This window comes from Hordeum vulgare, chromosome 5H (assembly GCF_904849725.1).
Source record: "Hordeum vulgare subsp. vulgare chromosome 5H, MorexV3_pseudomolecules_assembly, whole genome shotgun sequence".
Classification (NCBI taxonomy): domain Eukaryota; kingdom Viridiplantae; phylum Streptophyta; class Magnoliopsida; order Poales; family Poaceae; genus Hordeum; species Hordeum vulgare.
In genome coordinates, this window is record NC_058522.1 from 138,315,588 (window position 1) to 138,387,676 (window position 72,089).

General features: G+C 45.8%; 2 protein-coding genes across 7 annotated transcripts; one reads left to right on the plus strand and one right to left on the minus strand.

Moving 5' to 3' along the window:
* The first annotated feature begins 26,110 nt into the window (after nt 1–26,110).
* LOC123397786 lies at nt 26,111–26,588 on the plus strand. Its single transcript, XM_045092319.1, has 2 exons — nt 26,111–26,439; nt 26,570–26,588. The coding sequence occupies exons 1-2, from the start codon at nt 26,111–26,113 to the stop codon at nt 26,586–26,588; spliced, it is 348 nt and encodes a 115-aa protein (XP_044948254.1).
* A 582-nt stretch (nt 26,589–27,170) lies between these two features.
* Nucleotides 27,171–29,667, minus strand: LOC123397756 (F-box/LRR-repeat protein 14-like). Of its 6 annotated transcripts, none has more exons than XR_006610019.1 (3): nt 29,424–29,667; nt 27,759–29,091; nt 27,171–27,580 (listed from the first exon to the last, which is right to left on the minus strand). XR_006610019.1 is itself a non-coding variant. In XM_045092293.1 (2 exons), the coding sequence occupies exon 2, from the start codon at nt 29,052–29,054 to the stop codon at nt 28,374–28,376; it is 681 nt and encodes a 226-aa protein (XP_044948228.1). In that variant the 5' UTR covers nt 29,055–29,086; nt 29,424–29,667; the 3' UTR covers nt 27,171–28,373. The 6 variants fall into 6 exon arrangements, 2 of the variants coding, with proteins under 2 accessions (XP_044948228.1, XP_044948227.1); XR_006610021.1 differs by having other exon boundaries at nt 27,171–27,586; XR_006610020.1 differs by having other exon boundaries at nt 27,171–27,623.
* Between the last annotated feature and the right edge of the window lie 42,422 nt (nt 29,668–72,089).

Genomic DNA, 72,089 nt, shown 5'->3' on the forward strand with positions numbered 1-72,089 from the left:
TGGCATTTGTCACTCCATGTGATGCAGAGGTATCTCGGGGCCCACTCGGTAATACAACATCACAATAAGCCTTGCAAGCAATGTGACTAAGGAGTTAGTCACAGGATCTTGTATTACGGAACGTGTAAAGAAACTTGTCGGTAACGAGATTGAACTAGGTATAGAGATACCGACGATCGAATCTCGGGCAAGTAACATAACGACGGATAAATATCTTCCTAGAATATGTAGGAGCCAATATGGGCATCCACGTCCTGCTATTTGTTATTGACAGGAGAATGTCTTGGGTCAATGTATGCATAGTTCTCGAACCCACAGGGTCTGCACACTTAAGGTTCGGTCACATTTCGGTATTATTATGTTATGTGGTTTTGGTAACCAGAACTTGTTTGGAGTCCCGGACATCACGAGGATCTCCAGAATGGTCTAAAGGTAAAGATTGATATATAGGAAGTCCCATTTTGGTCATCAGAGAAGTTTCGGGTATTTTCGGTAGTGTATCGGGAATGCCGGGAGGATCATCGGGAGGGGTCACTCACGCCGGGATGCTACATGGTCTTTAGGGGTGGCACACTAGCCCTTAGTGGGCTGGTTGAGTCAGCCCCAAAGGGCCCATGCGGCCAAGAGGTGGGAGAAGAAAAGAACCCAAAGGAATGAGGGGAATATTCCAAGTAAGAGAGGAATCCTACTTGGAGTAGGATTGGAGGTGGACTATCCCACCTCCGCCCTATTCGTCCGAACCCCTTGGAGGGTTTTTGGATGCCTCGTCCCCTCCCTCCCTCCTATATATACTAGAGGAACTGAGGGCATCCCTAACCCTAATAAGCCACGTGCTGCCCTCTCTCTCTCTCTAGCTCGTTTTCTCCTCTAAATTAGTTCCGGAGAGCTTGTTGAAGCCCTTCTGGATTAGTTCACCACCACGCCATCGTACTGGAGAACTCATCTACCTCTCCGCCCTTCTTGCTGGATCAAGAAGGCAGATATCGTCATCGATCTCTACGTGTGTTGAATGCAAAGGTGCCATCTATTCTGCACTAGATCGGGAAGGATCGTGATGAGATCACGGGGCGGATCGTGGTGAGATCGTGGGATGGATCGTGATGGGATCGCGGGACGGCTCGTGATTAGATCGCGAAGATGTCCGACCACATCAACCGTGTTATATACGCTTCCGCTTAGCGATCTACAAGAGTATGTAGATGCATTCTCCCCTCTCGTAGATGGTCATCACCATGGATAGATCTTGTGTGCGCGTAGGAAATTTTTTGTTTCCCATGCGACGTTCCTCAATAGTGGCATCATGAGCTAGGTCTATGCATAGATGACATCTCGAGTAGAACACGAAGGAGTTTGTGGGCGTTGATATTCAGATTGCTGCCCTCCTTAGTATTTTCTTGATTCGACGGTATTGTTGGATGAAGTGGCCCGGACCAACATTACTCGTACGCTTATGAGAGACCAGTTTTATCGACTAACATGCAACTTGTTGCATAAAGATGACTGGCTGGTGTCTGTTTCTCCAACTTTAGTTGAATCGGATTTGATTGAGGCGGTCTTTGGAGAAGGTTAAGTAGCAACTTGCATATCACTGTTGTGGTTTGGTGTAAGTAAGATGTGATCATACTAGATACCCATAACAGCCACGTAAAACATGCAACAACAAATTAGAGGATGTCTAACTTGTTTTTGCAGGGTATGTTGTGATGTGATATCGCCAAAGACATGATATGATATATTTGATGTATGAGATGATCATGTTGTTATAGTTAAATATCGACTTGCACGTCGATGCTACGGTGATGCTTGGTTTAATATCGACTTGCACGTTAATGCTATGGTTTTACAGGGTTGTCTTTAATCATTTTGCACTTGGTGATGCTTTGCTTTATTGCTAGTCAGAAGCTTTAGTAGTAACAGCATAGTTAGCACGACAACCTCAATGGCAATCCAATGATGGAGATCATGGTGTGGCGCCGGTGATGATGGAGATCATGCCGGTGCTTTGGTGATGGAGATCAAAAAGCACAAGTTCATGGCCGTATCATGTCACTTATGATTTGCATGTGATGTTAATCCTTTTATGCATATTATTTTGCTTAGGTCAACAGTAGCATTATAAGGTGATCCCTCACTAAAATTTCAAGATAAAATTGTGTTCTCCCCGAGTGTGCACCGTTGATATAGTTCATCGTTTCGAGACACCACATGACGATACTCTACGTTTACATACAACGGGTGCAAAACAGTTGCACACGCGGAACACTCGGGTTTAACTTGACGAGCCTAGTATGTACAGACATGGCATCGGAACACAAGAGACCGAAAGGTCGAGCATGAATCATATAGTTGATATGATCAACATGGAGTTGTTCACCATTGAAACTAAACTCAACTCACGTGATGATCGGACTTGAGTTAGTGGATTTGGATCATGCGTCACTCGAATAACTAGAGGGATGTCAATTTGAGTGGGAGTTCTTAAGTAATATGATTAGTTGAACTTATTATCATGAGCATAGTCAAAATGTATTTGCAAATTATGTTGTAGCTTGCGTTGTAGCTCTACTGTTTTCGATATGTTCCTAGAGAAAACTTAGTTGAAATATGATAGTAGCAATTATGCGGACTGGGTCCGTAAACTCAGGATTGTCCTCATTGATGCATAGAAGGCTTATGTCCTTAATGCATCGCTCAGTGTGCTAAACCCCGAGCGTCGTGTGTAGATGTTGAGAACATCTGACATACACGTTTTTGATGACTACATGATAGTTCAGTGAGTAATGCTTAAACAGATTAGAATTGAGGCGCCAAAGACGTTTCAAACGTCACGGGACATATGAGATGTTCCAAGAGCTGAAATTAGGATTTCAGACTCATGCCCATTGTCGTGGGTATAAGTCTGACAGTAGATGTGTAGGGTACGAAAGCATGGGCAGAGCCTTAGCTACGGCGAGGTTGTATGAGTTCAGGCCCCTCTATGGTGGAGGTAAAAGCCCTACGTCTCAGTGCTCTTGGGAGCTTGTTGTCGAGTGGAATATGGATTACAGTGAATTGCTAACCCCTGCACCAGTGGGGAAGGACGGCTTATATAGAGTGCGCTGTCCTTCACAACGGTTCGGTGCGCAGGGGTGGATTAGTGGCGAATAAATGCCTACGTTACAGGTAATGTGTGTCTTAAATGCTAATAAAGGTACGTGGAAACGTATGACCGTTGCCCTCCAGGAGGGTTACGATGTACAGAGTGAAATCCAGTCGGTAAGTTTGATATGCTCCGAATGCTCATCTCCGACTGTATGATGGAGGAATTGTCACCGACTAGATGATGGGAAGTCCTTAATTCAGTCGGAACTGACTAAGGGCCTTATCCCTTACGAAGGGTAGTCCTTAGGTAGGACCTATAGGGCAGATCTATGAACCTACCCTAGGACTATAACCCCATCATTAGTCCCCGAATGGATTGGGGTTGGAACGACGAAGCGATGCTTGAAGTACGGATCCGACTGGTATGGGCGCGACTTTGGCGTTGTTTGCCTCGGTCCATTTTATTCTCTTGACCAGTGATCCGAGTGGATGTATTTGTGAAACGAACCGTCAGGGACCGAGTGCTTCCGTGGTATCTTTTGACGTGACCAGTCAACTGACATCGGCGGATTTCCCGGGATCCTCAAATTTCGGTTGCCGCACGCCGAACGGGTATGACGACATCGTAATCGAGTAGTATCTGCCGCCTCGATTTCCGCTCCTTTATCTCCTCCACTAATATCGCAGCAACCGGTCGGGGGATAAGATTTCGGGGCCACCTCCTAGTGACCCAGTCGGAACCTTATTTAAACCTCTACAGTGAGGGTTTTTCGTTGTACTCACCTGATAGCTCGCACTTGCCCCGCTTCTCTCGCGACCTCCTGCGCATCCCGAGCTCCTTCCTTCTACTCCTCCCCCGCGGATCTGCAGCCTCCATCATGACAAAGGGGCAGACGAGCAAGCTCGAGGCGCGGAAGAAGAAGAAGAAGGCGGCTCCTGCTCAGCGGTGGCAGCGAGCACTGCCGGTGAGCTGGGTCCAGGGGGATTTCCTCCCCTCCACGGTGATGGAGGAGGACATGCTGGAGCTGGTGGAGCACGGCTTGATCGAGCACAAGATGTGGAGGTTGCAGGCGGAGGGCGAGACCGAGCCGGCGCCCCAGGAGGGGGAGCGCGTCTTGCTGCTCAGTCACGTGCACCGAGGCTTCTCTCTGCCTCCTCATCCCTTCTTCAGAGGTATAATGAACCACTTCGGGGTGCAGCTCCACCATTTTCCTCCCAACACAATAGCTCATCTCTCTGCCTTCGTCGTGTTGTGCGAGTGTTTTATCGGCTGTCCTCCCCATCGGGGGCTCTTTAAGCACATCTTCTCCGCTAGATCTCAAACCATCAAAAGGCTTAGCCTGTCGGATGACAAAACTCACCTCCTCCAGCTCTGTGGAGGCTTAGGCTTCCAAAAGAAATACAAGTAGCTATCCCGCTCTTTAGTTGTCTGAATCTGTTAGGAACTGGCAGTCGACTTGGTTTTACTGCCAGGACGTTGCTTGCCCAAATGCCGCCACTGGACTACCACCTTTTAGCTTAGACCGACCGGCTCCGCCTAGGCAGCTTGCGCTCACGAAGATGGAGAAGATCCAGATCCAGCCTCTAGTCGATGCGCTTGTAGAGGTCGTCCGAAAGGGGGTCACTGGCATAGATTTGCTGGAGATTTTTCTGGGTCGGCGTATCCAGCCTTTGCAAGCTCGACACCATGCCATGTGGCACTATACGGGGCCGGAGGACTCCACTTGGACTAACCCCGAGTGCGTGACCGGGGAGCTTGTGGCGTTGTGGGTCCTCAACATCACAGGCGCCTGCGACAACCCTAGAGGAGCTCGGCGAGTGAAGCCCTTCCGCGCGGACAACCCTCCTCCGAATGAGGTGAGTATAACTTGTCGAGTGCACACAATTGTCTGAGATTTATCTCTTTTTCTTGTATCATTGTCCGACGTCTGATGTTGTCGACTGTGTCTCATGCAGGCGTGGACCAACTGGTTTTCTCCTGTCTCGAACGGGAATCCGGCTGAGGAAGAGGAAGGTAGCCAGGAGGGCAGCATGGAGAGCGTCGAGTACGTCTCCGACAGTGGAGAGACGGAGGAGGAGTCCGGAGAAGAAGAGGGGGAAGATGAGGAACAGAGCTCGCCGCCCCCACCACCAGAGCCTCGAACTAAACGCCGTCACGAACCCGTGGCTTCGTCGGCTCCTCCAGCGGCCTCGAGTGTCCCGCCAGCTGCTCCTGCGGTTCCGAGTGCCTTGCCAGCTACTCCCGTGGTTCCGAGTGCTCGGAGCACAAAGAGGACCAGGGACTCTGCTGCTGAGCCCGTGGGGTAGCCCTCTAAGGTGGCCAAACCGAGTGGATCCAAGCCTCAGAAGGCTTTGCCGCGGATGAGGATCGCCGTTCCCGTCGCCTCAGCGTAAGTGTATTCTTCTATCTTCTTCCAGTATTTGATTGGACTCATGCTTACTGGTCGAGTGAATTTTGCTCGACAGAGCTGCCACCTCCGCCACTTCTCTGCCACGCCAGGGGGACGATCCCATGGAAACGGACAACGTCGTCACATCCCAGCAAGGTACGTCGTGGCGACTCCGAGAGCTTACATTATTGTTTCACGAATTCTGTCTTTGGTCTTGCCTTTTTCCTGTGATCTCACGTCGTTCAGTCGGGTTTCCTTCAGAGGTGATTCCCGCGGAGGAGGGCGACTAGAAGAGGTCCGAGCAAGCTGCGGTGCCTGTCCTTGAGGTTGTTCCACTGGTTACTACTTCCGCCATGGACGTGCCACCGACTGAGACGATGTCGTCAACTGAAACGGCACCTATCGCTGCTGAACCGACTGGAGCAGGACTTGGGATGCCCAAGGAGTCTCTTGTGGTGCCAGGTCCGTCGACTGTCCAGTACGACGCCCGGCGCCTCCCAGAAGATCAGGTGGGAGCTGCCAAGGAGGCCATGGTGCAGGCGGAGTTGATGGCGGGCGATGCCAAGAGAGCGTACGACTCCATCGCGTCTGTGTACAAGCGAAGCTTGGAACTCCGGGACGATATCCGAGTAAGTGGGCTAGTAAGTATTTACTTTCCTCTTGTAACCCACTGGGTGTTTAAGCAATGTAGTCGGATACAGTAGGATTATTTTGCAGTGGGTTCACTCTTAGTGAACCCAGTGGGTATAGTCCCCGAGACTTCTGTCGAGTGCTTGCACCGGCAGTTGTCTTTATATACATTTTCTTTCACTTGATCAGATCAAAGCTAATCTGTTTGAATGTTACCGGTGGGGGCACTCCGAGTGCACCTACTGGTTGAGTCCCCAAGAGTAATTTTACTCAGGTCGGGTAGTAGTAACCTCATAGGCTTGTTTTTTGTTATGTATCTCAATAGGGCAGACCTGTTTGAGGTTCATGCCAGTGGGGTCACTCTCAGTGAACCCACTAGGTGTAGTCCCCGAGACCGCTGTCGACTGCTTGCGTCGGCAGGGGTCTGAAGAACTTCGAGTTTTTATTGTTGTCCTTGTTGAATGTGTCTGACCGTCTCTTCGCGCTGACTTGCAGAAGACTTGCGAGATGGGATCGGCGTACGACACCTTGAGGGCTGAAAAGATTCAGTTTGCTGCGGAACTGGATGCAGCAATGCTTGCCTTGGCTGGTCTGAAGGGTGTTCTGGTTGAACGAGAGAAGTACTTGGAGGAGTCCCGTGAGGCAAACAAGGCATTGGTGGCCAAAATGGAGAAAATGGGGAAACAAAGAACCGAGCTGATGGGACATATGCAGGTGATGAACAGGCGGTGCATAGCACAGGAGAATTACGTCAATGACTGGGCAAGGAAGATGATTGCGCTTCTCGGTGGTAAGTTCTGTTTTTCCGAATGCTTCTTGACTGTGTATTTCATTCTGCGCTTACTGTTTGCTCGTCTTGTCTTTGCAGATTTTTGCATGGACGATGAGGCTGAAGCAGCTGACGTTGAGCGGTCGGTTCATCCGAACGTTCCACTCGGCAAGGACGCCAATCGAGACATGCTTCGAGCGCACATTCACCTGGGCAAAGTGGGACCTTTCATCGGTCGATTGAGAGAGGTCGTCGGCCGAATTGACAAGGAGTTGTGGCCCGAAGACGAGTCTCGGCAAGAGATGGAAGGGCTGATGACTCGGCTGGAGGAGATCCCGAACCGAGTGCAGGCGTGGAAGAAGTCTGCGGCTCGCTGTGGTGCGGACGTGGCGCTGTCACTAGTCCAAGTGCACTGCAAGGAGGCTCGCGAAGAGAAGCTGAAGGCGTTGCAAGTCGCCAACACCAAAAAGCTTCGATTCGAAGATTTCATGGAGACCTTCCTTGAGAGCGCCACTCGCATCGCAGACGGGATCGACCTCGACACTTTCGTGGAGCCTGCAAGTCCCAGTGCCAGTCCTGACAATGCTTGAGCAAATTTTTACCTCGGTATGCCGAGTGTTGGTTGTATGAAACTTCGGCCACTGCTTTTGGCCGTCACATTCATGGTTCGGTGTGGATAAGCTTGATCTACACCGAACCAACTATCTTTAGACGAACTTTGAATTTGAATCGAATCTTTTGCTCTTCCTTTGCCAAAGAGTTGTTGACACGATTTTGGCTCGTGGTTTTTGTTTGGCGTTTCTTGGTGAAGCCAATGGAAAACATGCGGAGCATGTAATTGTCAGTTGTCTTGACATCTGCATGAGCCTCACTGAGGGTCTGCTGAGTCTCCGAGTGGATCTGTAAGATACACTCGAAGGCAATTGTGTACTTAGGCGATTCGTGATCGTGGCTAAGTCTTGGAGTGCGACTGTAAGGTTGTACTCGGAGCGAGTTGTTAATCATGTAATTGTCAGTTGTCTTGACATCTACATGAGCCTCAATGAGGTTCTACTACTCATGTAATTGTCAGTTGTCTTGACATCTACATGAGCCTCACTGAGGGTGTGCTGAGTCTCTGAGTGGAACTGTACGATACACTCGAAGGTGATTGTGTACTCAGGCGATTCGTGATCGCGGCTAAGTCCCCGAGTGCGACGTTTAGTGCACACTCGGAGAAAGTTGTTACTCATGTAATTGTCAGTTGTCTTGACATCTACATGAGCCTCAATGAGGTTCTGCTACTCATGTAATTGTCAGCTGTCTTGACATCTACATGAGCCTCACTGAGGGTGTGCTGAGTCTCCGAGTGGATCTGTAGGATACACTCGAAGGCGATTGTGTACTTAGGCGATTCGTGATCGCGGCTAAGTCCCCGAGTGCGACGTTTAGTGCACACTCGGAGAAAGTTTGTGCTTAGGCGATTCTTGATCACAGCTAAGTCCCCGAGTGCGACGTTTAGTGCACACTCGGAGAAAGTTTGTGCTTAGGCGATTCTTGATCACAGCTAAGTCCCCGAGTGCGACGTTTAGTGCACACTCGGAGAAAGTTTGTACTTAGCCGATTCTTGATCGCAGCTAAGTCCCCGAGTGCGAAGTTTAGTGCACACTCGGAGAAAGTTTGTACTTAGGCGATTCTTGATTGCAGCTAAGTCCCCGAGTGCGAAGTTTAGTGCACACTCGGAGAAAGTTAGTACTTAGGCGATTCTGGATCGCAGCTAAGTCCCCGAGTGCGACGTTTAGTGCACACTCGGAGAAAGTTTATACTTAGGCGATTCTGGATCGCAGCTAAGTCTCCGAGTGCGACGTTTAGTGCACACTCGGAGAAAGTTTATACTTAGGCGATTCTGGATCGCAGCTAAGTCCCCGAGTGCGATGTTTAGTGCACACTCGGAGAAAGTTTATACTTAGGCGATTCTGGATCGCAGCTAAGTCTCCGAGTGCGACGTTTAGTGCACACTCGGAGAAAGTTTATACTTAGGCAATTCTGGATCGCAGCTCAGTCCCCGAGTGCGACATTTAGTGCACACTCGAAGAAAGTTTATACTTAGGCGATTCTGGATCGCAGCTAAGTCTTTGAGTGCCACATTTTAGTGCACACTCGGAGAAAGTTTATACTTAGGCGATTATGGATCGCAGCTAAGTCCCCGAGTGCGACGTTTAGTGCACACTCGGAGAAAGTTTATACTTAGGCGATTCTGGATCGTAGCTAAGTCCCCGAGTGCGACGTTTAGTGCACACTCGGAGAAAGTTTATACTTAGGCGATTCTGGTTCGCAGCTAAGTTTTTTTTTAGACCGGAGTCTGCGAACGCGGAAGGATTTTGAATCTGCAAAAAAAACTCAATCTGCTTTGTATTACTTCAACGATACTTGTTCTTTACATTGATTGAGTCGACGGTCACGTGTAGAAGCGCTTCAGGAGATCTCCGTTCCATGCTCGCGGCTCGTCCGTTTCCCTGTCGAGGTTGTAGAGTCGATATGCTCCGTTGTTCAGCACCTTGGAGATGATGAAGGTTCCTTCCGAGGCGGGAGCCAACTTGTGAGGTCTCTGCTGATCCACTCGGAGCACCAAGTCGCTTGCTTGCAAAGTACGACTCCTGACGTGTGGCGCGTGAAAACGCTACAGATCTTGCTGATAAATGGTTGAGCGAGTCAGTGCCATCTCGCGCTCCTCCTCTAGAAGATCCACTTCGTATTGCCTTGCTTGTTCTGCTTCAGCTTCGGAGAAGAGTTCAACTCGTGGAGCGTTGTGAAGCAAGTCACCCGGAAGGACTGCCTCTGCTCCGTAAACGAGGAAGAACGGGGATCACCCTGTAGATCTATTTGGGGTTGTGCGGAGACCCCAAAGCACCGAAGGCAGCTCAGTGACCCATGCGCCGGCGGCATGTCCCACTTCTCGCAGGAGTCGAGGCTTCAAACCTTGCAGAATAAGTCCATTCGCGCGCTCTGCTTGCCCGTTTGTTTGGGGATGTGCCACAGATGCAAAATCCACTCGGATACCTTGGCCTGTACAGAAACCTTTGAATCTGTCCGAGTCAAAGTTTGTTCCATTGTCAGTGATTATGCTGTGAGGTACTCCGAATCTGGAGAGATGATGTCCCTGACAAACTTGATGGTCGTAAGGGCGTCAAGTTTCTTGATGGGCTTGGCTTCAATCCACTTTGTGAACTTGTCGACTGCCACCAGCAGATGTGTGAATCCCCCTTGGCCAGTCCTGAATGGACCGACTGTATCTAATCCCCATACTGCAAACGGCCAAACAAGAGGGATTGTCTTCAATGCAGATGTTGGCTTGTGGGACTTGTTAGAGTAGAACTGACAGCCTTCGCATCGGTCGACCATATCCTTCGCCATTTCATTCGCGTGCAGCCAGAAGAAGCCAGCTCTGAATGCTTTGGCGACGATTGCCCTTGAGGAGGCGTGATGACCGCAGGTTCCCGAGTGAATTTCCTCCAGGATTAACGGTCCCTCCTCCGGGGAGATGCATCGTTGAAGGACGCCTGAAACGCTTTCTTTGTACAACTGGCCATCAATGACAGTGAATGAATTTGACCTGCGGACGATCTGCTGGCTTGTACTTCGTCTTCTAGTAATTCTTGCCTCAGGATGTATGCAATAAATGGCACAGTCCAATCGGGGATGATAGCAAGAATCTCCATGATCAAATCAACCACAGCAGGAACTTCGACTTTAGTCGGTTCTGTCGAGCTCTTTGGTTGTACTGGTTCCTCTGTGAAAGGATCTTCTTTAACTGAAGGAAGGTGGAGGTGCTCGAGGCAGACATCACTCGGTACTGGTCTCCGAGTGGATCCGAGTTTTGCCAACTCATCAGCTGCTTGGTTTTTCAGTCGCGGAACATGGTGGAGTTCCAGACCTTCAAACTTTTTCTCGAGATTCCTCACTGCATTGCAGTATGTGGTCATGGTGGGGTTCCTGACGTCCCACTCCTTCATCACTTGATTAATCACCAAATCCGAATCGCCATAGACCATCAAGCGACGGACGCCAAGTGTGATGGACATGCGCAGTCCATAAAGGAGACCTTCATACTCTGCCTCGTTGTTGGAGGAATCAAAGTGTATATGCAACACGTACTTAAGTTTGTCAACCTTTGGCGATATGATCACAATGCCAGCGCCGGAGCCATTCAACATCTTGGACCCATCGAAGAACATTGTCCAATGAGCCGAGTAGATGTGGGTCGGTTGCTGTTGTTCTACCCATTCTCCTATGAAGTGAGCCAGAGCTTGAGACTTTATAGCTTTCTTGGTCTCGAACTTGATGTCGCGGTATAACATCTCCATTGCCCACTTCGCCAATCGGCCCGATGCGTCCCGATTGTGTAGGATTTCCGACAACGGAGCATCAGAAACGACGGACATCGAGTGGTCTTGAAAATCCCATAGATAAGTTATTGATAATGGGGATACCTCTGCTTGGAAGGAGTCGGGACTTCGGAGACATAATACACTGGCCGTTGAACCTTGTATGCTTTGCCTTCTTCTTCTCGTTCGACTGTGAGAACAGTGCTGACGACTTGATTTGTAGCCGTGATGTACATAAGAAGGGGTTCTTTACTGAGCAGAGCAGTAAGAACCGTCTGGGTGGAAAGTAGGACTTTGAGGTCGTCGAATGCGATTTGGGCTTCGTCTGTCCACTCGAAAGTATCTGATTTCTTCATGAGTCGGTACAGAGGAAGTGCCTTCTCGCCGAGTCGACTGATAAACCTACTCAAAGCCGCTAGGCAACCTGTGAGCCTTTGAACATCGTGTATTCTGACCGGCCGCTCCATTCGGACGATGGTCCCGATCTTTTCGGGGTTGACATCGATCCCTCGTTCGGAAACGAAGAAACCGAGTAACTTACCGCTGGGAACACCGCATGAACACTTGGCTGGGTTGAGCTTGATATCGTACCTATGAAGGTTGGCGAATGTTTCTGCCAAGTCAGTCAGCAGGTCGAAACCTTTGCGTGACTTGACTACGATATCATCCATGTACGCCTCCACATTCCGACCGATCTGGTCGAGGAGGCATTTTTGGATCATGCGCATAAAGGTTGCTCCTGCATTCTTCAAACCAAATGGCATAGTGATGTAGCAGAAGCACCCGAATGGGGTGATGAAGGCTGTTTTTAATTCATCGGGGCCATACAGACGGATCTGATGATAGCCCGAGTAGGCATCAAGGAATGACAAACGCTCGCAGCCCGCAGTCGAATCGACAATTTGATCGATGCGGGGGAGCGGGAAATGGTCTTTCGGGCAGACCTTATTGAGATGTTTGAAGTCGATGCACATTCGGAGAGACTTGTCCTTCTTGGGCACCATGACGACATTGGCGAGCCACTCGGAGTGGTGTACCTCGCGAATGAAGTTGGCTGCCAAAAGCTTAGCCACCTCTTCTCCGATTGCCTTTCTCTTGTGCGCGGCGGACCGACGCAGGCGTTCTTGGACAGGCCGAGCCGCAGGATCCACATGCAGTCGGTGCTCAGCCAACTCCCTGGGTACACCTGGCATGTCAGCGGGCTTCCATGCAAAAATGTCCCAGTTCTCGCGGAGTAATTGGATGAGCTCGGCTTCCTATTTAGGATCGAGGGTTGTGGAGATGTTCGTCGGGGCAGCGGTATCGTCCGTCGGGTGGATGCCGACCTTCTTCGTCTCTCCCGCCGACTGGAATGCAGACTCCGAAGCTGGTTTCTTCGAACGCACCAAGTCAGCGGGGTCGACTGTTTTCTTGTACTCGTCAAGCTCGAGGACAGCCATCTGCTGATCGGCAATCCTCAATCCCTGCTGCAGACACTCCTCGGCCCGCTGCCGATTGCCGGTGATAGTGATCACACCTTTTGGGCCTGGCATCTTCAGCTTCAGGTACACGTAACATGGACGGGCCATGAAACGCGCATACGCCGGGCGGCCCAGAATTGCGTGGTACGCACTCTGTAAGTCTACCACCTCGAACGTTAGCTTTTCCTTGCGGAAGTTCTTGTCGGAGCTGAAAACGACGTCCAGCGTGATTTGGCCGAGTGACTTGGCCTTTCGTCCGGGGACGACTCCATGGAACTGCATGCTGCTCTCACTCAGTTTAGACATCGGAATGCCCATCCCCTTGAGAGTGTCAGCATACATGATGTTCAAGCCGCTGCCGCCGTCCATGAGGACTTTGCGCAGTCGGACTCCTTCCACCATCGGGTCGACGACCAGAGCCTGCCTCCCTCGGGTGGGTACGTGTGCTGGATGATCCGACTGGTCAAAGGTGATCGCAGTCTGAGACCATTTGAGGAACGTGGGGTTGGTCGGCGTGGCCATGTTCACTTCTCTGTTCACCAGCTTCAATCGACTCTTGCTCTCAACGTCAGCAAAAATCATCAGTGTCGCATGGACTTGGGGGAACGGATCCTCCTTGTCCTCCTCATCCTGTTCATTCCCCTTTTCACTGGGTTGTCCTTCGCCGAACCCCTGGATCAGGAGGCGACATTGCCGAGTGGTATGCTTCGGATATATGGCGTTGCCCTCTTCATCCATCTTCATGTGAATTGGACATGGCTGGTCCAGGATGGGGTTTCCGAACTGCTTCTTCTTGGGGGTGAACTGAGCCTTCCCCTTGCCCTTGAACTTGGCATTGGTAACGGCTGGGGTCTCTGCCTGCGGAGTGGACGGAGCTTTCTGCTTCTGCTTCCGAGTGCTGTTCCCATCTCCATCGGCGACTGCTTTGTGCTTGCCGCTCCGAATGCGGTCTTCTTCTTCGCCATTTGCATAGCGTGCCGCTATCTCCATCATGTTACTCATGGAGATGTCACCTGTTCGACCGAACTTCAGGTACAAATCTCTGTACCGCACGCCTGCCTTGAAGGCGCAGATTGCTTGGTGCTCTGTGGCGTTCTCCACCGTGTGGTAGAGGGTCGTCCAATGCTGAATGAAATCGCGCAGGGGCTCATTCTGCTTTTGGACACGGTAGTGGAGCTCCACGAGACCAGCAGGGCGTTTGCACGTCCCTTCGAAGGTCCTGATGAAGACTCGGGCCAGATCTGCCCAGCTGTAGTTGCTTGAGGGAGCCAACTGGTTCAGCCACGCTCGTGTCGAGCCGTCGAGCATCAGAGGGAGGTGTTTCATGGCGACGTGGTCGTCCCCTCCTTCGATCTGGACTGCCACTCGGTAGTCGTCCAGCCATGTTTCTGGCTTGGATTCTCCTGTAAACTTGCTGATCCCCGTTGCCAATCGGAAGTTGGGAGGGATGTCAGCCGAACGGATGGCTTGACTAAAACACTCGGGACCAGAGACGATGGTCCTGCTTCCACTCGGACGGTCCATATCGTGACCATCGCGGTGGGCTCGGCCCCTGTCGACCCTCCTCTGGGCGATATGCCCCCTCGCATCGGGCCTTGGATCATAAGTGTCACCAACTGAACGCCGATCATCATGATGTCAGGGCCCGTAGGGCCCACCCCGCGGAGGGGTGCGTGAGCGGCGACGATCTTCGGGATTCATGGAACGGCTACCTCCTCCGTGTCGCTGATGAGAACCGGGGCTGTGAACTGACCGATGCGTGTTCGCGTGAACAGAACTATTGTGAATCCTGTTGTGCGACTGGGAGACCGCCGAATTTTGCTGCTGCGCCGTGTGCAAGAGGGCACTGATCTGCTCGATCCCTCTGCCAGCCTCTGAATCAGTCGGCTGGAGGGAATCGGCTATCTTGGCGACGGCAGCCAGGTTGAGGACGGGTGTGCGGAACACCTCCACGTTGCTCTGACGAGTGCGCCGACTCGCAGAACGGCGGGGTTGACGGCGAGCGCCGAAGGTTTCGCCGACCTCGTGCTCGTTTCGGCCGGTTTGGCGGGGGCTTTCATGGGAGTTGGCCATGTGCACTTCGGCTACAGGCCCGCGACCCATGTACTCGGAAGGGAACTCAGTCGGAACTGAGTCCGAGCACTGGGGCGGCGGCGCAACTACAACCGACTCGAGGACCGCCACTTGTGAAGACGTGCTCTGGCGCGCCTGGGCGTGTTGCACCCAACGCTGGAGCCGCGGACGGCGAGACCGCTTGTTGCGGCGTGCGACAGGGGCGTAGGTCGACACCGGAGTCGACTTCTGGAGAAGAAGGATACCGCGGGCGCCGGCACGGAAGTGTGTAGCCCCGCGACTGGGAAGCGCCTCGACGTCGAGAGGGGCATCCCGAAGCCATGCCGAATCATCAACAATGAAGGAGATTGCACCGAAGAGGATCTCGTGACCCATGCTCAAATCTCCACCAGATGACATGATGAGAAGATGTAGTCGCAAACTCGCCGGAAGTCGCTTAGACGCCTGCCCCATGGTGGGCGCCAACTATCGTGGGTATAAGTCTGACAGTAGATGTGTAGGGTACGAAAGTATGGGCAGAGCCTTAGCTACGGCGAGGTTGTATGAGTTCAGGCCCCTCTACGGTGGAGGTAAAAGCCCTACGTCTCAGTGCTCTTTGGAGCTTGTTGTCGAGTGGAATATGGATTACAGTGAATTGCTAACCCCTGCACCAGTGGGGAAGGACGGCTTATATAGAGTGCGTTGTCCTTCACAACGGTTCGGTGCGCAGGGGTGGATTAGTGGCGAATAAATGCCTACGTTACAGGTAATGTATGTCTTAAATGCTAATAAAGGTACGTGGAAACGTATGACCGTTGCCCTCCAGGGGGTTACGATGTACAGAGTGAAATCCAGTCGGTAAGTTTGATATGCTCCGAATGCTCATCTCCGACTGGATGATGGAGGAATTGCCACCGACTGGATGATGGGAAGTCCTTAATTCAGTCGGAACTGACTAAGGGCCTTATCCCTTATGAAGGGTAGTCCTTGGGTAGGACCTATAGGGCAGATCTATGACCCTACCCTAGGACTATAACCCCATCACCCATGTTGAGAGGTATGAGACCTCAGATTCTTTGTGTGCAAAGTAAGGGAGAAAGGCTCAATCACTGAGCATGTGCTCAGATTGTCTGGCTGCTACAATTGGTTGAATCGAGTGGGAGTTGATCTTCCAGATAAGATAGTGATTGACATAGTTCTCCAAAGTCCCTGCCACCAAGCTACTGGAGCATCGTGATGAACTATAGCATATCAGGGATGGACAAGATGATCCCTGAGTTATTCGTGATGTTTGACACCGCAAAAGTAGAAATCAAGTAGGAGCATTAATTGTTGATGGTTAGTAAAACCACTAGTTTCGAGAAGGGCAAAGGCAAGAAGGGATACTTCATGAAAGGCAAACCAGTTGCCTCTCTAGTGAAGAAAACCAAGGTTGAACCCAAACCCGAGACTAAGTGCTTCTATTATGAGGGAACGATCACTGAAGCGAAACTACCCTAAATACTTGGTAGATAAGAAGGCTCGCAAAGTCGACAAAATTATATTGGATATAAGTGATATTGATGTGTACCTTACTAGTACTCCTAGTAGCACCGGGGTATTAGATACCGGTTCAGTTCCTAAGTGTTAGTAACCCGAAATTATAACTACGGAATAAACGGATAGTAGCAAGGGTGAGGTGACGATGTGTGTTGGAAGTAACTCCAAGGTTGGTGTGATCAAACATCGCACGCTCCCTCTACCATCGGGATTAGTGTTGAACCTAAATAATTGTTATTTGGTGTTTGCGTTGAGCATAGACATGATTAGATTGTGTTTATCACAATATGGTTATTCATTTAAAGAGAATAATGGTTATTCTGTTTACTTGAATAACACCTTCAATGGTATTGCACCTAAATGAATGGTTTATTGAATCCTGATCGTAGTGTTACACATGTTGATAATATTGTTGCAAAAAGATATAAAGTAGTAATGATAGTACAACTAATATTGTGGCACTGCCGCTTGAGTCATATTGGGATAAAACACATGAAGAAGCTCCATGCCGATGGATCTTTGGACTCACTCATTTTTGAATCGTTTGAGACATGTGAACCATGCCTATTGGTGTAAGTGCATGAAGAAATTCCATGCAGATGGATCGTTTAGACTCACTTGATTTGGAATCACTTGAGGCATGCAAAACATGCCACATGGGCAAGATGACTGAAGGCTTCGTTTTCAGTGAGATGGAATGAGCAAGTGACTTGTTGGAACTAATATATTTTAATGTATGCAGTCCAATGAGTGCTGAGGCACGCAGTGGATATTGTTATGTTCTTATTTCACTGATGATTTGAGTAGATCCTGGTGTGTTTGCTTGATGAATCACAAAGTCTAAAATATTAAAAAGTTCAAACAATTTCAGAGTGAAGTTGAAGATCGTCGTGACAACGGGATAATATCTACGATGTGATCGTGGAGGTAAATATATATCTGTGTTTCAAGTTTGGTAAACATCTAAGACAATGTAAAAATTGTTTCACAACTCATGCCACCTGGAACACCATAGTGTGATGGTGTGTCCGAACGTCATAGTCGCGCCCTATTGGATATGGTGCATACTGTGATGTCTCTTATCAAATTACCACTGTCTGTTTTGGGTTAGGCATTAGACGCAACCGCATTCACTTTAAATAGGGAACCACGTAATTCCGTTGAGATGACACCGTATGAACTATGATTTGGAAAAACCTAAGCTATCTATTCTTAAAAGTTTGGGGCTACGACGCTTATGTGAAAAAGTTTTAGCCTGATAAGCTCGAACCCAAAGCGGATAAATGCATCTTCATAGGACACCCGAAACAGTTGGGTATACCTCCTATCTCAGATCCGGAAGCAAAGTGTTTGTTTCTAGAAACGGGTCCTTTCTCAAGAAAAAGTTTCTCTTGAAAGAATTGAGTGGGAGGATGGTGGAAACTTGATGGGGCTATTGAACCGTCACTTCAACCAATGAGTAGCACGGCGTAGGAAGATGTTCCTGTGGCGCCTACACTAGTTGAAGTGGATAGCTGATGATGGTGATCATGAAGCTTCGGATCAAGTTAATACCAAACCACGTAGGTCGACAAGGAAATGTACTGCTCTAGAGTAGTACGGTAATCGTGTCTTGGAGGTCATGTTGCTAGTCAACAATGAACCTACGAGCTATGGAGAAGCGATGGTGGGCCCGGATTCCGACAAATGGCAGAAGGCCATGAAATCCGAGACATGATCCATGTATGAAAACAAAGTGTAGACTTTGGAAGAACTACTTGATGGTTGTAAATCTATTAAGTAGAAGTGGATCCTTAAAAGGAAGACGGGCGATGATGGTAAATGTCACCATTAAGAAAGCTCGACTTCCGGCAAAGATGTTTCCCACAAGTTCAAGGAGTTGACTACGATGTGACATTCTCACCCGTAGATATACTAAAGTCTGTTGGAATTATGTTAGCAGTTGCTGCATTTTTTCAATTATGAAATCTTGCAGATGGATGTCCAAACATTGTTTCCTCGACGGTTTCCTTGAGGAAAGGTTGTATGTGATACAACCAGAAGGTTTTGTCGATCCTAAGGATGTTAACAAGTATGCAAGCTCCAGCGATCCTTCTATGGACTAGAGCAACCATTTCGGAGTTGGAATATACGCTTTGATAAGATGATCCAAGTTTTTGGGTTTATACATAGTTTATGAGAAACTTGTATTTCCAAGAATGTGAGTGGGAGCACTATATAATTTCTCATGGGTATATGTGGTTGACATATTGTTGATCAGAAATGATGCAGAATTTCTGGAAAGCATATATGGTTGTTTGAAAAGTGTTTTTCAAAGGAAAACCTGAATTAAGACTGCTTGAACATTGAGCATGAACATCTATGGAGATAGATCAACACGCTTGATAAAACTTTCAGTAAATGCATACCTTAAGAAATTTTGAGGAGTTCAAAGTAGTTCGGTCAAAGAAAAAAGTTCTTTGTTGTGTTTTAAAGGTGTGAAATTTGAGTAATACTCAAAGCTCGACCACGACACAAGAAAGAGAAAGGACGAAGGTCGTCCCCTATGCCTTAGCCATAGGCTCCATATTATGCCACGTTGTGTATGACACCTGATATGTGCATTGCCATGAGTCAGTCAAGGGGTACAAGAGTGATCCAGGAATGGGTCAGTGGATAGCGGTCAATATTATCCTTAGTAACTAGTGGACTAAGGAAAAAAAATCTCGATTATGGAGGTCACAAAAGAGTTCGTCGTAAAGGGTTACGTCGATGCAAGCTTTGACACTAATCCGGATAACTCTAAGTAGTAAACCGGATTCGTATAGTGCAGTAGTCATTTGGAAATTGTTCCAAGTGAAGTGTGGTAGAAGGATCTATAGTATGACATAGAGATTTGTGAAGTACACACGCATCTGAATGTGTCGGACCCGTTGACTAAAAACCTCTCTCACAAGCAAGACATGATCAAACCCTAGAATTGTATGGGTGTTAGATTCATTGCAATCACATAGTAATGTGAACTAGATTATTGACTCTAGTGCAAGTGGGAGACTGTTGGAAATATGCCCTAGAGGAAATAAGAAATTGGTTATTATTATAATTTTCCTTGTTCATGATAATCGTTTATTATCCATGCTAGAATTTTATTGATTGTAAACTAAAATACATGTGTGGATACATAGACAAAAAAATGTTCCTAATGAGCCTCTGAAGGACTAGCTCGTTGATCAGAGATGGTTAAGGTTTCCTGGCCATAGACATGAGATGTCGTTTGATAACGGGGTCACATCATTAGGAGAATGATGTGATGGACAAGACCCATACCATGAACATAGCATATGATCGTGTCAGTTTATTGCTACTCTTTTCTGCATGTCAATGTATCTATTCCAATGACAATGAGATCATGCAACTCCCAGACTCCGAAGGAATACCTTGTGTGTATCAAACGTCACAACGTAACTGGGTGACTATAAACGTGCTCTACAGGTATATCCGAAGGTGTCTATTGGGTTGGCATGGATCAAGACTGGGATTTGTCACTCCGTGTGACGGAGAGGTATCTCGGGGCCCACTCGGTAATACAACATCACAATAGGCCTTCCAAGCAATGTGACCAAGGAGTTAGTCACGGGATCTTGTATTACGAAACGAGTAAAGAGACTTGTTGGTAACGAGAATGAACTAGGTATAGAGATACCGAGGATCGAATCTCGGGCAAGTAACATACCGATGGACAAAGGGAATAGTATACGGGATTAACTGAATCCTTGACACGGAGATTCGATCAATAAAGATCTTCATAGAATATGTAGGAGCCAATATGGGCATCCATGTCCCTCTATTGGTTATTGATCGACGAATGTCTCACGTCATGTCTGCATAGTTCTCGAACCCGCAGGGTCTGCACACTTAAGGTTCGGTGACGTTTTGGTATTATTGAGTTATGTGCTTTTGATAACAGAAAGTGGATCAGAGTCGTGTATGAGTTCCCAGACGCCACGAGGATCTCTAGAATAGTCCGGAGGTAAAGATTGATATATAGGAAGTCTTTTTTTGGTCATCGAAAAAGTTTTGGTATTTTCGGTAGTGTACCGGGAATGCGGGGAGGGCCATCGGGAGGGGTCACTCACGCCGGGAGGCTACATGGGCTTTAGGGGTGGCACACCAGCCCTTAGTGGGCTGGTCGAGCCAGCCCCAAAGGGCCCATGCGGCCAAGAGGTGGGAGAAGAAAAAACCAAAGGAAGGAGGGGAATATTGCAAGTAGGAGAGGAATCCTACTTGGAGTAGGATTGGAGGTGGATTCTTCCACCTCCACCCTATTCGGCCGAACCCCTTGAAGTGTTTTTGGCTGCCTCCTCCCCTCCCTCCCTCCTATATATACTAGAGAAATTGAGGGCTGCCCTAACCCTAATAAGCCACATGCTGCCCTCTCTCTCTCTCTAGGTTGTTTTCTCCTCTAGATTAGTTCAGGAGAGCTTGGTGAAGCCCTGCTGGATTAGTTCACCACCACCACCACCATGCCATCGTGCTGGAGAACTCATCTACCTCTCTGCCCCTCTTGCTGGATCAAGAAGGCAGAGATCATCATCGAGCTGTACGTGTGCTGAACGCGGAGGTGTCGTCCGTTCGGCACTAGATCGGGAAGGATCGTGATGAGATCGCGGGATGGATCGTGATTGGATAGCGAAGACGTACGACCACATCAACCGCGTTATATACGTTTCCGCTTAGCGACCTACAAGGGTATGTAGATGCACTCTCCCCTCTCGTAGATGGTCATCACCATGGATATATCTTGTGTGCACGTAGGGAAAATTTTGTTTCCCATGCAACGTTCCTCAACAATGATGTCTTAGTCCTTACCGATGTGGCCTCAACCTGAGGGAAGGAGATCGTTCTGGTGGATAAGGGTGGATCGGGGGCTCTCTTTGTTCCTCCCAGCCCACCTCCTAAGAAGGACTAGAAGCGCACTAAGGTAGATGTGCATGACAAGATCAACAATTTTGTCAGAATCTCAAAATTGAGCAATGCAGTAAAAAACAAGAACGCAAGATCTGCGGCCTCCCCGACGGAGGACCGTCGGGCACAATGAGTCTTCTCAGCTGGAACTGTCTTGGGATTGGCAATGCCCTGACACTTCAAGAACTCCGCGAGCTCGCACTAAAGTTTTCCCCTAAAGTACTTTGCATTGTAGAAACTCAAGTAAGTCTGGAGAGAGCGAAAAATTTATCAAGTACTTTAGGTTATGATCGGTCTTTTGTTGTTGATGCCACAGGTAGAAGTGGCAGCTTAGCACTTTTTTGGAATGATGAAATAAAGATTGAGATTTTGGTTATTCGCAGAATCATATTGATGTAAATGTTTCAAATTTGGGTGGCAATCCGTGGAGATTGTCCTGCTTCTATGGTGAAGCCCAAACACATCTCATGCATAGGACTTGGGACACGATGAAAGGCATGTCCACTCTGTATGATTTGTCGTGGGTGTGCGTTGGAGACTTCAACGAAGTGCTGCAATTTGACGAGCATGATGGGACTGGTCAGAGAAGCCACACACAAGTTCATGGCTTTCGCGAAGCTTTGGACATCTACGGTCTTTTGGACCTGGGTTTCCAGGGCAGAAGATGGACTTTTGAGAAGAAAGTAGCAGCTGGTACTTCCACTCGTGTGCGGCTGGATAGAGCTTTGGGATCGGTTCACTCGTGCACACAATTCCCCCTCGCTCTTGTTGAGCACCTTACTGCGGCAACATCTGATCACTCCCCTATTTTGCTGAGATTGGACTGGAGTTCACATCCGAGGACGCCAAAAATCTTCCGCTACGAGACAATGTGGGACACACACGCTGATTTGATCCCCACTATATGTTCGGCATGGGAGGCAAACAGACACAAAACGAAGGCTAGTGATGTTTGAATTCATCTTGACTTGCTGGTCAACACTTGGGTGTCTCGAGCAAGCACACTTTTGGCAGCGTCCGGACAGAGATGAGGAGGTTAAAGAAAGAATTGGAACAAATGAGGTCTAACCCATCTAGGGATGGGCCTAGCCACGGTGAGATCAAAGTTAAAGACCGACTCATTGGACTCTATATGAGGGAAGAGGTGATGCGGCGCCAGCGATCGAGGGTCGAGTGGTTGTCGGACGAAGACGGGAACACCACTTTTTTCACCTACAAGCTTCGAATTGGCGCAGGAAAATTGGATCAAAGCATTACAGAAGTCGTATGGGCAACTTACGGAAGACTTGACAGAGATGCAACTTCTTGCTCTGGCCTTCTATAAAAATCTTTACACCTCTGAGGGTGTACAAGGGGTTGAGGATGTGTTGCAAAATGTCCTAGTTAAAGTGTTGGCAAATATGAATAATGCTCTTTTGGCACCCTACAAGGAGGAAGGGGTTAAGAAGGATCTTTTTCAAATGTTCCCAGTGAAAGCTTCGGGACCAGACGGTTTTCCCGCCCACTTTTTTCAGCGTCACTAGGACATTTGCGGGGAGGCTGTCACTAAGGCAGTCTTAGGCATTGTAAGGGGGGAGGAAAATCTTGAGTGAATGAATGATACTATGTTGGTCCTAATCCCAAAGGTATCAAACCCCACCCTCTGGTCACAATTCCGCCCGATAAGTCTCTGCAATGTTTTTTATAAGATAGCATCAAAGTCCTTGCTAATCTATTGAAAGAGGTGATGTTGGAAGTTATACCGGAGGCGCAATCGGCGTTTGTCCCGGGAAGGCTTATCACAGATAATATTATCTCATCTTACGAATGCTTACATTTTATGAAGAGAAGTCGATCAAAAAACAATGCCCACTGTGCCCTAAAACTTGATATGATGAAAGCTTATGGTAGAGTTGAATGGAGTTATCTGGAAGAAATTATGTTGAAGATGGGCTTTGCAGCGTCTTGGGTTGCCACAATTATGTCTATGGTGACCATTGTATCGTTTGCAGTAATGTTCAACGGGACCAAACTGGAGGAACTCAAACCGACACGAGGTATTCGTCAGGGAGATCCTATATCTACATATATCTTCTTGTTAGCAGCACATGGCCTTTCGTGCCTCTTAAATTCTAAGTATCAATCATCCCTAGTTGGAGGCATCAAGGTGGCACCATCGGCATCGCCGGTGAACCACCTTTTATTCGTGGATGATAGCCTCCTGTTTTTCAAGGCGAGTGTCAATGGAGCGGAGGAGGTACCAAACCTTCTGAATACTTATTGCATGGCTTCAGGCCAGAGGGTCAAGAGAGACAAGTCATCAATTTTCTTTAGTAAGGGGTGTCCTCAGATTGTAAAAGATGTTGTCAAAGTTGTCTTCATGTTCCTAATGAATCCCTTAGTGACAGATATTTGGGGATGCCAATTGATGTTGGCCACTCCAAAAGAGGCACTTTCAAACATTTGAGTGACAGAGTTTGGGACAAGGTAAAAGGCTGGATGGGAAAGTGTCCGTCTGTTGGGGGAAGGAGGTCCTCATCAAATCAGTTGTTCAACTAATTCCAGTTTACTCGATGTCTTGCTTCAAACTTCCTCGTGGCTTATGTGATCATATTGGATCGCTCATCAGAAAGTTCTGGTGGGGATGCAAATAGGGCGAAAGGAAGCGAGCATGGGTATCATGGGAGATTATGACAAGACCAAAGTATCTCGGAGGGCTTGGTTTCAGGGATCTAGAACTTTTCAACCTTGCCCTGCTCGCGAGGCAGTCTTGGAGAATCTTGCAAGAACCGTTCTCGCTCAGTGCATGAATTTTGAAAGCTCCATACTTTCCAAATTCTAATTTTCTGGGGGCTGAGCTGGGGTCTCGACCATCTCAGGTTTGGAGAGCTATACAAGAGGGGCGTGACATGATGAAGCGAGGGATTATCAGGTGAATTGGTAATGGTCAAACGACCCATATCTGGGAAGATAATTGGATCCCTAAGGAGGCGTCTTTGCGACCAATCACCTCTCTGCTGCCGAATCCTCCAACGACGGTTTTAGAACTCCTACTGCTAGCTATGGGTGCTTGGAATGAAGAGATCATTCGATCTACTTTCTTGAGAACCGATGTTGATGCGATTTTGAGGATCCCGGTATGCACCAGAAACACTCAAGACTTTTGGGTGTGGCACCCTGATCCGAAGGGGGGGTTCAAAGTGAGTTCCTCCTACAAACTCATGGTCACAACAAAAATTCAGAGAGAGAATTGGCTGGAAGGAAGGGCTGGTCTCTCGGATACAACACGGGGAGGCAATTCACGGACTTCCCTTTGGAACATATTGGTCCCATCGAATGTGAAAATCTTTGTGTGGAGGTTGCAAAGTTGTCAGAATCATGACTCAAGTCTTAGAATCTTAAAATCTTACTATCCAAAATAGCCCCTCCGATTCTACGATTTTGCCCATAGAATCTAAGTTTCTACAATCCTGGTAGTTAAGATTCTACGATTCACGATCGTACCAATGGAGTTCCAATCCGATTCAGAATCGCGATTCTAACAACTTTGGGAGGTTGGCAAGACACTCTCTGTTGATGATGGACGTGTTGAAGCACCAACATGGCGTAGGTTGATTCATGTCCGTTGTGCGGGTGCACCGACTCCTGGCGTCACGCTCTCAATGACTGCACTAATGCCAGGTGCACATGGGCGCTCACAGACGGGGATCTTGTCTCTAAAATGACAAGAAATACTGAAGTCAATGCCAAGAATTGGCTCTTCGAGTTGACTGAAACGGTGAATCAGAAAGAGTGTGCGAGGATGGTGATTAGATTATGGTCCATATGATATGCAAGGAGGAAAGCAATTCACGAAGCAATCTTCCACAGCCCCTACCATGTGTTCTCCTTTGTTAATTCCTACATCAGCGAGCTAGAACAAATCCCGCTGCATGGTGGGTCTCGGCCGGCTCGTGTCCCGGCTGCACCTGCTGGGGAGAAATGGCTCCCCCACCTTACCAGCACAACAAGTTCAATGTAGATGGGGCTATGGCACGGCATCGACATGGAGGAGCGGTAGCTGCGATTTGCAAGGACCAGACCGGCACTTATCTGGGTTCTTCAGTTGTGGTGTTCCGGGGAACAAACGACCCGGTTATCTTGGAATCATACGTGTGATGGAAAGGACTAGCACTGGCGGAGGACCTTAGTCTCCATCGCATCACCATCGCTTCAGATTGTCAGAATGTTATCAACGACATCAATCAAGGCACCGGAGGACCGCACTCAACCATTGTGCATGAAATAATAGCTCATAGTACTAGTTTCCTTTCTTGTAATTTCATTCATGAGATTAGGAGCCACAACTTTGAGGCTCACAACCTCGCAAAGTTTGCATGTAATTTGGGTCTAGGTAGACATGTCTGGCGGGGGGGTTCCCACGACACTATTCGTGTACCTATAAACATCGTTAACGAATAAAGCGGCGAGTTTCCCTCAAACGTATCTTTTTCTTCATTTTTGACGTGAGAAGGCAAAAAAATGGCGACCGGTGAGAACCCCTCGACCAGAACTTTGCACATGAGGAGAGCATCTCCAACAGATGCGCCAAATAAAGCCCGCGCGAAAAACATGCCTTTTAACGCATGCGTGTCCGCGTGGCACACTCCAGCGGACGAGGGAAAAGTGACGCGTAAAAAAAACAATGCACGCACGGGAAAAAGCGGAGGCATGCGCGGTAGCTTTGGCGTGTGCCGACCCGCGTGCTATAAATCCAGCGCCCCTTCATGCGCCATCTCCGCCGCTCTACCTCGCCACACGCCCTTTCCGCCGCTCTTCCTTCTCGCCTCGCCGCCGCGTCGTCTGGGAAGCTCGGGCTACCGCGGCGTCCGCGCACGCCCCTCCGGCACCTTCTACGCTGAGATGCGCTCCGGTGAGATGCGCCTCGCCCTCGACACGTTCGATACCGTCGACGAGGCCACCCATGTGTACGTCGCGACAGCGTGGCGCCCTAGGTGGCCTCGTAGGGAGATGAACTTCTCCGAGGTGATGACGCTGGAGTGGGCACATCGGCTAGCGCCTCCCCCACGGGTTGTCACCGAAGAGGACCGTCGTCAGAACCGAAGGCGGGAGCGCCGCCTCGACATTGCTGAGATGGACGAGCAGGCCATAGCGACGTGGTGCCAACAGTTCCCGCAGGACGTCCTCGACGAACGCGAATTCTTCGCACAAAGGAGGATGAAGAGGAGGGCGTAGCAAGCCGCCTATCGCGAGGACATACGTATTCGGCATTGCTGAGATGGACGAGCAGGCCATAACGACGTGGTGCCAACAGTTCCCGCACGACGTCCTCGACGAACGCGAATTCTTCGCGCAAAGGAGGATGAAGAGGAGGGCGTAGCAAGCCGCCTATCGCGAGGACATACGTATGCGAAAGCAGGTCGCGCTCTTCAACATCAAGCTCAAAGAAGCGTCGACCTAGGTCGACCCCAACGATGAACAGTGAGTTGACGCCTTCATCACGACGGAGGAGTCGGGAAGGACACCAACGAGTCGGGGGAAGACGACAAGTAGTAGTTTTTATCTTTTTTTATCTATGAACTATGTTTTTATCTATAAACTATCGACGAGGAGTAGTTTCTATCTATGAACTATGGTTGAAATATGAGCGGCACGCTGTATCTTTAGCGCACCTATTGAAGCATTACAACGACAAGCTAAAATTTGCAGCGCCCGGTGAAGCAATTGTCTACTCGGACGGAAAAAAAAAGCCCTTGCACGCGCTGTAAAGAAAATGTGCGCCTCTGTTGGAGATGCTCTCAGCCGCTTTAATTCTTTGTTATATATGTGCTAATAAACCACATATGGAGTACAAGAATGTAAGGCCTCTGTAGTTGCATCGATAGAAACGGATCTGGCAAATTATGTACTTAATTCATGGATTTGGATTCCTTCTCTTATCCATCAAGGAAGAAAATGGATCTCATAAAATCAGCCTCTCATTTGGGCAACTTCATTTATTATGACATACAGAAATGATGGGCAAATACAATAAAACATTCTAAATTTCCTGTCAGGATGAAGATCCAATTTGAACTAGGAATTAGTACAACAATATAGCAATTACGTAGCAATTAATTTAGTTTACACTAAGTAAGCAGATTATATTTTCCCTAGTGGTTATTTTTATATTGTCTAGACTACATAACAGCTGCAAACCACAGTGAAAATTTGCAATAACTTATCAAGCATCATCTCAATAGCTTTTTGTTTTGCCTTCTGGGACCCACATGGCTGCCCAAATTTCATACAATTGCAGAATACAGAGAGCTTTCTTCAGCTACATCTTACCACTGACCCCATGGGCAACTAGCTGATGAAGACCGTGAGCACCTGCCACTTAAACCGATCGTGTTGTTAATTCTCCCATTTTTGGCTGGAATATTGAATAGGAGAATTTGTCTTATAAAGAGGTGAAGCCTGATTTTTTCGACAAAAGGTGAAGCCTGATCACACATGCAAAATAAGGTCCACTTAGGCATCATAAAACAACGGAGACTGTCATGCATACCTTCCGAGAGTAGACTGCTCCATAAAAGATGATAGCCTTCAAGTAACATGGGAAAACCACCAGTGTATACTAATTCCATACTTTCAGGGCTGTGCACCCCATACCATTTGAGGATGGTACCATTCTATCATCCTTCTGAGTTTACTTCTGCATCTGGAATAATCCGTGGAAAGAAGTGATCAACAGTCTTGTAATGAATTGTTCTTTAATGGGATCCTGAATGCCATCATAGCAGAACAACTGACCATGCCTTCTTACATTTGTTACAGCAAAGTAATAGAATTACCAAGGGATAAAGTACCATGAATTAGTTTTCTATCTGCATGTCCCTCCTGCTTCTTAGGCCAAGCACTAGCCAGAGCAACTGCATGGCTGGCATTCTTGTACTGTTTTCCACTGTAACGGTCCAGGATGTTTACATTTTCATTGATGAAAGCTCCAATAATTTGCCGTGTTATTAAGTCTCCTGCTGACAGATATTACAGCAAGACATCTCAAAGAAAATAGTCAACTAGAAGACCCTCGAAATCTCATTCTTCTCGCTGGCAATTTCCCCAAAATTAACTGCTCATAAACCAAACAACAATCATGGAACATCAATTGTCAGTTTCATGACTAACCATCGATTTCCATATGACCATATCCCTCATGAACATCCCATAATCCACCCATTCGAAATTCAAACTTGCGTAGCTTCATCCTTCCTGGACCGAGCATTATGAGGTCATACAGGCTGATTCCACTGCAATTCTTGAGTACAAGTTCTTCCAATGATCCATTCAAGCCTAGATACTCCAGCCACTCGGTACTGCCTACTTTCTCACAGTTGCTAAGGTGGAGGGAAGACAGACTCTTGCAAGCAACTGCGACCGAGAGAAGTCCACTAGAAGTTATTTCAGGTACAGAGTTCAGCCTGAGGGAAGTCAATTTCTCGCTGTAGCATAGATAACCAAGACCGGTGTCATCGATTTGTGAACAGAAACTTAGTGTGAGATCGGTCAGAGAGGGACAGCAAGATATAATCACAAAGAGGTCATGGTTGTCTAACTGATCCCCGTGGGAAGGTGTCCAGCCAGCGTAATCGATCTCTACTTTCCACAAATTGGGGAACCGGGAGAAGAGTGACACCAAAGCTTCAGTGGCAAGGCAAAGGCCACAACCAACCCGGATGGATCCCTTTTGTTCAGCCTGGATGGCGAAGAGACGCTTGGAGACAAGGGAAAGAGAATTCAAGTCACTTCTTTTGATAACCCTCTTGACGATCTCTGCCAGCAGTGCCTCCGGGAGATCCTCCATCGAGTGCTAGTTGGGACTGAGTATCCAGAGTGCTGGACTAAAAGATAAACTATAATGAGATCAAAATGAAGCATCTGAAGATAATTTACAATCAAAATTGATAATTGTTGTGTTCATCAGATTGCTGGGCAAAGAAAGAAGCTACTAAACGCATCATCAAGACATCAACAATAAGCTAAATTCAGTACAGTGCTTTACTTGCTTACTTCGCAGCTTGCACATTCGATTATACGACATTAACGGAACAACAATGTAACTAGAGGGTCGAGCTAACCTAGCTACTGATAATACTGGTTTCCTTGTCGCCTGTATCAATCAAGTAACCGAAGCGGAAAGGAAGGGCAAAAACGAAATCGAATCCGTGCGTACCACGAACCAACCAGCGGAGATATGCCGATTGAGAAGAACGGGACAGAAATGGTGGCCGCCGTGGATGGGCCGGGGGAGGACGGCTCTGTCTCCAGTCAAATTTGAAGGGCAAGTCCCAGACTGATTCCGAATGAGGAGAACCCTGAAACCCTAGTCTTTCCGGGCGAGCGCAAGGGGGCGAGATATTTTGCAGATGGTGAAGAACGCAGGAGGCACTGTTCTTCGCGGTGGAGAGATCTGTGTGCCTCTGTTTCATTTTGTTTTCTTTGCAGGGTCCGGAGGGCGGTGGCGCCGGCCGTCCGGCCAGGATCCAGAACGGTGCTCTCTTGAGCCGTTCGATCTGTCCTCTCGCAGCCGTCAGATCAGCATCTGACATCTCCCGCATGCAGAACGCTACACCCTCCTTCTACTCCCTCTTGTCTTTCGCAATAGGATTTCACCTCACTTTCTACATATAAAAGCAATAATTATCCAAACAAAGTACATAACTGTTGGGGTTGAACCCGTCTTGCGTCGTCAGTTTTTCCAGCTTTCGTTGTTTCCTTGAGTTAGCTAGTCTGTTAGGATTCAATTTTTCTTTCCCTAAAGATTAGGTCAGGGCCACAATACGTGCGCACCATGGCGAGTAGCTACGAGCAGCACGACCGACTCTCATGCATCGTGAACGTGGGATGGCATGTCTGGATCGATTGTGGGCTGATCGCGTGTAATGTGTTTTCTTTCGCACTGAATAAAACGGCAGGAGGCCGAAGCAGAAAAGTTGCAGAATTGCGCAGCACAAAACTCTCTCTCTCTCTCGCTCGTTTTGATCGCAACAAGTGGCATCAGAGCCGTTTTTCTCGATCCCGCGACCATGTCCGCCGATGGGCGTGGCGGCGCTCGCTCGCCGGTGAGGTCCCTGACTCCTCCGTCGCTGCGACGGGGAAGGAGTAGGACCAGGCGCAGTAGCCGCGCCATGGTGGTCCAGGAGCGCGTCGTGTGGGAGCACGGCGGCGGCTCGTTCGTCTACCCCGAGCTCACCTCGACCAACTACACCGAGTGTGCACTCGTCATGAAGGTCAACCTGAAGGCCCAGGACCTTTGGGATGCAATTGAGCTGGGGTGCGACGTCGAGCGCGAGGACAGTGCGGCCATGGCGGCGATCTTGCGCGCCGTGCCCGCGGACATGCACGGCATCCTTGCTGTCAAGCCGTCCGCGAAGGAGGCGTGGGAGGCGGTGAAGGTGCTGAGGATGGGCGTCGAGCGGGCGCGCCAAGCGACGGCGCAACGCCTCTGCAGCGAATTCGAGTCCATCTCCTTCAAGGATGGGGAATCCGTCGATGCGTTCGGGATGCGGATCACGTCCCTCGTCAACAACATGCGCACTGTCGGAGACAACATTGAAGATGCAAAGGTAGTCACCAAGTTCCTTCGAGTTGTTCCATGGTGCTATTCACAGGTGGCGATTGCCATCGAGACGCTGCTCGACGTGAGCACTCTCACGATCGAGGAGTTGACGGGGCGGCTCCGCTCTATGGAGGAGCGCTACGGCCTCGACGACTCCGACGGCTCAAGCTCCGGCACCCTCCTGATGACGGAGGTGGAGTAGGACGTGCGCCGGAAGAACCGTGAGCGTGGCAACGGCGACAACGGCAGCGGCGCCGACGGCAACATCAACAACGGCGACGGCACCGACGCCTCTGGGTCCAACTCCAGGGGGCGCGGTGGGCGAGGACGCGGCCGGGGCGGCGGTTCGCGCAACGGCCCTCGCCCCACAGACCAGTGCAGGTACTGCAAGAAGCTGGGTCATTGGGCACGGGACTACAACACAAGGAAGTGCGAACAGGCGCACCTTGTGAAGGCTGCCAGCGACGACGACGCCGACCCTGCCCTCCTCCTGGCGTCGGTGTGTGCCCTGACGGAGGCCACAGAGGAGCTGGAGGCCCCTGCTCCGCCATCGGAGATCGTCATGCTCAACGAAGAGCGCGCCGGCATGCTGCCCGGGCGTGACGGCGAGCGTCGCGGCTCGGCATGGTTCCTTGACACCGGCGCGAGCAATCACATGACCGGGATCGGTCACTCTTCGTCGAGCTGGACACCGGCGTGGGCGGGAACGTGCGCTTTGGAGATGGGTCCGTGGTGGACATCTGCGGACGCAACACGGTGATGTTCACGTGCCAAGACCGGCGCCAGCGCGCGCTCACCAGGGTGTACTTCATACCCCGTCTGCGCTCGAACATAGTGAGTCTCGGGCAGCTGGGCGAGGTCGGCTGCCGGGTCACGATCGAGCACGTGGAGCTGTGTGTGCTCGACACTCGATGCCAGCTCCTCGCCAAGGTTCAGCGCAATAGCAACCGCCTCTACGTGCTTCGCGTCAAGCCGGCGCAGCCTTAGTGCATGAATGTGCGCTATGACGACGTGTCCTGGTGCTGGCACGCGCGCATGGGACACCTGAACTTCGAGGCGTTGTAGAAGCTAGCTCGAGAGGAGATGGTGCAGGGCCTCCCGCGGATCAACCACGTCGACGAACTATGCAACACATGCCTCGCCGACAAGCAGCGGCGGGCACCGTTCCCACAGCACGCGAAGTGGCACGCCGATAACCTGATCAATCTCGTGCATGGTGATCCGTGCGGCGCGATCTCGCCGCCGACACCCGGGGGAAGAGATACTTCCTGCTCCTCATGGATGACCTAAGCACGTATATGTGGCTGGTCCTTCTTGCTTCCAAGGACAGGGCCCAAGCCGCGATCAGGCGCTTCAAGACCACCGTCGAGGTCGAGGCGGGGTGGCCCCAGCGCGCGCTCCGTACGGACCGGGGTGGCGAGTTCACATCGGCGGTGTTCATGGAATACTGTGCCGAAGAAGGCGTTAAGCGGCAGCTTACGACGTCGTACACACCCCAGCAGAACGGGATGGTGGAGAGACGGAACCAGACAGTGGTCGCCATGGCGCGCAGCATGCTCAAGGCGAAGGGCATGCCGGCTAAGTTCTGGGGGGAGGCGGTCACCACCGCTGTTTACCTCCTGAACCGATCTCCTACGCGCAACGTCGAAGGAAAAACTCCGTACAAGGTATGACACGGTGAAAAACCTAGTGTTCGGCATATTCGTGTGTTTGGATGCGTTGCACATGTCAAGACCGCCAGGCCCATGCTGAAGAAACTGGACGATCGGAGCACGCCCATGGTCTTCATTGGCTATGAGGAAGGAACCAAGGGCTACCGTGTCTTCAACCCTGGGACTGGGCGCGTTCACGTGTCCCGCGACGTGGTCTTTGACGAAGGCGCATGCTGGAAGTGGGATGACCCCACAGCTGCAACAGAGCCGTTCACGATGAGTTACACCGTCTCCGTCACTCGGCCAGATTGCCTAGAGGACGGGGGAGTAGCGGCATCTCCTGCAGCTCGTTCACTTGCATGGGAGCCGGTCACGCCAGGCCCTGCAGGCGAGGACACGCTCGCGGAAGGGGACGCGATGCCGCTCAGCAAAGCGCGCTCCGACGCTGATGTAGAAGGAAGCAACCGGGCCAAAGACCAGGGTGGGCACCCGATGCTCACCTGGAGCAATGACGGCATCCACCAGCGCAACACCAAGTACGACGACGACTTTGTGCATCTCGTCGATGTCATGGACGACGATGAGACCGTGGACCCGGTCTGCCTCGTCGCACGAGAGGAGCCAACCTCGTACCCAGAAGCTACAGCACAACAGTGCTGGCTGCGGGCGATGTGAGAGGAGCTCGCCGCGATCGACGCCAATGACACCTGGGTGCTTGTGGAGCCATCGCCTGGACAATGCCCGATCGGTCTCAAATGGGTCTTCAAGCTGAAGAAGGACCCATCTGGCGCCATCATCAAGTACAAAGCGCGCTTAGTAGCCAAGGGCTACGTGCAGCGCGCCGGCATCGACTTCGAGGAAGTCTTTGCGCCGGTAGCCCGTTTCGACTCTGTGCGACTCCTGACCGTTCTCGCTGCTCACCATGGGTGTGAGGTCCATCACATGGACGTGAAATCGACCTTCCTCAACGGGGATTTGGCAGAGGAGGTCTTCGTCGTGCAGTCGCTGGGGTTCGAGCTCGCTGGACAGGAGCACAAGGTCTTCAAGCTCGCCAAGGCACTGTATGGACTATGTCAGGAACCACGCGCCTGGAACGCGAAGCTGGACAGCAGCATGTTGTCGCTCGGGTTCCAGCGGAGTGACTCTGAGCACGACGTCTACATGCACGACACCGACGACATGCTCCTGGTTGTTGGTGTGTACGTTGATGATTTCATCATCACCGACGCGCAGCCACGGGAGCTGAGAAACTTCAAGGAGGAGATGAAGAAACTCTTCCAGATGAGGGACCTCGGGTGGCTCACCTACTACCTTGGCATAGTGGTACGTCAGACAGGGCGCGACATCACTCTGTGTCAGGCAGGCTATGCACATAAGATGCTCGAGAAGGCGTCCATGGCGGAGTGCAAACCAAGTGCAGTGCCCATGGAAGCGAAGTTGAAGCTTAACAAGGATAGTACAACACTGGCTGTCGACGTCTCGTACTACCGCAACCTGATTGGCAGCTGATACGTCTCCAACGTATCTATAATTTTTGATGGTTTCATGCTATTATTTTGTCAAACTTTGGATATGTTGCATGCCTTTTATATATTTTTTGGGACTAACCTATTAACTCAGTGCCAAGTGCCAGTTCCTGTTTTTTCCATGTTTTTGACCCATTTCACAGGAGATTTTGAAACGGAGTCCAAACGGAAGAAAATCCCCAAAAAGATTTTTTCCGGAATGGAAGAAGATCGGGAAGCTTGGGAGCCAAGGCAGGGGAGTCTCAGGGGCCCCACAAGCCACAGGCTTGTGGACCCCCTGAGCGCCCCCTAACCAAGGGGTTGCGCCTAAAATTCCCTAAAAATCCCAAAAAAATTAGGAGATCATCGAAATCACTTTTCCGCCCCCGCAAGCTTCTGTCTCCGCAAGATCCCATCTGGGGCACGTTCTGGTGCCCTGCTGGAGGGGGGATTCGGACACGGAGGGCTTCTTCATCAACACCATGACATCTCCGATGATGCGTGAGTAGTTCACCATAGACCTATGGGGTCCATAGCTAGTAACTAGATGGCTTTTCTCTCTCTCTTGGATCTTCAATACAAAGTTCTCCATGATCTTCATGGAGATCTATCCGATGTAATCTTCTTTTGCAGTGTGTTTGTCGAGATCCGATGAATTGTGGATTTATGATCAGATTATCTATGAATCTTATTTGAGTTTCTTCTGATCTCTCTTATGCATGATTTCATATCCTTGTAATTCTCTTCGAGTTGTGGGTTTTGTTTGGCCAACTAGATCTATGATTATTGCAATGGGAGAAGTGCTTGGTTTTGGGTTCATACCGTGCGGTGACCTCACCCAGTGACAGTCGTGTTATTGCCATCAAGGGTAAAAAGATGGGGTTTTCATCATTGGTTTGAGATTATCCCTCTACATCATGTCATCTTGCTTAAGGCGTTACTTTGTTCGTCATGAACTCAATACACTAGATGCAAGTTGGATAGCGGTCGACGTGTGGTGTAATAGTAGTAGATGCATAAAGTATCGGTCTACTTGTCTCGGACATGATGCCTATATGTATGATCATTGCCTTAGATAACGTCATGACTTTGCGCGGTTCTATCAATTGCTCGACAGTAATTTGTTCACCCACCATGATATTTGTTATTATGAGAGAAGCGCCTAGTGAACACTATGGCCCCCAGGGTCTACTCCACATCATATTTTCAGCCTTACACTTTTTACTTCGTTGCACTTTCCGCCTTCAGATCTCACTTTGCAAACAATCTTGAAGGGATTGACAACCCCTTTGAAGCGTTGGGTGCAAGCTTGTTTGTGTTTGCGCAGGTACTCTGGACTTGACGAGGCCCTCCTTCTGGATCGATACCTTGGTTCTCAAACTGAGGGAAATACTTACTGCTCCTGTGCTGCATCACCCTTTCCTCTTCAAGGGAAAAACTGACGCAAACCAGAGAAGTAACAAGAAGAATTCCTAGCGCCAAGGAAGGACTTTTGTTGCCGCAACAGAAGAATTTCTGGCGCCGTTGCCGGGGAGGAAGATCAAGTCAAGAACTCATCCAAGTAAGTGTCGCAACCTCATCTCTTGCATTTACTTTGTTTGCCAGTTGCCTCTCGTTTTCCTCTCCCCCACTTCACCAATTTGCCTTTTTCGTTTGCCTTTTTCGATCGCCTTTTCGTTCGCCCTTTTTATCGCCTGCTCTTTGTTTGCTTGTGTGCTTGCTTGCTTGCTGAAGTCACCATGAACGAAAACACCAAACTTTGTGACTTCTCGAATACTAATAATAATGATTTTATTAGTACTCCGATTGCTCCCGCCACTAGTGCGGAGTCATACGAAATCAAAGCCGCTTTGCTGAATCTTGTTATGAAAAAGCAATTCTCTAGCCTTCCTAGTGAAGATGCCGCATCCCATCTCAATACCTTCATTGAGCTTTGCGATATGCAAAAGAAAAAAGATGTGGATAATGACGTGATTAAATTAAAGCTTTTTCCTTTCTCGTTGCGAGATCACGCAAAAACTTGGTTTTCTTGTTTGCCCAAAAATAGTATCGATTCTTGGGATTAGTGCAAAGATGCTTATATATCCAAGTATTTTCCGCCGGCTAAGATCATCTCTCTCCGTAATGATATCATGAATTTCAAGCAACTTGATCATGAACATGTTGCACAAGCTTGGGAGAGAATGAAAATAATGATTAGAAATTGTTCCGCTCATGGCTTGAGCCTTTGGATGATTATTCAAATCTTTTACGCTGGCTTGAATTTTGCTTCTAGAAATATCTTGGACTCCGCCTGAGGTGGAACGTTCATGGAAATCACGTTAGGAGAAGCCACAAAGCTCTTAGACAACATCATGACGAACTACTCTCACTGGCACACTCAAAGGTCACCTACTAGTAAGAAGGTACACGCTATAGAGGAAATTAACTCGTTGAGTGCTAAGATGGACGAGTTAATGAATTTGGTTGCTAGTAGAAGTGCTCCTTTGGATCCTAATGATATGCCTTTGTCTTCTTTGATTGAGAGTAGCAACGCTAGCTTGGACGTTAATTTTGTTGGTAGGAATAACTTTGGCAACAACAATGCTTTTAGAGGAAACTATGTTCCTAGGCCTTTTCCTGGTAACTCCTCTAATAACTTTGGCAACTCCTACAACAATACCCATGGAAATTACAATATATTACCCTCTGATCTAGAGAGTAATATCAAATAGTTCATCAACTCTCAAGATATTTTCAATGCGTCCATAGAGGAAAAGCTACTCAAAATTGACGATTTAGCTAAGAGCGTTGATAGAATGTCTAGTGATGTTGATGCTTTGGAAGTTAGATGTGCTCCTCCCAAAATCAAAATGGATGAAACTTTGAAAGCTATGCGTGTTTCCATGATTGAGAGCCAAGAAAGAACCGCCAAAATTCGTGCTAGACATGAATGGCTTAAAAAGGCGTGTTCTCGTGATGAGAATCACGAAGATCTTAAAGTGCTTGATCCCACTAAATCTTTGTTTTCTTGTGTCAAACCTAATGATTATGGGGCTGGATATGAATCCACTTTGGTTGGAAAGTGCCCCAATGATTCAGAGTCCATCTATCTTGATGCTAAAAGCATTGAAAGTGGAGTAGAAGATGTTAAAACTTTGAGTAGTAATGAAATTACTACCGTGGATTTGAAGGAATTAAATTATGATAGTTGCTCCTTGATTGAAAGCATTTCTTTGATGCAATCCATGTTAAACTCTCCACACGCTTATAGCCAAAACAAGGCCTTTACCGATCATATCGTCGAAGCTATGGTAAAATCTCTTGAAGAGAAACTTGAATTGGAAGTCTCTATTCCTAGAAAGCTTCGTGATGAGTGGGAACCTACCATCAAAATCAAAATCAAAAACTATGAGTGCAATGCTTTGTGTGATTTGGGTGCTAGTGTTTCTCCGATTCCAAAGTCTTTATGTGATGTTCTGGGTTTTAATGAGATTGAAGAGTGTTCTCTTAATTTGCATCTTGCTGATTCTACTGTCAAGAAACCCATCGGAAGGATCAATGATGTTCTTATTGTTGCAAATAGGAACTATGTACCCATTGAAAAGGATCGAGATGGACCTAGAGGGGGGGTGAATAGGTACAGTTCCAAATTTTAATAATTACTTAGCAATTTTAGGCAAAAGTGCGGAATATGAGTGTAGGCCTAATAATTGCTATGACGAGGAGTAAGCTATTTAGAGTGAAGTAAGGCAAGCGGTAAACAATAATCAAATACAAGTACATAATAAGGATTAACACAAGTAGAGAGTTAGGGTTAGGAATAACCGAAACTCCAAGAGAGACAAGGATGTATCCCGATGTTCACTTCCTTGGAGGGAAGCTACGTCACCGTTAGAGGGGCGGATGTTACCACGAAGGCACACCAACGCCACGAAGGCTCACCCTATTCTCCCTTTGAGATAACTCCACGAAGGCGTTTCTCAACCACTAGTGGTAAGCCTTGAGGTGGCTTCCAAACCTTCACAAACTTTCCGGGGGAAATCACAATGGTTTGATTCCTCTCCGAAGACTCCTACCGCCTAGGAGTCTCCAACCTCCAAGAGTAACAACATCACGGGGATTGCTCAAAACTTGCTCAAATCACAAATCACTTTGGTGGGAAGGAGGAGAGGGAGACGATCTATCTTTTGATTGGAACAACACTCAAAGGGACTCACAAATGCTCTTGGGATCTAAGATTTGGTGTAGACAAGAGTGAGTGAGAAGAAAGGTGTTCTTGGATGTGTTCTAGCCGTGTTGGACACCCTCTCACGAAGTGGGTGAGGGGTATATATAGTGGGGAGTGTAAAACAGCCATTGGGGACACTTTAAGTCACACAAGGTCCGGAAGTTTACGGAAGTCCGGGCGTCCGCAAGGGGTCGGACGTCCGATAGGGGTCGGTCGTCCGAGGGCTGTATATATGACTGGAAACACCGTGAATTGAACAGCGACCGGACGTCCGCAGAAGGTCGGAAATCTGAGTTATTCGACTCAACTTCTTCTGGTGGGAGGTTCCAGATTTCCGAAAGGGGACGGATGTCCGGCCCTCGGACGTCCGGAGGGAGCCGGAAATCCGAGTTATAGAGCTCATGTTCTGCTGGTGCCGGGCTCCGGATTTCCGAAGCTGGTCGGACGTCCGGCCCTCGGATGTCCGGAGGGAGCCGGAAATCCGAGTTATATGACTCCAATACTTCTGGTGGAGGGCTACGGATTTCCGAAGCCTGTCGGTCGTCCGGCCCTCGGACGTCCGGAGGGAGCCGGAAGTCCGAGGCAATAGACCTGTTTTGAGATAGGAGCAGATAAGAGAATATGTGGTATTGGGTAGGATAGTGAAGATGTGGTATGAGCAAGTTCATCGCAAAACCTGTGATCCCCTCTTAATAGTGCGGGATCCCTATACTCAATAATAGTAAACTCAAAAGGATAGTCTACATCAACTTTTCTCAATCCCAAGCCTTCTTGAAATATAAATCCCGATCTTCTCAGACCACCTTTGGCACATAATTCTCAATCTACTAAAGTACTTGCCATCCTGAGATACACTCAACAAATAGGATTAGTTTCCTATGTATGTGTTGTCATTAACACCAAAAGTCGATTAGGGGCATAGCATGCACTTTCACCCATGGATTTCATTGTGCTTGACATTGATTGCAGTCCTACTTGCCCTATTATTCTTGGTAGACCTTTCCTAAGGACTATCAGTGCTATCATCGATATGAAGGAAGGGAATATTAGATTTCAATTTCCTTTAAGGAAGGGCATGGAACACTTTCCTAGAAAGAAAATAAGATTGCCTTATGAATCCATGATGAGGGCCATTTATGGTTTGAGCACCAAAGACGACGATACGTGATTCTATCGCTTTTATGCCTAGCTAAGGGCGTTTAACAATAGCGCTTGTTGGGAGGCAACCCAATGAATTTATTTATTTTTCTTTCAGTTTTGTTGCGTCTACACCATCACAATTCTGTTGTGATTGTTTTTTGTGTTTCTTTTTGTGTTTGAGCCAAGCAAAACCTTTATGACTAGTCTTGGTAATGGTTGTTTGATCCTGCTGGAAAAAGACAGAAACTTTTTGCTCACGAGATGATTTTTCATTTTTATTCAGAAATATCTTTTGAGTTGATTCTTTTTGCTGCTGGTTTATATGCTTTTTTTCCAGGCCGTCATAAGTTTTCAGATTTTTTGAGGTACCAGAAGTATACGAAGTATACAGATTGCTACAGACTGGTCTATTTTTGACAGATTCTGTTTTTGTTGAGTTGGTTGCTTGTTTTGATGAAACTATGGTTAGTATGGGGGGTACTAGACATGGAAAAGTGAGAATACAGTAGCCCAACACCAATATAGATGGAATTCAAGTTTGCTACAGTACCAAAAGAAGTGGTAGTTTGTTTTCTTGTACTAACGTTATCACGAGTTTCTGTTTAAGTTTTGTGTTGTGAAGTTTTCAAGTTTTGGGTGATGTTCTCATGGATGATGAGATAAGGAGTGGAAATAGCTCAAGCTTGGGGATGCCCAAGGCATCCCAATCAAAATTCAAGGACACCAAAAAGCCTAAGCTTTGGGATGCCCCGGGAAGGCATCCCCTCTTTCGTCTTCAATCCATCGGTAACATTACTTGGAGCTATATTTTTATTCACCACATGATATGTGTTTTGCTTGGAGCGTATTGTATCGTAGGAGTCTTTTCTTTTTGTTGTGTCACAATCATCCTTGATGCACACCTTTTTGAGAGATAGAGAGACATGCACTCATCATGATTTTGCTAGAATGCTCATAGTGCTTCACTTATATCTTTTGAGCTAGATACTTTTGCTCTAGTGCTTCACTTATATCTTTTAGAGCACGGCGGTGCGTGATTTGGTAGTTGGCTTATGCTATGAAAGTAGTCCCAAAAGTGATAGATACCTAAAGAGGATGCAAAAACCTCCATCTTCATGTGCATTGAGTAGAAAGAGAAGTTTTGATTCCTCTCAATTAGTTTTGAGACGTGGATTCAGTAATATTGAGAGCTAGGTTAGTAGGGTGTTGTGAATCTAGAGATACTTGTGTTGAGGTTAGTGATTCCCGTAGCATGCACGTATGGTGAACCTCTATGTTAGGAAGTGGGAGCATAATTGATCTATCGATTGTCATCCTTTGTGTTGAGGTCGGGATCGCGCGATGGTTTACACCTACCAACCCTTCCCCTCGGAGTATGCATTTAGTACTTTGTTTCGATTACTAATAAAAACTTTCGCAATAAGTATGTGAGTTCTTCATGACTAAAGTGAGCCCATGGTATAGATGCACTTTCACCTTCCACCATTGCTAGCCTCTCTAGTGCCGCGCAATTCTCGCCGGTGCACAAACCCACCAAATTCCTTCCTCAAAACAGCCACCATATCTACCTACTATGGCATTTTCATAGCCATTCCGAGATATATTGCCATGAAACTCCCACCGTTCCGTCTAATGACTTGTGCCATCACTCTCATATTGCCATTGCATGATCGTAAGATAGCTAGCGAGATGTTTTCAACGTCATATGCCATGCTAGATCGTTGCATCCGGGTACACTGCCGGAGGAATTCCCTATGGAGTCATCATCATTGTGATCTTTGAGCTGTGAGTAAATAAAAGTGTGATGATCATCATTATTAGAGCATTGTCCCATGTGAGGAAAAAAAAGAGAGGCAAAAGCGCCCAAAAAAAAGAGAAAATAAAAAAAGAGAAAAAAGAAAAAAAAGAAAAAAAGAGGCCTAAGAGCCCAAATGAAAAAAAGAGAGAAAAGAGAGAAGGGACAATGCTACTATTTTTTTTCCACACTTGTGCTTTATGATAGCACCATGTTCTTCATGATTGAGAGCTTCTTGCTTCATCACCACCATATGCTAGTGGGAATCTTCATTATAAAACTTGGCTTGTATATTCCAATGATGGGCTTCCTCAAAATTGCCCTAGGTCTTCGTGAGCAAGCAAGTTGGATGCACACCCACTAGTTTTTCCTTTTGAGCTTTCACATACTTATAGCTCTAGTGCATCCTTTTGTATGGCAATCCCTGCTCATCCACATTGATATCTATTAATGGGCATCTCCATAGCCTATTGATACGCCGAGTCAATGTGACCATCTCCTCTTTTTTGTATCACAACCACCACCACACTCTATTCCACCTATAGTGCTATATCCATGGCTCGCGCTCATGTATTGCGTGATAGTTATAAAAAGTTTGAGAAATCAAGAGTATGAAAACAATTACTTGGCCAATACCGGGGTTGTGCATGATTTACATTAGTTGTGTGAGGATGATGGAGCATAGCCAGACTATATGATTTTGTAGGGATAACTTTCTTTGGCCTTGTTATTTTGAAAGTTCATGATTACCTTGCTAGTTTGCTTGAAGTATTATTGTTTTCATGTTAATAGCAAACTATTGTTTTGAATCTTACGGATCTGAACATTCATGTCACGTGAAAGAAGTTGCAAAGGACAACTATGCTAGGTAGCATTCCACATCAAAATTTCATTCTTTATCACTTCCCTACTCGAGGACGAGCATGAGTTAAGCTTGGGGATGCTTGATACGTCTCCAACGTATCTATAATTTTTTATGGTTCCATGCTATTATCTTTTCAAACTTTGGATGTTTTGCATGTATTTCATATATTTTTTGGGACTAACTTATTAACTCAGTGCCAAGTGCCAGTTCTTGTTTTTCCATGTTTTTGACCCCTTTCAGAGGAGATTTTGAAACGGAGTCCAAACGGAAGAAAATCCCCGAAAATATTTTTCCGGGACGGAAGAAGATCGGGAAGCTTGGGAGCCAAGGCAGGGGAGCCTCAGGGGCCCCACAAGCCCCCACCCCGCAGCCTACAGGCTTGTCGGCCCCCTGAGCGCCCCCTTACCTAGGGGTTGTGCCAATAAATTCCCTAAAAATCCCAAAAAAATCACGAGATCATCGAAATCACTTTTCCGCCGCCGCAAGCTTCTGTTTCCGCAAGATCCCATCTGGGGCACGTTCTGGTGCCCTGCCGGAGGGGGTTCGAATACGGAGGGCTTCTTCATCAATACCATGACCTCTGCGATGATGCGTGAGTAGTTCACCATAGACCTACGGGTCCATAGCTAGTAACTAGATGGCTTCTTCTCTCTCTTGGATCTTCAATACAAAGTTCTTCATGATCTTCATGGAGATCTATCCGATGTAATCTTCTTTTGCGGTGTGTTTGTCGAGATCCGATGAATTGTGGATTTATGACCAGATTATCTATGAATCTTATTTGAGTTTCTTTTGATCTCCCTTATGCATGATTTCATATCCTTGTAATTCTTTTCGAGTTGTGGGTTTTGTTTGGCCAACTAGATCTATGATTCTTGCAATGGGAGAAGTGCTTGGTTTTGGGTTCATATCGTGCGGTGACCTCACCCAGTGACAGAATGGGTAGCGAGGCACGCATCGTGTTGTTGCCATCAAGGGTAAAAAGATGGGGTTTTCATCATTGGTTTGAGATTATCCCTCTACATCATGTAATCTTGCTTAAGGCATTACTCTGTTTGTCATGAACTCAATACACTAGATGCATGCTGGATAGCGGTCGATGTGTGGAGTAATAGTAGTAGATGCAGAAAGTATCGGTCTACTTGTCTCGGACGTGATGCCTATATGTATGATCATTGCCTTAGATATCGTCATGACTTTGCGCGGTTCTATCAATTGCTCAACAGTAATTTGTTCACCCACCGTGATATTTGCTATTATGAGAGAAGCCTCTAGTGAACACTATGGCCCCCAGGGTCTACTCCACACCATATTTTCAGCCTTACACTTTTTACTTCGTTGCACTTTCCGCATTCAGATCTCACTTTGCAAACAATCTTGAAGGGATTGACAACCCCTTTGAAGCATTGGGTGCAAGCTTGTTTGTGTTTGCGCAGGTACTCTGGACTTGACGAGGCCCTCCTTCTGGATCAATACCTTGGTTCTCAAACTGAGGGAAATACTTACTGCTCCTGTGCTGCATCACCCTTTCCTCTTAAAGGGAAAAACCGACGCAAACCAGAGAAGTAACAAGAAGAACTCCTTGCGCCAAGGAAGGACTTTTGTTGCCGCAGCAGCAGCCTGCGGTACCTGGTGCAGACCAGGCCCGACATCACGTTTGCAGTCTCCTACCTCAGCCGTTTGATGGAGAAACCCACCATCGAGCACCTGACGGCGGCCAAGCACTTGCTGAGGTACATCGACGGCACTCTGACGCTCGGGTGTGTGTATCTTAGGGGGAGCGGAGACCCCTCACTCATTGGCTACAGCGACTCCGACCTTGGCGGTGACGTCAACGACCGCAAGAGCACCACCGACTCGCTCTTCTTCCTTGACAAGAGCCCGATCAGCTGGCAGTCCACCAAGCAGAAGGTGGTCTCGCTGTCATCATGTGAGGCGGAGTATGTCGCTGACGCATCCACCACTTGTCAGGGCATGTGGCTCTCTTGACCGCTGGCAAAAGCAACGGGCGCCGAGAGCAAGCCACCTGCAATTTTGATTGACAACAAGTCTGCGATTCAGCTCAGCAAAAACCCGGTGTTCCATGACAGAAGCAAGCACACAGAGATCCGATACCACTTCCTCAGAGACAAGGTTTAAGCAGGGAAGGTGAAGGTCGATCATGTCAACTCTGGCGAGCAGCTGGCTGACATCCTCACGAAGTCTCTTGGGCATGTGCGCTTCCAAGAGTTGCGCGCCAAGATCGGCATCCTCGACACCACGGGCGTGTGACAAGTTCAAGGGGGAGACTGTTGGGGTTGAACCCGTCTTGCTCCGCCAGTTTTTCCAGCTTTCGTTTTTCCCTTCAGTTAGCTAGTTTGTTAGGATTCAATTTTCCTTTCCCTAAATATTAGGCCAGGGCGACAATACGTGCGCACCGTGGCGAGTAGCTAGGAGCAGCACGACCAACTCTCATGCATCGGGGACGTGGGATGGCACGTCTGGATCGATCGTAGGCTATTCACGTGTAATGAGTTTGCTTTCGCACTGAATATAACGACAGGAGTCCGAGGCAGAAAAGCTGCAGAATTACGCAACACAAAACTCTCTCTCCCTGCTCGTTTTGATCGCAACAATAACCGAACGATATAAGATGATGAGGAATCCCTTAAAAAATGTTGATCCCCAAATAACAGAATCATGCAGTATGCACATGACTATGCTACCGGCAGAAAGCATGGGAAGAATTAAAAACAACATCAAGCAACTCCCTATAACGAGGGACGAAGCTAGAAAAAAATTCAATGGGGTCATATATATGCCACTGGGGTCATCTTCTATAAATGAACAATGATTAGTATTTAAGTTGTAAAGGATTTGCTAATATCATTGGGGTCAATTGACCCCAATCCTTACAAGGTATCTCCGTCCCTGCCTATAACACCTAGGCTTCATAACAATGCTCTCAAGTGCAGGATGGCACCAAGCATCGTCGTTGTATGGTCCACCAACATTTGACGTCGTTGTCAACTCGTAGCAATTATCTCATAGCGTCGTGTGCTCGTCGCCCCCATGGCCTCCCACCACCTCCCACTTGCATCACCATGTGTTAGCTCGCTCAAAAGGATTAGCTCGCTCATGCTAACATTCTTGCTGACAGCATTGTTCGACATGATGGGACCAATATTCTTAATGGTAAGTTCTACCAATGAGAAGTTGGATACTGATACGTCCACTTTGCATCATGATTCTTTGTTGATATTTGTGTTATTATTCTCCATTATTCACTTTTATTATGCAATTCTAATGCCTTTTCTCTATGAACATGCAAGGTACATCGCAAACAGGGAAATATCGGGAAACTAGAATTCTGGACCGGGAAACCAAGAAAAAAACAAAAAAAAATCACCAAACTCCAAATGACCTGAAACTTCACGGAGATTTTTTGTGGAGCATTAAAGAATTTTTGGGCCAAAAATATACCATAGGAGGGCCACCAGCTGGGCACAAGCCAACAGGGCGCCCCCAGGCCGCACCGTGATGGCTTGTGGGGCCCCAACTGGTCTCCCAACGCCTCTGTTCTCATATATGGTGTGTTTTACCCTAGAAAAAAAATCATAAGTTATCTTTTGGGATGAGGCGTCATCGTCTCGAGGCGGAAACCTGGGCAGAGGCCCTTTTGCTCACCCGTAGAGAGATTCTGTCGGGACAATTTCCCTCTAGGAGGGGGAAATCGAAGCTATCGTCATCACCAATGCTTCCTCCTTCGTGGGAGGACCAATATTCATCAACATCTTCACCAACACCATCTCATCTCCAACCCTAGTTCATCTCGTGTATTCAATCTTTGTCACAAAACATCAAATTGGTATGTGTGGTTTACAAGTTGTGTTGATTACTTCTTGTAGTTGATGCTTATTGGATTACTTGGTGGAAGATATTATGTTAATATCCTTAATCATTATTATTACACCTATAATGTTGAACATGTTGATGAGGTGTGAGTACTTACTATTGTTCCTCAGGACATGGGAGAAGTCTTGTTATAAGTAATCATATAAAATTGGTATCTGTTCGATATTTTGATGATATGTATCTTGTTACTTCCTTTAGTGGTGTCATGTGAACGTTGACTACGTGAAACTTCACCATGTTATTGGCCGAAGGGAAGTAATTCTGAAGTAACAAGTAGATGATGGGTTGCGAGAGTGACAGAAACTTAAACACTAGTTTACGTGTTGCTTCATTAGGGGCAAATTTGGATCCACATGTTTCATGCTATGGTTAGATTTATCTTAATTCTTCTTTTGTAGTTGCGTATGCTTGCGAGAGGGGGTAATCATAAGTATATTGTTAGTTCAAATAAGAACAACACCTTACCACTGGTCCACCCACATATCAAATTATCAAAGTAGCGAACGCGAATCAACTCAACATGATAAACATTACTAGGCACAAATTCCCATGTGTCCTCGGCAGTGCTTGCTTTATACAAGAGTACTGTCAAGCCCGTCCTTTGGTATAAAAAGGATTGGGCTACCTTGTTGCACCTTTGCTACTATTGTTACCTGTCACTTGTTACGAATTATCTTGCTACAATACTATCTATCATTGTTACTTATATCAGTTGCAGAGAATACTGATACGTCTCTAATGTATCGATAATTTATGAAGTATTCATGCCATGTTTGCCTATGTTTACAATACTTTTATATGGTTCTGCTGCACTTTATATGATTTATTTAGAACTAACCCAAACTGACGTTGTTTTTAGCAGAACTATCGTGGTGGTGTTTTTTGTGCAGAAATAAAAGATCTCGGAATTGGACGAAACAATTTGATGATTTTTTTGGAAGAAAAGATAAATGCTGGAGCAAACTACCACCAGAGGCCCCCCCTGGTGCCCACTATACATCAGGCCGCGCCAGCCCCCTTGGCGCGCTATGGTGTCCAGTGGGACACTCGTGGCCCATCTTGGCGTGATTCCAACGCCCCAAAATCATATAAACATAGAAACCTCCAGAAATAACCCTAGACGAGAAGTTCCACCGCCGCAAGTCTCTGTAGCCACAAAAAACCAATCAGGAGCCCGTTCTGGAACCCTACCGGTGGGGGAGATCATCTCCAGTGGCCATCTTCATCATTCCGGCAGAGTCCATGACGAGGAGGGAGTAGTCCACCCTCGGGGCTGAGGGTTTGTACCAGTAGTTATGTGTTTAATATCTCTCTCTCTCTCTATCTATCTCTCTCTCTCTCTCTCTCTCTCTCGTGTTCTTGAGATGGCATGATCTTGATGTATCGCGGGCTTTGTTTATATAGTTGGATCATATGGTGTTTCTCCCTCTCCATCTTGTTGTGATGTATTGAGTTTTCCCTTTGAGATTTCGTTTTATCGGATTGAATACTTTTATGGATTTGACAGCACCTGACATATGTCTTGCTATGAATACCCGTGGTGACAATGTGTATCATATCGATTCACTTGATCTATGTTTTGGCACTCAGATCGCGGATTCCGGAGGTGACAATGTGGTAATCTATGCATAGGGGTTGGTGCACGTTCTCGTCTTTGTTTCTCTAGTAGAAATCTTGGAGCACTCCTTGTGGTTCTTTGTGTTGGATTGAGTATTATGAATCTTAAATTGTTTGATGCATATCATATAATCAACTCACGAATATCGCGGTGACATTGGAGTATCTGTTGGAAATATGCCCTAGAGGCAATGATAAATAATAATTATTATATTTCCTGTTTAAAGATAATCGTTTATTATCCATACTATAATTGTATTGAATGAAAACATAGATACATGTGTGGATACATAGACAAAACAATGTCCCTAGCAAGCCTCTAGTTGGCTGGCCAGTTGATCAATGATAGTCAAGGTTTTGTGACTATAAGCAAGTGTTGTCACTTGATAACTAGATCACATTATTAGGAGAATCATGTGATGGACTAGACCCAAACTATGAATGTAGCTTATTGATCGTGTCGTTTTAGTGCTATTGTTTTCTGCGTGTCAAGTATTTGTCCCTATGACCATGAGATCATATAACTCACTCGCACCGTAGGAATACCTTGTGTGCATCAAACATCGCAACGTAACTGGGTGATTATAAAGGTGCTCTACAGGTATCTCCGAAGGTGTCCGTTGAGTTAGTATGGATCAAGACTGGGATTTGTCACTCTGTGTAATAGAGAGGTATCTCGGGGCCCACTCGGTAATACAACATCACACACAAGCCTTGGAAGCAATGTGACTAAGTGTAAGTCACGGGATCTTGTATTATGGAACGAGTAAAGAGACTTGCCGGTAACGAGATTGAAATAGGTATGCGGATACCGATGATCGAATCTCGGGCAAGTGACATACCGAAGGACAAAGGGAATGACATACGGGATTATATGAATCCTTGACACTGAGGTTCAATCGATAAAATCTTCGAAGAATATGTAGGATCCAATATGGGCATCCAGGTCCCGCTATTGGATATTGACTCAGGAGTGCCTCGGGGCATGTCTACATAGTTCTTGAACCTGCAGGGTCTGCACACTTAAGGTTCGATGATGTTTTAGTATAGTTGAGTAATATGTCTGGTTACCGAATGTTGTTGGGAGTCCCGGATGAGATCACAGACATCACGAGGGTTTCTGGGATGGTCCAAAAACGAAGATTGATATATAGGATGGTTTCATTTGGTTACCGGAAAGTTTCGGGCAATTCCGGCAGTGTACCAGGAGTGTCGAATGGGTTCCGGGAGTTCACCAGGAGGGGCCCACCCACCCGGGAGTGAGCCCAAGGCCCTAGGGTGGTGCCACAAGTCCTTAGTGGGCTGGTGGAGTCATACCAAGGAGCCCATGGCACCACAGAAGAAAATACGAAAAAGAAAAGAAAAAGAAAATGCAAAGAGGGAGGTGGGAAGGAAGACGAGGACTCCTCCTTCCCAAACCGAATTGGAGGAGGAGTCCTCTTCCTCCTAGCGCCGACGCACCCTTGAGGGCCTTGTCCCTCAAGTCTAGCCCCTCCCCCTCCCTCCTATATATAGTGGAGATTTAGGGCTTTTTGACACACAACTTTGCCAGGTGCAACTGTAGCCTAAACAACACAATTCGACCTCTAGATCGGATTTTTGCGGAGCTCGGGCGGAGCCCTGCAGGAGTAGATCATCACCACCATCGGAGCACCGTCAGGCTGCCGGAGAACTCATCTACTTGTCCATCTTGCTTGTTGGATCAAGAAGGTCGAGATCATCGTCGAGTTGTACGTGTGCTGAACGCGGAGGTGCCGTCCGTTCGGCACTAGATCGGATCGGATCATGGGAAGGATCGCGGGACGGTTCGTGGGACGGTTCGAGGGACGTGAAGACGCTCCACTACATCAACCGCGTTTCTTAACGCTTCTTGCTGTGCGATCTACAAGGGTATATAGATCCAAATCTCCACTCGTAGATGGACATCACCATGATAGGTCTTCGTGTGCGTAGGAAATTTTTTGTTTCCCATGCAACGTTCCCCAACAGTATCTAGGTGACATTAGAGTTGGTTGATGTGTATCATATGGTGTTATTTTAGTACGAACTCTTGGATAGATCGATCGGGGAGGATAACTTGTTATCTTAGTACGAACTCTTGGAAAGATTGATCAGAAAGAATAACTTTGAGGTGGTTTCGTACCCTACAAACAATTTCTTCTTATGTTATCCGCTAGATAGGAACTTTGGAGTGAATCCTTATCGCACGTTGAGGGATTGTTACGTGACCAATTATATTAGCATTGTTGAGAAATTGCACTAGCGAAATTACGGATCCTAGGCCTCATTTTCAAGCACTGAAATATTATTTGTGCTCACTTTTGTTACTTCCTACCTTGCTGTTTTTCATTGTTCCTATTACAAAAATCAATATCTACTATCATTACTACACTTGTATCACCATCTCTTCGCCGAACTAGTGCACCTATATAATTTACCATTGTATCTGGTGTGTCGGGGACACAAGAGACTTTTTTTTATTTGGTTGTAGGGTTTATTTGAGAGAGACCATCTTCATCCTACACTTCCCACGGATTGATAAACCTTAGGTAGTCCACTTGAGGGAAAATTTCTACTATCCTACAAAACCCTGCACTTGAAGGCCCAACACGAATCTACAAGAATAAAGTTGCGTAGTACACATCAAGCTCTTTTCTGGCGCCGTTGCCGGGGAGGTGAGTGCTTGAAGGTATATCTTTGGATCTTGCAATTGAATCTTTTAGTTTCTTGTTTTATCACTAGTTTGGTTTTATAAAAATAAAACTAAAATATGGAATTGTGGTGGTCTCATATTGTTCATCTTTATCATGCCTTTCTTGAAAATGATGGAAAGGAAAATTGCGCTGAATTGCTAGAGGAAGAACTTATGAAAATGTTTAATGTGAAGTACTTGAATGATGAACATGATAGCAATATTGTTGGTATGAATTCTCTCAATATCCATGATGCTAATGGTATGCAACGCCACAAGCTTGGGGATGCTATGTTTGATGATGATATTTTTAGTCCCCCTACTTGTGATGATGAAATTTACTATGATGAAAGCATGCCTCCTATATATGATGATTACATTGATGAAAGTGGGTTTGTAAGAGTGTCAACTCTAGGTACTAATGATCCCACTAATTTGGAGGGTGTTAAATCTTATTGTCATAATTATAAAAGTGTATATGGAGAGGTCATGACTTTATTTAGTGATGAGTACACTATTTTGAAAGAGGCTTCAATTGACTATGACAACAAAGTTGCTATCTATGATGATTATGGTGATGACATGTATGTTATAAAGATTAATAAAAACCATGAAACTTTTCATCGTGATTTTAATTTTCACATGGATTATATCAATCAAGTATCTCATGATAGTTATTTTGTTGAGTTTGCTCCTACTACCATGTATGTTGTATGTGATAGTTATATTATTGATTCCTTCATGATGCTACTGAAAATTATTATGAGGCTGGAATATATACTTGTAGGCATTGCAATAATATCAAGTTTCCTGTCTATGTGTTCAAAGTTTTGAAGTTATGCTGGTTTTGCCTTCCTATGCCAGTTGATTCTTGCTCCCATAAATTGTTTGCTCACAAAATCCCTATGAATAGGAAGTGGGTTAGACTTAAATGTGATCTTCATGTGATTCATGATGCTCTCTTGCATATTTCAAATACTATTCTTATACGAGCATCATTGAAATCATCATGCCTAGCTAAAAGGCATTAAAGAAAATCGCTTGTTGGGACACAACCCAATAATTATCCTTACTATTTTTCAGTGTTAGCATGATTAAGCTACTGTATTAATCATGTTTTATAGCTTTTATTTCAATAAAGTGTCAACTAAAGACTTTGGGTAGTGTGGATACTTGCTTGTTTGATTCTGTGCAAAAACAGAAACTTTTACGTCGAGTGCAGAATTTGTATGATTTTACTGGAGTGTCAAAAAATGCTAAAATTCTTACACAGTTTATGTATGCAAATTATCCGAGTTTTCCTATTTTTAAGAATTTTTAGAGTCAGGTAAGTATGGTTTTAATGCATATCTTCACAGACTGTTCTGTTTTTCACAGATTCTTTTTTCATGCATAGTTTGCTTGTCTGAGTGTTTCCATAGCTTATATTGAGTGATATAAATTATGGGAATGATAGAATACAGTAGGTATTATGTGATAAAAATTATGAATCTTGTCTCGGTAGTACCTAAGTGAATGGTCTATATTTATCATACTAACGCATCTCACGAAGTTGCGTTCAGTTTTATGTGATTGAAGTTTTCAAGATTTGGGTGAGATGCCAATATGAGAATAATAAGGAGAAGAAAGAACCTAATCTTGGGGGTAGCCAAGGCACCCCCATGGTAATATCCAAGGAAGACTCAAACGTCTAAGCTTGGGGATGCCCCGGAAGGCATCCCCTCTTTCATGTCCAACATTATCGGTATATCTTACTTGGAGCTATATTTTTATTCATCACATGATATGTGTTTTGTTTCGAGCATCATTTTATTTTGTTGTTCTATGTTATATGTTATTTATAGTCTTGTTTTTCAACAAGAAGTTCTAAGAATTGCCATTAGAATGCTTGAATTGCATGTTTGATGTGTGATGTACAAAAACAGAAACTTATGATGTAGTATTTGAATTATCATATTTTACTGCAACGTGGAAAGTTTCTGAGATTTTTACACAGTACTGCCATACAAATTATTTATCATGTCCTCAATTGTAAGAGTGTTTGGATATACAGAAGTACACGGTTTACATAGATTGCTACCAACTGTTCTGTTTGGACTGATTGTTGTCATAGTTTTGTTATCTACTTATCCTAAAGTTTTCATGGCTTATATTAGTGGATATAAATTGTGGAAATGATAGTATACAATACCTAATGTTTGAAAATTATTATGCAACTTATCTTGGGATTACATAAATAGTTGATTTACTTTTATGTGTACTAACCTATCTCACGAGTTCTTTCCAAGTTTTGTGTGGATGAAGTTTTTGAGACTTAGGTGAAACCATGATATGGGGAGAATTAAGGAGACACAAAATATCAATCTTGGGGATTCCCAAGGCACGCCAAGTAAATACTTCAAGAAGTCTCAAGCATCTAAGATTAGGGATGCTACGCATCCCACCTCTCTTCATCAAGAACTATCGCTTAGCCTATGTTGAGCCTAAGTTTTTATTTGTGCACATAACATAAGATATTCTTGGAATGCATTTTTATTTAGTTTTTTTCGTATAAAATTATTATATCTGAAAATCTTTATTGAGAGAGAGTCCTCACATAGCTACTTGATTTTTAACTACTCATTGATCTTCACTTAAATCTTTTAAGAGTAGTTTGGTTGTTTGCTCTTATGCTTCAGTTATATCCCATGAGTAAATTGTTGAATGAATTGAATACCATGAAGTTGAAATTATATGTTCATTTCATGCCTAATAGTAGCTTCACATTGGGTTTAGAAAGTGAAATGTTTTGAAGCATGACAATCACAATATTGGTCATACAAGCAATTCATGAATGATTGGTATAAGGAAGAGAACTTTCACATATAAATATATTATCTTGGACATATACTATGATTGTGAATACCCATTTATTATTCTAAAACTTGAGAAAATTAGTAGAACTTGGACAAGGAAGACAACTTAATGTGTTATGGTTGTGTATATTCGCATAGAAGTTATATTGTTATGGATCCTCCAACATGTGGTGTTTGCTTAGGATATTTTGCTAGCCAAAATTCATAAAAAGTAGAGATACTACTTTTGCATACAAAAACCGTTAAACCCAGTTTATTTCCATGGATGTCCACCATACCTACCTATGGATTGAATAAGATCCTTCAAGTAAGTTGTCTTCGGTGCAAAAAGGCAATAAATATTGCTTCTAAATGCGTTTGATCATTTAGTGTAAGAGAAAATTGAGCGTTGTACGAACTTGTGATGGCAAAGTAATGAAAGTGACGGACTACATAATAAATGTTGCTATAATAAGGATCAATATAACGTGACGTTCTTTTGCGTTAAGGAATTGTGCATGCAAAACCAAAAAGTGCATGACAACCTCTGCTTCCCTCTACGAAGGGCCTATCTTTTACCTTTCATTATTTATTTTATCCAAGAGTCAATAGTATGCATTCTCATTTCAACCTCAATTATTCTCTAGTTGGCAAGCATCATGTGGTGGGGAAATATCTAGGCACATATGGCTAGTCAAATATATTTGATCATGACTTATTATTGTTGACAATTATCTGTATGATAAATGAGTTGGGAGGTGAAACATTAAGCCCCTATCTTTCTCTATGTTTGATGATGCCATCTGTTCTAAAAAATGCTTTGAGTACTAGCAATACTAGAAGGCTATACAATGATCGAGTATGCAGAGCTCTTACTTAGACTTTGTTGAGAATAAGTAGAATTGCAATTGTTTGGTGACTAAGAACATAGGTTGTTAAGTTTCAAGAGAGTTCATTGTTTAAACCATAACACGTGAATTGGTTGCTACTTTATCATGTTGAGTTTTATGAGAAAGAGTTGCTATTATGATGCTAGGAGAAGTGGTTGAAATTATTATTGATCAAACGTATGAACTATGCTAGCATTCACACTTCATAAATTATTTCTTTTATCATTTACCTACTCGAGGACGAATAGGAATTAAGTTTGGGGATGCTGATACGTCTCCAACGTGTTGATAATTTATTAAGATTTCATGCCATGTTTGCCTATGTTTACTATACTTTATATGGTTTTGCTGCACTTTATATGATATATTTAGAACTAACACGGACCGATGCTATTTTCAGCAGAACTACCATGGTGTTGTTTATTGTGTGGAAATAAAAGTTCTCGAAATTGGACGGATTTTTTTGGAAGAAAAGAGAAATACTGGAGCAAAGAACCACCAGAGGGGTCCATCTGGTTCCCACTAGACATCAGGCCGAGCCAGCCTCCCTGGCGCACCTAGGTGTCTAGTGGGCCACTCGTGGCACATCTTGGCGTGATTCCAACGCCCAAAAATCCTATAAATATAGAAACCTCCAGAAATAACCCTAGACGAGAAGTTCCGCCACCGCAAGTCTCTGTAGCCATGAAAATTTAATCGGGAGCCCGTTCCGGCACCTTGCCGAAGGGGAAAATCATCTCCGGTGGCCATCTTCGTCATCCCGGCGGAGGACATAACCAGGAGGGAGTAGTCCACCCATTGGGCTGAGAGTTTGTACCAGTAGCTATGTGTTTAATCTCTTTCTCTCTCTCTCGTGTTCTTGATGTGTCACGATCTTGATGTATCGCAGGCTTTGTTAATATATTGGATCTTATGGTGTTTCTCCCTCTCTATCTTGTTGTGATGAATTGAGTTTTCCCTTTGAGATTTCGTTTTATTGGATGTGAGGGCACTTGACATGAGTCTTGCTATGAATACCCGTGGTGACAATGGGGTATCATATTGATTCACTTGATCCATGTTTTGGCACTCAACTCGCGGATTCCCGAGGTGATAATGGGGTAACCTATGCATAGGAGTTGATGCATGTTCTCGTCTTTGTTTCTCTGATAGAAATCTTGGGGCACTCCTTGAGGTTCTTTATGTTGGATTGAGTATTATGAATCTAAAATTGTTTGATGCATATCATATAATCATCTCACGGATACTCGCGGTGACATTGGAGTATCTAGGTGACATTAGAGTTGGTTGATGTGTATCATATGGTGTTATTTTAGTATGAACTCTTGGATAGATCGATCGGGAAGCATAACTTGTTATCTTAGCACAAACTCTTGGAATGTTTGATGTGAAAGAATTACTTAGAGGTGGTTTCTTACCTTACAAACAATTTCTTCTTATTTTCTCTTCTAGATAGGAACTTTGGAGTGATTCATCATTGCACGTGAAGGATAGTTATGTGACCCAATTATATTAGCATTGTTGAGAGATTGCACTAGCAAAAGTACGGACCCTAGGCCTCATTTTAAAGCATTCCAATACCGTTTGTGCTCACTTTTGCTACTTGCTGCCTTGTTGTTTTTTTATATTACCTGTTACAAAAATCAATATCTACTATTATTACTACACTTGTATCACCATCTCTTCGTCGAACTAGTGCACCTATATAATTTATCATTGTATTTGGTGTATTGAGGACACGAGGGACTTTTTGTTATTTGCTTGCAGGGTCGTTTGAGAGAAGCCATATTCATCCTACATCTCCTGCGGATTGATAAACCGTAGGTCATACTCTTGTGAGAAAATTTCTATTGTCCTACAAAACTCTGTGCTTGGAGGCCCAACACGAGTCTACAAGAATAAAGTTGCATTGTAGACATCACTTGCTGAAAACTGCTTGTCATTTCCTTCTGCTCCTCGTTGGGTTTGACATTCTTACCTATCGAAAGGACTACGATTGATCCCCTATAATTGTGTGTCATCAAGACTCTTTTCTGGAACCGTTGCTAGGGAGTGAAGTGCCTTTGGTAAGTGGAAATTGGTAAGGAAATATTTTCGGTACGTGCTGAAATTTACAGTTGCTTATCACTATGAACAGTCACCCTTTGAGTGGCTTTTTCGGGTCATCTTCACCTCGAATGGAAGTGGAGGAAATTGTTCCTCAACCTGTTGAACATACTGAAAAATATTATGAGATTCCTTCAGGTATGGTAGAGAAACTGTTGGCTAATCCTTATAATGGTTCAACTCATCCTGATTACCATTTGATATATGCCGATGTGATTTTTGGATCGCTTAAGATTTCAGGTCTACCCGGAGACAAAGTTAAGAAGAAAGTTTCCCCTTTATATTTGGAGGGAAAAGAACTAATGTGCTAGATGCATCGGATGATATTGGATCATGGGATTGGAATCGCTTGAAGACGGAATTTCATCAAAAGTTTTATCCTATGGATCTAATTCATCATGATCGGGGTTTTATTTTTAATTGCTAGCCTCGTGAAGGAGAAAGCACCGCTCAATCTTGGGGGAGGCTTAAATCTATGATGCACACTTGCCTAAACCATGATCTCTCAAAGGAATTGATTATACAAAAAAATTATGCTTGGCTTTCTCATGATGATCAAACATTACTCGATGCTTGTGCTCTCGGTTCCTATATGAAGGAGACTATTGAATTCCGATCGGATCTTCTGGAAAACATTAAATGCAACTCTGAATATTGGAACTCTATGAAGGTAAAGAGTTGGGTATAAAGCTTAATTTTTATTGCGTTAAATCTTTCATGGAAACTTCTCCTATTCATGAGTTTAGCAATAAATATGGTCTTGACTCTGAGATAGTAGCTACTTTTTATGAATCTTTTGCTACCTATGTTGATCTTCCCAAGGAGACGTGGTTTAAATATTATCCTTCTATTTAAAAATTACCTGAGGAGCCTGCTCAAATTAAGAAGGAAGAAATAATTATTAACCATGTTGATCCAGTTGTTCCTACACTACTAGGAAAAAGCTTATACACAGAATCTTAGCAGTAGCACTTGTTAAAACAAAGCGCTACTGCTAAATAATAGTAGCGCGTGGATAAAAAGATCGCTACTGCTACAAAAATAGCAGTAGCACGCTCAAGTAGAACACACTGCTACTATGAATGTTCGAACCGTTGCTGCCAGGCTTGGTATAGTAGTAGTGCGGTTCCGAGAACCACGCTACTACTAAGTTTTCCAGCAGAAACGCGTTTTTAGATAACGCGCTATAGCTAAGTAACTATAGCGCTTGCAGGGTAAGAGCGCTACCACAAAGTTTGACTCGCCCCTACGCGCGGGCGTCCCTCCCCCAATTCCCTATTCTTCTCGCTCGCGTCTCCAACTTCTCCCTCGCTGTCCGTGCTCCCTCGTCGCCCTCAACCTCTCCCTCCGTCGCCGTCACCACAGCTGCCACCGGAGCCGCGCGCCATCACCGCCATCGGAGCCTCACGCCATCGCTGCCACCAGAGTCGTGTGCCCCGGAGCCACCCTTGTCCACTTCTCGCCACCCCTGCCACCCTCCACGCCACCGTCTCCCCTGATCCACCCTCAATGCCCCTGCCTCTCGGTAAGCCCCACCCTCCTCTCTAGGTTAATTTAGTTATGAACCCTAGTTATGAGCCCTAGGAATTAACTTAGGTGAACCCTAGTTATGAACCCTAGTTATGAATTTAGTTATGAACCCTAGTTAGAGGAATTTATATAGTACTTAGATTATGTTAGGTTATGTACTTAGTGAAAATGTTGTTAGTTAGGTTATGTTAGAGAAAAATGTTGTTAGTTAGGTTATGTTAGAGAAATTTATATAGTACTTAGTGAGATAGGGAGAGGGCAATGTACTTAGTGAAAACGTTGTTAGTTAGGTTATGTTAGGGCAACGTACTTAGTAATAGAGGGAGAGGGAGAGAGATGGAGAGGAAGGGAGAGGGGGAGGGAGAGGGAGAGAGATGGATAGGTAAGGAGAGGGAGAGAGAGATAGAGAGAGGGAGGGAGAGGGGGAGGGGGAGGAGGAGGGAGAGGGAGAGAGATGGATAAGTAAGGAGTGGGAGAGGGATGGATACCCAAGTGGCCTTTTGTTGTGTCTAGGGAATAAAAAGGAGTGGCCTATGTTTTGCCGGAATGTTGATTCATTTCCGTTCCGGCAAATTTCAGGTGCTTGATTTGTCCACTTTTTAGCAAAGGTCATGTCGAAGTTTTTCGTAAATTTCGGCATTACGTGTGCTACAAACTAGGAGATACCGAGTGCCCGGTATTTGCCGCACCGGAAATGAATCAACATTCGTACAAAACATAGGCCTTTTTTATGTCATTATCCATTTTATTTGCTCAAGCCCCAAACGTTGTTGTGGAAATATTTGCAAAATATGTATATTGTGTTTTATTATTGTATATTTGGTGTCATACTTGCATGTTGAGAAAAATAGGTAGTGGGCGCTAGCTAAATTAAAATGAGATGATTGTTGTACAAATGATAACTAGAAACTAAAACATTAAACAATAAGAAAATTTTCTCATAGGAATTTGTCTCGACGTCGACAATGCCCGGCCCGCATCCTCGTCGTCGAGTGGTCGGCGAGAGCCTACTTGATAGGCGCCATGTCCGGGACTGGGCTCCGCAGGGCTGGCACTGGGAGGTGCTACCTTCCGGGGGTCGCACCTTGGTGAGGAATCCGGGTCTTGTCGTCAACACAGAGCTTCTTTGGTGGCGGTCACGTGGGCCACTATTGGTGCCGAGGGAGCCGGCCCCCACGGAGGTGGTATGTCGCCGTGTTAGGGAGGAGGATGAGCATGTCCATCGCTACATGGTTGCGTTGGATGCTAGGTTCTCCAATACCTCGCAGGTTCTTCAGGGACATCACCGATGATCGGGTGATGGTTCCTTATCTTTAGGTTGCCACCGCCTGCGCCATGAGACATCAACTGGATTTGTATTTGTGATATTATGTGATAATATTTGAGATGTATTAGTGATAATATCGGTTATCTTGTCTTTTGGGTTGCCACCGCGTTCGCTGTGAGACGTCAACTGGATTTCTATTAGTGATATTATATGATAATATTCGAGATGTATTAGTGATAATATCGGTTCTCTTTCGGTTTGTTGTTGATCCTTATATGTCTTTCATGTGTGTTCTTGATCGAGGAATCCCAAATTTCATGTTGATGAGTTGTTAAATGAGTAAGATGATGATGAGTTATATGTCATATATTTGATGTGTGCATGTTATTGCACGGAACACCTCCTAGTGCGTATGTATTGCCGGAATGTTGATTCATTTCTGTTCTGGCAAATTTCACGCGCTCAATTTGTCTTATTTGAATAATGATCTTGCTGAATTTTTGAATCATGAACACAAGAAATGTGTGACGATGAATATTGGGTGTGTGAATATTGCAGCGACTATCGGGGTATGTGCGACAGGCCTCACGTGTGAGACGACCCGTTCTTCAGCATGAATCTTGATGAGACCTTTGAAGTTTCTATGGTACGCAACGATGACAAGTGTTTTATCATAATTAAGCATGCACGACTTCTATTTCTGTGCTTGAACGTGTAATTTATGTTTTATACAATTCGACTAGTTCCTCCCTTGCCATGCAAGAACGTATGTGTTGGAGAGGCTCGGTATCGAAGACCACGAGAGTATGGAGACGAGGAGAGCTAACCTCAGGACTATACATGGTCACAAATTTGTGATCAAACTAATGAATTCAATTTTTAACACAGAAATAGGGTGCCCAAATTGGGAAGATCTTTACAAGGCATATGTATTTCAGGAGGGTATGGAAATAACCTTCGATCTTCGCCGTGAAGATAATATGCCAGGTAACATCGACATTTGTGTGGTTGTCGATATGCTTCCTGTTTTACCTCCATGTGAGTTCCTCAACCATATTTGTTAAGTAATTTGCATTCTGTATTTAAAAATAGTTGGTGTTCATCCATATACTAAATTTGTTAAATTATATTTTATAGCGTATTTTGTTTCTTTGAATGAATTACGGAAATTACTTGACACGACACACTACATGTATGGATCACATCTAACTTGGGAGGAGAAGGATGTTCTTCTCTACTTTCTTGTTGGTGTCCTGGTTGGTAGGGAGAACTTCCCGTATAATTTGGGAACTGGCCCAAATTATACATTTTACATGCAACTAGTGCATAGGTTGAGGGCGTATGTCATTTGCCAAAATATCTTGGTAAGAGTTTGCTAATTAAGTATGCTCTACTATTGCATAAATGGTGTTGATTATATTACGCTAACTAGGTTATTATTATGTTCTTCAACAGCAACTGCCAAATCATGTAGTGCCTCTGTTGATGCACCCAGAAGGTCATATGAAAATTAAAAGCCCGCTGAGGGCTGAGTTCGATGCTCTATACTCGACTGACCGCAAATCAAAAAGGCTCTGAATTGAAGCATGGAGAGAAATAAAGAAGGGTCGCAAGCCACAATTTGGGGACCGTTGGATCTCTGTGCTTCATCACGGAGACATAGGTGTTATTCAGTTTTATGACATTATACCTAGGAGCGAGGACTAGGTCTTATGAGAGACAAGTTTTTCTGGTTTATATTAACTTGGTATGATCGATTAGGATGCATGCATATGATGACTATTATGATGTTTTTTGTTTTATGAGATTTTAACTTGGTATACGATTAGTATGATGATGAGTTGTTAGATCAGTAGGTAAGATGATGATGAGTTATATGACATATATTTGATTAAAGTGGATGGATGCAAGTGACCAAGTTGAATTAGAGGAAAATATGATGTTGCGATTGGCAACATCATATTTTCTTCTAGTTCAACATGATCACTTGCGTCCATCCACTTTAATCTAAATGTAGTTGCTGGCACAATAATTATTGATGTTGTATATTAATATGTGTAACCGTGTATATATGAACCGGTGCCTCAAGAAATGCTACATTATGTATGATGAGACATGCGATGTAACTTGTATAGCTATATCATGATTATGATGTGATGACATGATTTGTGTTGGATGATATGATGAGACTATTATGTGTATGATAATTATATTCAACCTCATCCGCGACTACGTCGAAGGAGAGGACGTGAATATTTGCAAAGTGGACACGGATCTGAATGTAGCAGACCCGTTGACTAAACCTCTTCCACGGGCAAAGCATGATCAACACCAGAATTGTATGGGTGTTAGATTTATTACAACGTAAATCGCATGGCGATGTGAGGACTAGACTATTGACTCTAGTGCAATTGGGAGACTGTTGGAAATATGCCCTAGAGGCAATGATAAATAGTTATTATTATATTTCCTGTTTAAAGATAATCATTTATTATCCATGCTATAATTGTATTGAATGAAAATATAGATACATGTGTGGATACATAGACAAAACAATGTCCCTAGCAAGCCTCTAGTTGGCTAGCCAGTTGATCAATGATAGTCAAGGTTTTCTGACTATATGCAAGTGTTGTCACTTGATAGATGGATCACATCATTAGGAGAATCATGTGATGGACTAGACCCAAACTATGAACGTAACATATTGATCGTGTCGTTTTAATGCTATTGTTTTCTGCGTGTCAAGTATTTGTTCCTATGACCATGAGATCATATAACTCACTTGCACCAGAGGAATACCTTGTGTGCATCAAACGTTGCAACATAACTGGTTGACTATAAAGGTGCTCTATTGGTATCTCCGAAGGTGTCCGTTGAGTTAGTATGGATCAAGACTGGGATTTGTCACTCCGTGTGACGGAGAGGTATCTCGGGGCCCACTCGGTAATACAACATCACATACAAGCCTTGCAAGCAATGTGACTAAGTGTAAGTCACGGGATCTTGTATTACGGAACAAGTAAAGAGACTTGCCGATAACAATATTGAAATAGGTATGCGGATACCGACGATCGAATCTCGGGCAAGTAACATACCGAAGGACAAAGGGAATGACATACGGGATTATATGAATCCTTGGCACTGAGGTTCAACTGATAAGATCTTCGGAGAATATGTAGGATCCAATATGGGCATGCAGGTCCCTCGATTGGATATTGACCGAGGAGTGCCTAGGGTCATGTCTACATAGTTCTCAAACCCGCAGGATCTGCACACTTAAGGTTCGATGATGTTTTAGTATAGTTGAGTTATATGTGTGATTACCGAATGTTGTTCGGAGTCCTGGATGAGATCATGGACGTCACAAGGGTTTCCGGAATGGTCCGTAAATAAAGATTGATATATAGGATGGTTTCATTTGGTCACCGGAAAGTTTCGGGCAGTTCCGACAGTGTACCGGGAGTGACGAATGGGTTCCGGGAGTTTACCGGGAGGGGTCCACCCACCCAGGAGTGAGCCCAAGGCCCTAGGGTGGCGCCACAAGTCCTTATTGGGCTGGTGGAGTCAGCCCAAGGAGCCCATGGTGCCACATAAGAAAATACCAAAAAGAAAAGAAAAAGAAAAAGGAAAGAGGGAGGTGGGAAGGAAGAGGAGGACTCCTCCTTCCCAAACCGAATTTGAGGAGGAGTCCTCCTCCTCCCTGGCGGCCGGCGCACCCTTGAGGCCTTGTGCCTCAAGTCTAGCCCCTCCCCTCCCTCCTATATATAGTGGTGGTTTAGGGATTTTTGAGACACAACTTTGACACGTGCAACTCTAGCCTATACCACACAGCTTCACCTCTAGATCGGATTTCTGCGGAGCTCGGGCGGAGCCCTGCAGGAGTAGATCATCACCACCACCGGAGCACTATCGCGCTGCCGGAGAACTCATCTACTTCTCCGTCTTGCTTGCTGGATCAAGAAGGCCGAGATCATCGTCGAGCTGTGTGTGTGCTGAACGCGGAGGTGTCGTCCGTTCGGCACTAGATCGGAACGGATCATGGGATGGATCGCGGGACGGTTCGAGGGACGTGAAGACGTTCCACTACATCAATCGTGTTTCTTAGCGCTTCCTGCTGTGCGATCTACAAGGGTACGCAGATCCAAATCTACACTCGTAGATGGACATCACCATGATAGGTCTTCGTGTGCGTAGGAAATTTTTTGTTTCCCATGCAACGTTCCCCAACAGTGGCATCATGAGCTAGGTTCATGCGTAGATGTTATCTGGAGTAGAACACAAAAGGTTTTGTGGATGGTGATGTTCGATTTGCTGCCCTCCTTAGTCTTTTCTCGATTCAACAGTATTGTTGGATTGAAGAGGCCCGGGCCGACATAACTCTTACTCTTACGAGAGACTGGTTTCATCGATTGACGTGCAACCTCGTTGCATAAAGATGACTGGCAGGTGCATGTTTCTTCAACTTTAGTTGAATTGGTTTTGACCGAGGTGGTCCTTGGAGAGGTTAAATAGCAATTTTCACATCTCCGTTGTGGTTTTTGCGTAAGTAAGATGCGATCACACTAGATATCCATAGCAGCCACGTAAAACATGCAACAACAAATTAGAGGACGTCTAACTTGTTTTTGCAGGGTATGCTTGTGATATAACATGGCCAATGGCGTGATGTGATATATTGGATGTATGAGATGATCATGTTGTGATAGTTAATATTGACTTGCACGTCGATGCTACGGCAACCGACATGAGCCATAGGGTTGTCTTTAAACTAATGTTTGTGTTTATAGATGCGTTTACTATATTGCTAGGTCGTAGCTTTAGTAGTAATAGCATAGATAGGACGACAACCTCGATGGCGACACGTTGATGGAGATCATGGTGTGGCGCCGGTGACAAGAAGATCATCCCGGTGCTTGAGTGATGGAGATCAAGAAGCACAAGATGATGGCCATGTCATGTCACTTATGAATTGCATGTGATGTTAATCCTTTTATGCACCTTATTTTTGTTAGAACGACGGTAGCATTATAAGGTGATCTCTCACTAAAATTTCAAGACGAAATTGTGTTCTCCTCGACTGTGCACCATTGCTACAGTTCGTCGTTTTGAGACACCACGTGATGATCGGGTGTGATAGACTCAACGTTCACATACAACGGGTGCAAAACAGTTGCACACGCGGAACACTCAGGCTAAGCTTGACGACCCTAGCATGTGCAGACATGGCCTCAGAACACATGAGACCGAAAGGTCGAGCATGAATCGTATAGTTGATATGATTAGCATAGAGATGCTTACCACTGAAACTATTCTCAACTCACGTGATGATCGGACTTGAATTAGTGAATTTGGATCATGTACCACTCAAATGACTAGAGAGATGTACTTTTTGAGTGGGAGTTTAGCAAGTAATTTGATTAGTTAAACTCTAATTATCTTTAACATAGTCCAAGTCCACTTTGAAATATTTGTGTTGTAGATCAATGGCTCACGCGACAGTCACCCTGAATTTTAATATGTTCCTAGAGAAAGCTAAGTTGAAAGATGATGGAAGCAACTTTGTAGTCTCGGCTCGTAATCTTAAGTTGCTCCTGCAAGATGGGAAGAAGGATTATGTCCTTAATGCTGCGCTAGGAGATGAACCACCCGCTACGGCTAACCAAGATGTTAAGAACGCTTGGTTAACACGTAAAGAGGACTAGTCAGTAGTTCAATGTGCAGTCTTGTATGGCTTAGAGCCGGGACTTCAACGTCGCTTTGAGCGTCATGGAGCATTTGAGATGTTCCAGGAGTTGAAGCTTATCTTTTAGAAGAACGCCCGGATCGAGAGGTATGAGACCTCTAATAAATTCCATGCTTGCAAGATGGAGGAGTATTCGTCTATCAGTGAACATGTGCTCAAAATGTCTGGGTACTCAAACCGTCTAGCTGAGCTGGCGATTGAACTCCCACAAGAGGCTATCGCTGACAGAATTCTTCAATCACTACCACCAAGATACAAGAGCTTTGTGTTGAACTATAACATGCAAGGGATGAAGAAGTCACCCGGCGAGTTATTTGCGATGCTGAAAGTCACTGAGTCATAACTCCGTAAAGAGCATCAAGTGTTGATGGTCAATAAGACCACTAGTTTCAAGAGAAACGGCAAAGGAAAGAAGGGTAACTCCAAGAAGAGCGACAGACCTATTGCCAATCCAACAAAGAAACCCAAGGTTGGACCTAAGCCTGAAACAGAGTGTTATTATTGCAAGGGACTCGGTCACTAGAAGCGCAACCGCCCCAAGTATCTGGCTGATAAGAAGGCGGCGAAGGAAAAATCAGGTATATTCTATATACATGTTATGGATGTGTACTTAAGCAACTCTCATAGTAGTGCTTGGGTATTCAATACCGGTTCTGTTTCTCATATTTGCAACTCGAAACAGGAACTGCGAAATAAACGAAGGCTGGCGAAAGATGAAGTGACGATGCGCGTGGGAAATGGTTCCAAGGTTGATGCAATCGCCGTCGGCATAGTTTCACTTCAGTTACCATCAGGATTAGTTATGAACTTAAATAATTGTTATTTAGTGCATGCGTTAAGCATGAACATTATATCTGGATCTTGTTTATTGTGAGACGGTTACTCATTGAAGTCACAGAATAATGGTTGTTCTATTTCTATGAGTAATATCTTTAATGCTCATGCACCCAATGTGAGAGGATTGTTCATATTGAATCTTGAAAGCCATGATACACATATACATAACATTGAGACAAAAAAAGTTAACAATGATAGCGCCATGTTTTTGTCGCACTGCCGCTTAGGACATATTGGTGTAAAGCGCATGAACAAACTCCATTCCGATGGACCTTTGAAGTCACTTGACTTTGATTCACTTGACACGTGCGAACCATGTCTCATGGGCAAGATGACTAAGACTCCGTTCTCCTGAACAATGGAGCGTGCAAGTGACTGATAACCCACAAGTATAGGGGATCGCAACAGTTTTCGAGGGTAGAGTATTCAACCCAAATTTATTCATTCGACACAAGGGGAGCCAAAGAATATTCTCGAGTATTAGCAGTTGAGTTGTCAATTCAACCACACCTGAAAGACTTAGTATCTACAACAAAGTTTCAGTAGCAAAGTAGTATGATAGTAACGGTAGCAACGGTAACAGTAGCAGTAGTGACAGCAGTAGCGGTAAAGTAACTTAGCAAGGACCAGTAGGAAAAGCTCGTAGACATTGGATCAGTGATGGATAATTATGTCGGATGACATTCATCATGTAACAGTTATAGCATGGGGTGATATTTAACTAGCTCCAGTTCGTCAATGTAATGTAGGCATGTATTCCGTATTTAGTCATACATGCTTATGGAAAAGAACTTGATGACATCTATTGTCCATCCCTCCCGTGGCAGCGGGGTCCTAATGGAAACTAAGGGATATTAAGGTCTCGTTTTAATAGAGAACCGGAACAAAGCATTAGCACATAGTGAATACATGAACTCCTCATACTATGGTCATCTCCGGGAGTGGTTCCGGTTATTGTCACTCCGGGGTTGCCGGGTCATAACACATAGTTGGTGACTACAACTTGCAAGATAGGATCAAGAACACACATATATTGATGAAAACGTAATAGGTTCAGATCTAAAATCATGGCACTCGGGCCCTAGTGACAAGCATTAAGCATAGCAAAGTAGTAGCAACATCAATCTTAGAACATAGTGGATACTAGGGATCAAACCCCATCAAAACTAACTCGATTACATGATAGATCTCATCCAACCCAACACCGTCCAGCAAGCCTACTATGAGATTACTCATGGACGGTGAAGAGCATCAAGTAATTGGCGATGAAGGATGGTTGGTGATGACGACGGCGTCGATTTCCCCTCTCCGGAGCCCAGAACGGACTGCAGATCTGAAAGTGCATTATATCGACTAGAGGGGGGGGGGTGAATAGGAGATTTATAGAATTTCATCGCTGAGGAAATTCCTTTTGAGGAAATTCCTCACTGATGACTAACTTACAGCGGAAAGAGTAAAGGATCAGAAGTGCAATGTTTCACGACAACAATTTTTCAGAGTGAGGAATGTGAAAACAGATTGCACTGTGAGCAGGCACGCAAAATATAGATGAGGATTAACTGGCATGAAGAATTTGGGGTTGAGGAAATTCAGAGAAAGTCTTCAGCAAATTCTTCAAACAGTAGCAGTGAAAGTCATCAACACATAATTTGAGGAAAGTAAGGAGTTGAGGAATTAGAACCCGTTTCTTAGTGAAGACAATAGTTGATGACCCAGTTCCAACTACTGTGACAGTCGTACATCTGGTTTGGAGCGGCTTGGTATTGAAACCAAAGGACACACAGTCCCAGGACACACAGTCCCTACCGTGATCTCCTTGGGCTAAGAACACAAAGTCCTCACCCAACACTCGTGGTAAGTCTTCAGGGCAGACTTCCAAACCCTCACAAACTTGGTCACCCGACGATCCATAATTGACTGCTGGAAAGCTCTAGACCATGACTCCTAACCGTCTGGAGGATGCACAATCCTCAAAGGTAAAAGTCTTCAGTCCCACACAAGAACAACTTCTTCAGTGATGCTCAATCACTAGGTTTGGTTTGTGGTTTCGGTGTATGGGGTATTTCCTCACTGATGAATTACTCTCGAAGACTTTGAGGAATTGGGTTGCTCTTATGACAAGTGTCAGTTTCTAACGGAGCAGCCAACCAGCTAATGGTTGTGGGGGGTGGCTATTTATAGCCTGGGAGCATCCCGACATGATTTGACACTAATGCCCTTAAATAATATGACCATTGGAGTGGATAAGACCAATGACTTGGCGTGGCTATCGAAACGGTCGGAACCCTCAACTGTGAGAGTCCTCATGTCACTCGTATTCCTCACTTGAGGCTTTTGGTAGGATTAGGCTTGGGTTGAGCATCATGAGGAAATTCATTCCAAAGTGTAACTCCGACCCCCTTTAACAGCACGGTGTTCCTATTACTCAAATGCGAAGAAAATAAAACAGAAAGAGTAAATCTTCATGCTTCAAAGTCTTCGAAGTGATTTTCTTCAGGACACACCGAATTCCTCAATTTCAGTATCTTCATGAGGAATATCAATTTCATCACAGATTCCCCGCGATTCATTTCTTCAGCTTCAGACCAATTTCTTCAACTGAAGATATATATTTTTAGGGGTCGATATTCATCAAATATCTCAAACTCCTCAATGACTTATAGATCTTGTGTACACTCATAAACACATTAGATACTTAACCTATAAGTCTTCAAAGCACCAAAATCACTAAGGGGCACTAGATGCACTTACAATCTCCCCCTTTTTGGTGGTTGATGACAATTAGGTTAAGTCTTCAACAGGGATCAAAAATATGAAGTGTAAATACTCATTTGAGGAATTTGAAATCAAGATTCAGAGAGACTCCCCGTGAAGATGTGCATATTTTGAGGATTTTGCTTTTCACAACAAATGCACATTGATGATTTATATCATGAAGACCTCCCCCTGAGTCTTGTAAATCATGCATACATGTAACATATCATATGAAGAAAATGAAAATGCATGAGGACAAATGGTATCTAACGAATTCCAGCATGCGTGCATTAAAACTTGAGGAATAAGCATGCGAAGAAAAACGTTCAAAAGCGTCAGAGTACCATCGGGCTTAAGTTACAACTCATTACATAAAAAACTTCAGAAGAGCCAAGAGTTTGTAACTTAAATATAGTTCATAAGCCCTAAAAATATCCCGTTTGAAGACTAACTCTCAAGTTTCTCCCCCTTTGTCATCAAGTGACAAAAAGGGACAAACTGAGGACTAAGCCCGTGAAGACTTCACTTCTTGGCGGTTGAGGAAGAGTCGTGACGCTTCTTGGGAGTAGTCTTCTTCCTTGGACCGGTAGCACTTTCGAGCTGTTCTTCATCAGTTTCAGCAGTGCGGAATGAAGAAAAGGAGCTGTCTTCAAGGTCTGGAACTGGAATGGGCCTGAACTTCTTCTTGGGAGGCCACGACCAGTCAAAGTCTCGCTCAAAGTCCATTTCTTCAAGCTCAGTCTGAGTCTTCAGATGTGCAAGTGTAGTCCAGGTCCGATCAAAAACCTCATGCAGATAGTGATGGTTGAGCTTCACAGAGTTCTGTGTTTCAGTGAGGGTTTTCACAATGGCGCCAAACTGGCGTTTGACCCACTTTTCATTGCGATCCACCTTCTGGTGAAGACTGAGGAGGAGCTCTCTTGTATTCATCACTTGAGGAGGAACTAGGCTTGCCGGACGAGTCTCAGTATCATCCCATGAGGAATAAGCTTCTGGCTCTCTGAACTGGCCATCAAGGGGCCTACTGCCTTCTTCAATCACTGATTTGCCTTTTCCTTCAATGGGCTCGAAAGTCTTCTTGTTGACCCGGATAGGAGGCATATAACCAACATGGTTTTGGCACTCAGCGTGAAAGTTGATGTCTGTCCTTGTCCTGATGAATCTCATGATCCATGGGCATATATCTTGTGATCAAAAGGACACATAGCATTGTCGGCCAAAGTCCTCAAGAAGAAATCATGGATGTTGATAGGAATACCATGGATGATGTTGAAGAGGATATTCTTCATGATGCCTACGACATCTTCTTCATCATCATGGCCTTTGATCAACACGAGCACACTGCAGAGGATTCTGTAGACAGACCTTGGTGTATATTTGAGCTCGTGGATGAGGAATGTTTTTCTCGGTGATTTTCCTTCAGCCAAAGGCTTCATGAGGACTTCCATCATCCCATTGGGCAGCTCACCCTCACCATAAAGTTTCACAGTCTCCTCTGAGGGAATTGGTATAGGCAGTTCACGGAGGAGCTCAGTAGCAGGAGCCTTGTAGTGAGTGTTTTGTGTCATCCAGTCAAACACCCAAGTGTTAATGTCTTCAGGGTTGCCAGAGATGTGAAGAGTGGCATAGAACTAAAGAATGAGCTCACTGTTCTAGTCAGAAATGTCAGAGCACATCGGCAGCAAACCAACATCATGGAGTACGTTGAGGACTGGCTCTAGACATGGTATAACTTCAAGTTCAACGTGAGGAATATGCCTGTGCTGGAATATCTTGTTTCTTCCACACAGCACAGAGGCATAGTAATTCATCTATGTCCTAGTCCAAAACTTTAGATGCCTCATTTGAGGCTTGTCATAGGGGTTCTCTCCAATGAAGTACATGCGTTCTTCAAAGAAATTCTCCTTTTGAAACTTTGGTCGCTTGGAGAATGGCTGACGCTGAACTGGCTGAAGATTTTGCTGAGGAATAGGAGGGGACACAACAATTGCAGTCTCGGGGTTGAGCACGATGAACGCATTGTCTTGGTCAGGTGCATTTTCCTCAGGGTGAGCAATTTCAGCAGCTGGGACTTCAGGCTGAGGAGATGGCTCTGGCTGGGCGTCAGGCTGAGGGGCTTGCTCTAGCTGTGCATCAGGCTGAGGAATAGTTTCATCTTGCTCAGGTGGAGGAGTTGGGTCAGCCTGTTCCTCATCTTGAAGAGTTTGCTCAGAGCTTTGAATTTCATCAGCTTGAGGATTTTCAGTTTGTTCTTCCTCAGCTGGCTTGGTGGCAGAGGCAGTTTCTTCAGCTAGTGCAGCTGATCCTTGAGCAGTGTCTTTCTGAGGAATGAAGGGCTGAGGGCTGTCGTCAATACGAATTTCTTCGTCAGTGTGTTCCTCAGCGGCAACATCCTTCATTTCCTCATCTGCCCCTTTCGCTTGATCATCAAGGACGACCATTTCATAAGAAGGAGCGACATTTAGGGGCACAGGGTCCAGAGGAGCAGTCTCTTCAAGCGCTTTGAGGCGCTTGGCCTCTGTTTTCTTCTGTTGAGGAGGCATTTCTCTTTTTGGCTTCCTTCTCAGCAGCCCTGGTTTTCTTCATGTCTGATGCAGACGGAGCCATCTTCTTCACCTTTGAAGCTTTTGGTGAAGGGGTTCTCTCGACAGATTCTTCAGCTGGTTTTGAGGAACCAGCTGGAACAGAGTCATCAGCTTGCTTTGATGAAGCAGCTGGGTCAGGGGCAGTCTTATCAGCTGCAGCAGATTCATCAGCTGGAGCTTCCATGATGATTTCTTCAATAGCTGGTACATCTACACGGCTTTCTTGGTGTATTTCCTCAGCTTGAGGAGTTTCCTTAGCTTGAGGAGATTCATCTGCTGGCTCCTCAATCAAGGGCTGGGAAGTTGGTGCTGGAGGTGCAGCCTTCTTGTTGTAGTCATCAACAGCTTTAGTGGCCAGCTTGATGAAATTGCTCTTGAGACTCTTACGATCTGACAGCTTGGGGTACTTGTCAGTCAAATTCTTCAGCTCTGCCTGTGTTGACACCAGTGCATCAGGCGTCAAGCTGAGGAGATTCTTCTTGAGGAATTTCTCCTTTTTAAGCTTTGCAACCTTGGCCTGCTGTTCTTTCCACTTGGCTTCATTGATGAAAGTGACCACCATGTGGCTGATGCCAGGGGGAAGTTTCAAATCATCAAGCGGAGTGTTTGGGTCCTCATACCAGATGTTGATGTAGTCTAGGAGGACCTTGGGGTCCATGGCCAGAGGAATGGTGCTGCCTGATGCCCGAGCTACTCTCTCATGCTTGTTTCTGATTATGGATTGGAGGGTTTGATCATCATATTCATCACTGCCCTCTGATGCAGACGGGACGGTGATGATTTTGCTGGGGCTCGGCAAAGTTGCTCTTTCAGCAGACACCTGAGTCTTCACCGGAGGTGGTGAATACTTTGTCTCCGAGCTGGTTGCAGCCGGGAGTGAGGAGCTGGAGGTGGCGGTCATTGGCTTCATGACTGGCTTCGGTACTGGTGTTTCTTGAGGCTTTGGTGGTGGTGCTGAGGGTTTTGGAGCTGAGGGTTTTGTAACTGATGCCTGAGCAGACTTCTCTTGAGGCTTTGGAGCCCTTGGCTTTGATGGCACAGACTGCGGTTGAGGAATTGCTGAACCAGAGGTCTCAGCGGCAGAGGAATTAGCTGCAACTGAGGAAGCAGTTGAGGATTCATTGAATTTCCTCACTGTAGCATCTGCCTGCTTCTTGAGCTTAGCTCGATGCTTTTCCTTCTCATCTGGATAGTCATCAAGGGTCTTGAGGCTTGAGGGATGTGCTACTTGACGAGCCTCAAGTGGGGCCCGTTTGCCAGGGGGCTTCAGAGCGAATTTCTTCGCATACTTGGCAGTTACAAACCTGTATTCCTTCCATTCCTTCGCCCAACGACGTTATATCTTCTGCAGCTGGATCTTTCTC

Coding starts and splice junctions, on each gene's coding strand:
- LOC123397786 (XM_045092319.1), top strand. CDS start 26,111: ATGCGCTCCGGTGAGATGCGCCTCGCCCTCGACACGTTCGATACCGTC.
- LOC123397756 (XM_045092293.1), bottom strand. CDS start 29,054: ATGGAGGATCTCCCGGAGGCACTGCTGGCAGAGATCGTCAAGAGGGTT.